Source organism: Trachurus japonicus, chromosome 11 (assembly GCF_045865225.1).
Source record: "Trachurus japonicus isolate A0001 chromosome 11, Traja_1.0".
Classification (NCBI taxonomy): Eukaryota; Metazoa; Chordata; class Actinopteri; order Carangiformes; family Carangidae; genus Trachurus; species Trachurus japonicus.
In genome coordinates this window covers 23,348,443-23,420,531 of record NC_140917.1, presented here as the reverse complement: position 1 = coordinate 23,420,531, position 72,089 = coordinate 23,348,443, and positions in this window count along the sequence as shown.

Genomic DNA, 72,089 nt, shown 5'->3' with positions numbered 1-72,089 from the left:
AGTGGTGCATTGTGGGTCACAGCTGACTTATCATTTTGTCTACATGTAGCACACACCTTGATGAGAGCTTCCACCTGACTGTCCATTCCTGGCCACCAGTACAGTTCTCTCAGACGTTGTTTGGTGCGAGCAATTCCCTGATGGGTCTCATGAGCAATGTCAATCAGGTGTCTCTGGAGGGACTCTGGTACCACAAGGCGGTAAGTGCCTCTGACAACACATTCATCCACAATAGACAGTTCATCACGTATCATGTAATAAGGTTGTAAGTCAGGATCAACAGCAGTCTTTTTCCCTGGCCATGTGTTTGGAATTTGTGCACGGAGCTTTGTAAGAACGGGGCAGGAGTGGCATTCAGCTTTAAAGTGTTCCATAGAAATTGCATTGGTGTCTGTCATTATTGCTGCAACTGACTCCACAGTCTCTGTGTAATCCATGACAGTTCCAGGGAGTGGTAGTCTGGACAAGCAGTCTGCAACATTATTTTGTGATCCAGACCTGTATTGGACATCATAATTGAACTCCATGAGACGGGCAGACCACCTGGCAATGCGAAGACCAGCCCGGTTATTCCCTTTTGTGGTCAAGAGCGTGGTCAGTGCTTGATGATCCGTGCGTAGAAGGAATTTTCTTCCCCAGAGCCACACACGCCACTTTTCAGCAGCCCATACACATGCCAGGGCCTCCTTTTCTACAATGGAGTATTTTCTTTCAGCATCCGATAGGCTATGAGAGGCAAAAGCAACTGTTTCTTCTTCTCCAGCATCATTAACTTGTGTTAAAACGGCTCCAAGCCCATAATCAGAAGCGTCGGTGGAGACCACTGTAAGCTTATGGGGGTCAAACAGTTTCAGTGCTGGTCCATTGGCAATCATGCCCTTAACTCGTTCAAAGCTCGCTTGTGCTCCATCATCCCAGGTGAATGCACTGTTCTTTCGCAGCAGAGCTCTCATAGGTTCCACAATGCTGGCATAGTTAGGCATAAACTTGCTATACCATGCACTTAGACCTAGGAACGAACGCAGGGAAGCTGCATCGACAGGTGCAGGGGCATCCAGGATTGCTTTGACATGAGAATCATTAGGCTCCAAGCCATCAGGTGAGAGTCTATATCCAAGGAAGTCCAGTGTAGTCTGGCGGAAGAGGCATTTTTCTTTATTTAATTTCAGACCAGCGTCCTGAATGCGGCGTAGGACAGCTTCCAGATTGACGTCATGATCTGCTTGTGAGGAGCCATAGACGATGACGTCGTCCAAGTAGCACTGTACGCCCTGCAACCCCTTGAGAATGTTTGTCATCATCTTTTGGAATGCAGCAGGGGCGGAGCTTAGTCCATAAGGCACTCTGCAGTACTGATATAGACCTTCATGCGTAATAAAAGCTGTAAGCCTTCTGCTCTCCTTGTGCAATTCCAGTTGATGGTAGGCACTCTTCAGGTCCAAAGTGGAGTACATTCCAGATCCACGCAGCTCTGACAGCAAGTCCTCAATCAGTGGCAGGGGGTGGCTGTCAGGCACCACTGCTTTGTTAGGTTCCCTCATGTCCACGCACATGCGGATCTTTCCATTTCTCCTACTGGTGACAACAATGGGGGACACCCATTCAGAAGAGTCAATTTTCTCAATGATTCCTTGCTCTTCCAGTTCATTCAGTTCTTTGGTTACAGCCTCCCTCACTGACAGTGGCAAGCGGCGGAGCTTTTGCTGTACAGGTTTCACCTCTTGCCGGATTTGTACTTTATGCACAAAGTTCTTGGCGTGTCCAATTTCCTTCTCCACTCTGTGAGCTGTGGATGAGAGCAGTGGTTCTGGTGGGGAAATCATTGCACAGTCCATTATGGGGTCAGGTGGAGGTCCCACCAAACGTCCTCCTTTTATCTCAATGTCAAGGGCTTCACACAAATCCAGCCCAATCAGTGGTATGCCGGACTTGACAACATTGAAAAATCCAGTGACACTCTTATTGTGGTAAGTGACTGTAGCTTCAAGGCGTCCAAGTACTCGCAGTCTGTGTTTTGAGTATGTCTGCAGTTGTACTGTGGGTGGGCTGAGTTTGCTTTTCTTGAAGTGCGCCATGTATATGTGTTTGGGAATTATTGAAGCACCAGATCCAGTGTCAACTAGCATATTACAGGTATAGCTTTGAGACTGTGATGTGGCTACAGTGAAATTTCCGAACAGTTTCCCTTTAACTGCCTTCCTGTTGACACATAGTACCGTCACCTCAGGTAAATCCACTTCATTTACTGATGTAGTAGATGATTTGCAAACCCGAGCAAAATGGCCTGTTTTCCCACACTTTTTGCATTTGGCATTCCTTGCAGGGCAAGACTGGTCATTAGCAAGGTGACTCGGTGAGCCACATCTGTAACACTGGCTGTTCTCCCTTCGTTTGTCCTCCTGTTTCACAGGCATCTTATTTCCTTGTCTGTACACTGCATTAACATGCTTCGTTTCAGCATCCCTGAACGTTTTAGCATCAATCAGGGCAGTTTCCATCATTCTGGCCAAGGTAAGTGTTTTGTCAAGTGTTAATTCAGGTTCTATTAACAGTCTTTCACGTATCCGAGGCGTGCATGTCTTCTCAACTATTTGATCACGCAGCATTTCACCTTCCATAGCGCCCAAATTGCATGTTTTGGCGAGCTCACGCAGCGCTGCCAAATAGTGATCAATTGACTCACCCACAGCTTGAGCACGCTGTCTAAAACGGTACCTCTCAGCAACGACGTTAACTTTTGGAGTGAAAAACGTCTGTAGAGCCAGCACGGATCCATCGTACGTATCAGCAGGAAGGGGTAACGTATTATAAAGTCTCTGTCCCTCTGTTCCCAGACAGTGAATTAGAAGCGCTCTTTTCCTCTCTGCAGAAAAGGCAGATCCACCGATTGCGAGCAGGTAGTTATCAAACAACTTTTTCCAAGCGTCAAACGCTACTTTCGGTTCTCCCGGGCACTCCAGGAACGCAGAAGGGGGTTGTAGTGCGAGCAGAGCCATCTTCGTTTGCTTTTTCTTTTATCCTCGTCGCCACTTGTTATGCTGGTGAACTACCGAACACAGTAAACACAGACACGTACGGGATCGCCATCTTTACTTCTCATTCACACCATCTGTACACTTCTTCTTTTCCTCTCCTTTCCTTTTCTCCCTTCACAGTCCCTCTAGCGCCTCTAGCGGCCGGATGTTATAACTAGTGATCACATTCTATTTGTTATGAACACAACAGGCGTTAACGTGCTGCGTTAACCTGAGACTCTTATCGCGCGATAAGAAAATTATAGCCGTTAATCTATTCTCAAAGTTGTCTGGGGGCTGGGTCAACATGCACCTTGTACAAAGCAGGTCGTGGAGCTGTGCACCGTGGACGTGCACGAAAAAAACAGTCACACCGAATTTCCCTCTGCTGTATTTTTTATTTCAATTAAATGACAGGTAGACCGCTCGGTTCATTGTAAAACAATAATTTATTGACGTAACGTGGTGATTTCTGTAGCCTACAGAGCCCAGAGGCTGCGCTGCTCTTCTGTCCAGTAAGTTTCACCTTTCATTCAAACTGCGGCTTCCACAGTTGTTAGGTTTCATCAATGAGACCAACATTTATATATTTAAAAAGAATTAAACCACCGGCGGAAAACCTCTAAAAACCTGCGGGTAAGTTACTCTGCTCGTTTTCTCCCCGCAGGATGCCGACGGCGACGCAGGCTGACCGCCACGTCAGCTGACCGCCACGTCAGCTGACCGGTGTCACCGGTGTCTGTGACGAGCTGCTGCTGCTGCTGCTCCCGGTCGGCTGCTACGTCGGAGCAAACAGGCGTTATTTGGATAAACTAACCACAAAGTGGGGATCTACACGGTTAGATTCCATCTGAAAAAATATTAAAACGTAATAAAGTGACATATTAACAGCTCCACAGCGGGAATTAAAACAGCTGCTTTACCACTGTCGCTTGGAGCGAATCACACATGTACAGTAGCCTAGTACAGTCGTTACATCTGCGCATGTTGGAAAAAGAAGAGCGTCAGGTGCTGCACAGCGTCAGGTAGCCTATAACTTCATATGAACGCAGCTCAAAGCGACCCGGTGCCTCTCGCGGTGACCAAGCTCAGATAAATACATTGGATCAGCTGTAGCACTGCGTGTCCTCCCGCATAAAGCCGCAATATACCGCTCCTATAAAAAAAATTAAAAAAAGATGCACGTCGCGGCGGAGCTGACCAGATGAACAGCTGACATGTGGTCAAGACGTACAGAGACCTGTCACAGTGTCACCTGTGCATTGATATAAACTTCAACCTCAGACTGTCTGCTTCCCAGATGATCAAAGCTGCTTGTGTGATGAGTGTGCAGGGCCGGCCCTAGGATTTTGGTGGCCCTAAACAAGATTTTTGTTTGTGGCCCACTCTAAGCGCAAACACCAAATCACTGGTTAAAACTGAATACAGACGTGTTTATGCCGTCTGAGGTGTGAGGCCATTTTCTCGACTTTTACATATTTTCTTAAATTTATCTTTTTAAGACACTTGCAGACGTAACAAGTGTTTTATGTCTAAATATTAGAACCTCCGCTGTAAGCACACTGAGGCCAGTTTGTCCTAGAACACTGTATAAAGAAATAATTTAGGCCAAATGCTGGAAATTTGAGGTCTGCTTTTTGAAAAATTTCAAATCCCTTGTGAAAACACACCTTCAGTCATGAGAATGAACTGTTTTTGGTGCTTGAAATAGGATGTGAATACAGTAATAGGTAAGTGTAGAAAGTCTAAAATGAAATTTTGTAAGATTGCTTTTTGAGCACAAATGTTGTCATTCTGCCATTCTATTTTCACCAAATGTCTCAAATGTGAGATAAAAGAAGCTGAATATTGACTTCAAATTACATTTAAAGCTCATAGCGTGCACATGCAGACCTCAGGATGTTTAAATGACTTGATGAACCCCGGTACCTTTCTGATCATGTGGCCCCCCACCTAACGGCTGTGGCCCTAAACAACCGCATAGAGTGTTTATGCCAGGGGCCGGCCCTGTGAGTGTGTGACAGAGTTCTGTAGCCTATCAATGTTTAGGTTTATTCATCAGTGCTATGTTGTCATGATAATTAATATATGCTGAGAAACAAGCTTGTAAATCAAACAAATCCTACAGGAAAGACCAATTTATGTTTAATGAATCAAATATTGTTTTGGTCATAGTAATTGATAATAAATAGGCTATGTTTAATTCTCTTCTCTTTTTTTTCTTTTTTTTTGGAGGGGGGGGGGGGGGGGGGGCGCACAGCTGTTTATTTTTTCAATAAGGGGGGCTCACTCTCTCACACTTTGAAAACCCCTGGGTTAGAGCCTATTATGTTATATATACAAATATGAATTTATCGGTATCGGCAATGAGAACCAGGAAATTATGGGTTATCGGTAGAATTTTTTCATATCGTGCATCACTTGAATGCCTTCATCAGAACTCAAATGAGCCATTTTAATCTAGATTAATCTAGATTAACTCCAAGATTGCAGTGAGATTAATCTAGATTAAAAAAATTAATCTATGCCCAGCACTATTATTTTCACAATAAAAACATTTACTTTATTTATTTACTTGTCTCTGCCTCCTCAGTCTTTTCGAACCTGTGTCCTTATAATTTTTGTAATAGTTTATGTTCTGTTTCTTTATTTCCTGGGGTGCAATTCCCCAGGTGGCGTTGTTGGTCCCTCTTTAGTTACTCCCCCTTCCCCTTTAAAGTTTGAGTTACAGTAAGCCCTCGTCACAAATTGGCGTTGTTGGCAGGATGACTAGAGGCAGAGACTTGTAGTTGTTTTTTTTTGTGCTTTGTTTCCACAACCCAATTGATTTGCACATACTGTTAGGTTTGGCTTTTGTTTTGGTTTTGTTTTACAGAACAGCAGCAGGTGCCAGGCAGTTCCTGACAGACAGTTTTCTCTCACCTCTCCTATTCTCTTCCCTCATGGAGGAAGAGATCGCCCAATTAAGAGACATGATCACTCAGCTGCGAGCTGAGAACCAACAGATGCGTCAAGAGCGGGAGGCTAACCTGCCTGGACCCAGCACCTCAGCAACAAGTTCATCAGCTCCTGGACTTTCTTCCGCTCCTGTCACAGTAACAGAGAGACTGATTCATTTCCCCAGAGACAGAAAATGCCCACTGTTTCGGGGTAGGACAGGACTAAGCATTGGGGAATGGATTGAGGAGGTCAACGCCTGCATACGAGCTCGTCACCTGTCTCCAGCGGACCAAGCGCTCTTCATCTATGATCACCTGGAAGGAGAAGCAAGAGAAGAAATTAAATATCGGTCCCCTGAGGAGAAGGCAGATCCAAATAAGGTTCTGCTGATATTAAAAGAACTCTATGGGTGTACAAAATCATATGTGTCTCTGCAGGAAGACTTCTTCTCCAGGAAGCAACAAGATGGTGAAACGTTACAAGAGTTTTCTCATGCTTTAATGTGTTTAATGGAGAAGGTGGTACAAAAATCCCCTCATGGCTCACTTAATAGAGAGGTGTTGTTGAGAGATCAATTTGTTGAACATGTGTCTGATTGTTCCCTTCGCAGAGAACTCAAGTAGTTTGTCCGGGGCCACCCTACTGCCACCCTGATAGATGTCCGTACTGAGGCCATTAGATGGGAACAAGAAGGGATGCCTGGGGGTACAAGGGGCCGAAGCAATTCTGTTCCCAGTGCATTTGGTTATCAGCACATTGTACAAGGTAATCAGTCCAACCACCAGGGGGCAGGTAACTCATCCTTCAGTTCAGAGTTGAAGGAACTGAAGGAAATCCTCCGCAACCAGCAAGAGCAGCTAATTCACCTCACTAAGAGCCTTACAGCCCTCAAAGAAGGCCCTAGAACTCAGTCAGGTAATAGTAAGAGAACAGTGATCTGTATGAGATGTCAAAAGCCAGGTCACTTTGCAAGGGAGTGTAGAGAGGATTATGCAGCTATACAACCACAACTAGCTCCTGCTGCCACACGACCCAACTCCCGCCCCCAAAACCAGGGAAACTGGCACCCCCTGAACCATTGAGCCAAAGTTCAGGTGGGGGCTCATCTGGCTCCAATTTGGCTGCTAGTCACGAAAGATTGGTTTCTGCATGTCCAAATATTTCGGTCCTTATGGGTGGGGTGCAGGTTCCCTGCCTAGTGGACACTGGATCAATGGTGTCAACAATAACCGAGAGTTTCTTTTTGCGGCATTTTGAGCCTTGGGGCCCAGAAAAACTCCAGTCTTGTAATTGGCTCCGATTAAGTGCTGCAAATGGGTTAGCAATCCCATATGTAGGTTATCTGGAATTGGACGTGCAGCTTTGTGGGAAAACTGTTACAAAGCGGGGTGTGTTGGTCGTCAGAGATGCTCCTCATGGTGTATCCTTAGTTCCTGGTGTACTAGGAATGAACATCATCAAGGAATGTTATGGGGAATTGTTTGTGCAACATGGGCCTGCTCTTTTTGACTTACCTTCTGTGTTACAGGCCCCCACACCCATTCAGCAGGCGCTTCAGCAGTGTCACCGGGTCCAAACTAAATCCCCCCCTGAACGTTTGGGTTGTGTAAAGGTAAAAGGAGGGAGGGTTTGCAGAGTCCCAGGGGGTACTATGAAAATGGTGGCAGCCACAGGTCCCCAACATTTGGCTAATCAGATTTTGTTTGAGCCTCGCAGCAGTGGCTTGCCTGCAGGGCTATTAGCCTCTCCAGCCCTGGTTCACATTGTTAAAGGTACTGTCTATGTTCCTATTGTTAATGTGGGGACCCAGTCTGTTGTATTGTACCCCAACACCATTCTTGGTACTGTTTGTGAAGCTTACCTTGCCAACTCACCTGATGACCTTGTGGAGGAGGGAGTAGAGGTTACAGTCTCTTCACAGACTACCAGTTCAGTGCAGGATAAGATCGCTGCAGTTGATTTAACAGCACTCACTCAGGAAGAGCAGTGTCAAGTCAGGTTACTACTGCAGAAATACAGTGGTATTTTTTCAGCCCACGAGGGAGATTTAGGTTGTACTAACATCATTTCTCATGATATCCCACTACTAGATGACGTGCCAGTGCGCCAGCGATATCGGCGTATCCCACCATCCGAGTATGAGGCAGCAAAAGCCCATATTCGCCAACTCTTAGATGCACAGGTCATCAGAGAACGTAGTAGCCCCTTTGCCTCTCCCATCGTGCTGGTGAAAAAGAAAGACGGAAGCCTCCGGTTGTGTGTGGACTACCGCCTTTTGAACAGTAAGACTCGCAAGGATGCGTACCCCTTGCCCCGGATTGAAGAATCCCTGGATGCATTGTCAGGGGCCCACTGGTTCTCCATGTTGGACCTGGCTGCTGGGTACAACCAAGTACCTGTCACCGAGAGGGACAGAGCAAAGACGGCATTCTGCACCCCTTTTGGGTTGTTCGAGTGGAACCGAATGCCTTTCGGTTTGTGCAACGCCCCCAGCACGTTCCAAAGATTGATGGAGAGGATCTTTGGGGACCAGCATGGTCAATCATTGTTGTTGTATTTGGATGATGTTGTTGTGTTTTCTGCCACTGTGACAGAGCATGTTCAACGCCTGGACGCCGTGTTGGGTCGCCTGCAGCAAGAAGGACTGAAAGCCAAGCTGGAGAAGTGCTCGTTCTTCAGACCAGAGGTGAGCTACCTGGGTCACATCATTTCCAGAGAAGGTGTAGCCACTGATCCTAGCAAGATTGCAGCTGTTGCAGAGTGGCCAAGACCTAACCACGTGTCAGAGCTGCGCTCTTTTCTAGGATTTGCCAGCTACTACAGGCGTTTTGTAGAGGGATTTGCCAAGTTAGCAGCCCCTCTGTATCGCCTGGTTGCTCAGCTCACTGGTACCAAAGCCCGGAAACCATCAGGTGGAAGCCTACAGGCTGTATGGACAGATGAGTGTGAGCAGAGCTTTGAGGGCCTGAAGAAAAGGTTGGTGTCAACTCCAGTCTTGGCCTATGCTAACTTTACCTCACCTTTCATCTTAGAGGTTGATGCCAGCTACAACGGACTGGGTGCTGTACTCTCCCAAGAACAGCAGGGTAAGGTCAGACCCATTGCATATGCCAGCCGTGGCCTTAAGCCAACAGAACGCAACATGAAAAACTACAGCTCCATGAAATTGGAATTTCTCGCCCTTAAATGGGCGATGACAGAAAAATTCCGGGACTATCTATTGGGACAGAAGTGTGTGGTGTATACAGACAATAACCCTCTTAGCCACCTGTCCACAGCCAAGCTGGGTGCTACAGAGCAACGTTGGGCTGCAGAGTTGGCTTCATTTGATTTTTCCATCAAATACAGGTCGGGGCGAAACAACAAGAATGCAGATGCACTTTCCAGGCAGCATCCTTCAAGCATCCACACATCAGAGCATGTAGCTCCAGGCACAGCAGTCCCAGAATTGCTACAACATGTGGTTGTGGAGAATCAAGTGACCCAGGCCACTGTTTCAGCTTTCCCTTGCTACTCTCCCCCTGATTTGCATGCTTTACAGGAGGCTGATCCAGTAATCCAAGAGTTCCTGGCGTTTTGGGCCAGGAGGAGGGCCCCGGATGCAGCCGAGCGACGGCAGGCTTCCAAAGAAGTCCTGGTGCTCACCAAACAGTGGGACCGGCTGGTGGAGCAAGAGGGAGTGCTCTATCGCCGTGTCACCATACCTAGAGGAGAGGAAGTACTACAAGTGGTGCTCCCTGCATCACTCAAGACACAGGTACTTCAGCAGTTGCACAATGAACATGGACACCAAGGGGCCGAGCGAACAACAGAGCTGGTCCGCTATTGGCCAGGGATGCACCATGACATCAAGCAGTGGTGTCAGGAATGTGAACACTGCCAGGTATCTAAACACACTCAACCTACTGCCTGTGCATATATGGGTCATTTGCTTGCTTCTCGTCCAAACCAGATCCTGGCCATTGACTTCACCATCCTGGAGCCTTCAAAGAATGGAGTAGAGAACATCCTGGTCATGACTGACGTCTTTTCAAAATACACACAAGCCATCCCAACCCTTGACCAGCGGGCATCCACAGTGGCCAGAGTATTGGTTAATGAGTGGTTTTGCAGATTTGGTGTGCCCGGCCGTCTCCACTCTGAACAGGGCAGAAATTTTGAAAGCAACCTCATTCAGCAGCTCTGCCAGATGTACGGCATTGAGAAAAGCCACACTACCCCTTACCATCCAGCTGGAAACGGCCAATGTGAGAGATTCAACCGTACACTACACAACCTTCTCCGCACCCTGCCCATCACCAAGAAGAGAGACTGGTCCAGCTACCTGCCCCAAGTGACTTTTGCATACAATACCGCAGCACATCAGTCAACGGGTGAGTCTCCGTTCTTCTTGATGTTTGGTCAAGATCCACAATTACCTGTTGACTTTCTGTTGGGCCGAGTACAGGAACCTGTGGCTGGCCACCCACATGATTGGATCATGGAACACCAGACACGGCTACGTCACGCTTTTGAGAATACCACCAGGCATCTGGAGGCTGCAGCGGCCCGGCGGAAGGAACACTATGACAAGCGGGTTTGTGATGTACCACTACAAGAGGGCCAGCTGGTCCTCTTCAAAGACACCAGTGTAAGGGGCCGTCACAAAATTCACGACATCTGGAGCTCAACAGTGTACAAAGTATTGAGGGCCCCTGGAATGGGAGGATCTGTGTACACTGTGGCTCCGGTGCATGACCCCCAGCAGGTAAAGCATGTTCATCGTTCTCTCATAAAAGCCCGTCATCACCACTCTCCCACCAAGCCGAAATGATACCGTGGTCAGAGCCCAGCCAACCAACAGCACAGAAACGTCAACATCAGGTGCTGAAACAATTGGCCTAACTCACGACCCCCCAAGAAGAACTACCCGCCCAAACGCTGGTAGACACACAAACCTACACCACCTTCCTCAAGTGGCTGGGAGTAGTGCTATTGGGGCTGCTACTTCTCTGAGACCTGTGCTTAGTGACACTGCTGTGTTTAGGCCGTGGCAGTAATTGTGCATCGTCAGGCCGACGATTAAAAAAAACCCGGGGATAGATTGTAGTGGGTCCCATAAGGACCTTGAACGCACCCTATGAAGTCTCCTCCCTCCTCCAATCAGGGGTGGTATATAAGGCTCAAGATGGCTGAACTCAGTCTCAGCTGGTTGGCCTTCAAGGGTGGTGAGTGGGTCCCCCAGATTTTAACTTATTTGGATTTCAGTTGGTTTTCCTTTATTAATTTTTGTTTTCTGTTTTATAGGATCCCCTGCTGCTGTTCTGTTTTCATTTGTTTTGCTTAGGTTTGCTTTTGGTTTATTTCCTCTTTTACTTTTGGACCAGTGGTTTTGTTAGGCCTTTAACCTTTCTGTTTATTTGGTCATTTTTGCTCTTTGTAATCTTGATTTGTGTTTATGGTCCAGTTTGTTTCATTTACATTGTCAATTGGGTTGTTGGTTTGTTTAACTTTTTGCTTTATGTTCCAGGGCGATCCTTTTTCCTTTGTTCTTTGGTTTGCAGTGTGGCCTGGGTGCCATCAGCTGGGAGGCTAGGCACCGTGGTGAATACCTCACTTCCGTTGCATGCAAGTAGACACTGGGGCACCTTAGTGCATGATTTTGTTGTGTTTGGTTTTATTTCTTTTGTGTTAACACCCCAGGCTAGTGGGAAGCATCACCTAGATAGTAGTCTGCCTCCCTCTGAGGCCCCAGCCCACTGATTTTAGTTTTCTGTTATAATTATTTTGAGTGATTGTTTAGCTGACTTTTTAGACTTATTTTCACCGTTAAAATTACTTTTAGATTTTTGTTAATAAAATTATTCTTCTACTTAACCTGTGTTCTCCCTCTTTTTACAGCCTCAGTTCCCTTAAGTTTATCATTAATTATTTTCACAATAAAAACATTTACTTTATTTATTTACTTGTCTCTGCCTCCTCAGTCTTTTCGAACCTGTGTCCTTATAATTTTTGTAATAGTTTATGTTCTGTTTCTTTATTTCCTGGGGTGCAATTCCCCAGGTGGCGTTGTTGGTCCCTCTTTAGTTACTCCCCCTTCCCCTTTAAAGTTTGAGTTACAGTAAGCCCTCGTCACACCAGCAAAACAAAACTTGAAGAGACATTTGAATTCTGACGAGACTCAAGCAAATACGCCAAGAACAACAAAATATAGAAGACTTCAAAGGAGCCAGGTAAAATGCTGTGGGCTACAACATAAAAATAAGTAACAGTGCACAATGCACACACTGTAGCTTACTGTAGGAGCCAACTCGCAACAATGTATTCTGGTTCCAATTCTTTCTTTCATCTCCGCACGGTGGGGGGAGGGGGGGCGGTTGCACAAATGCATGGTCACAGACATGTATACACACGCACATACTGTCCATGCTCCAACTCGATTAACTGTGTTATATTTAAGTTAAAAATTATGAAAAAATCTATTTCAAAAATACTGTTATGTGGTATGTTTTAATGAATGCATTGTAGGCCTATGTCCTTATGCTTGTATGTTTTTCACCATAAATAATTTCTATGACTAAAAGCCCTAAGGAAATATGCTTACTGTATAAAGTCTATGGTGCAGATAAGCCCTGACAACAATACACCCCAATGGGGCTTTTTTTTTTCCTTTACTCCTATCACAATGAAAGTATCCATGAAATGTAACATTTTTTGTATTACAAGTTTCTTTGAAAATGAATCTGAATATGCAAATGAGCCTTCAATGCCCAAAATACACCCGAATAGGCTTTTTTCCCCCTTTACTCCTATCACAATGAAATTATACATGAAAATTAACATTTTTTTGTATTTCAGGTTTATTTGAAAATGAATTTGAATATGCAAATGAGCAAAACACTAATGGTATACTCCCAAAATACATGCAAATAGGCTTTTTTTTTTGCTGTTTGCTGCTTCTTGGCCATAAGTCAATTAGTGTTGAGCTCAACACTAATTGACATTAACATTCATTTTCCAATAAACTTTAAAGAAAGAAATGTTACTTTTCATGTATACCTTTATTGTGTGAAGTGTGATTGTGGTAGGAGTAAAGGAAGAATAGTGAAAATATACGCACATCCCTTGCTTGGGGTGCTGGGCCAAATGGACAGTAGAAAATAGAAAAAACAGCCCGCACAACCTCGTTTTTGCTCCAGAATATTTTACTGACACAACGTTTCGGGCTCTCAGCCCTTCATCAGGTCATCATCATAATGTGTTTCACCCGTGTAACATCTATATGTGGACGCCCCCTGGTGACGTCATCGTGACGTGGCGTCATTCACAAAAAAATAATCACACACAACATGGCAACATAGTAGCCTGTGTGAGGACAACTTACCAATGGGGAAACATTTAACATTCATACATCATACAATATATCTCAAACGTCCAAGAGTGACATCAGGTTAAAAAAATATACATCTACATATCTTGTCCCTCACATGCATCACAAAAAATGACTGATAGGGAACTCTTCATTCATGCCTCTAGGAGACATCGTGCCCAAAGTGAATATCCAAAAGGATTCTCGTTGCAACAACAGTCTATTCGTATCACCTCCTCGTCGTGGTCGTTTAACATGTTCGATTCCCTGATACGTGAGGGATGCCACGTTGTGTTTTGCCTGCAGGAAGTGCATCGCTACTGGACTCTTTGGGTCCTGATTTCTTATGCTGCATCTATGCTCTGCAATGCGTGTCTTTAGTGCTCGATTCGTTTTCCCCACGTATCCTAAACCACACGGACATTTAAGTAAATATATAACATTGGTGGTGGTGCACGTAATAATGCTTTTGATATCAAAACGCTTCCCTGTAAGGGGATGCGTGAACGTGTGGCTCTTACTGGTGAAATTACATTGCGCACAATTGGCACATCTGTAATTGCCACCTGGGACCTGTGTGAACAAAGTGTCCGGTCTCTGAGGGAGGAGGTCTGATTTTACTACAATTTGCCTGATGTTGGGGGGACGTTTGTATACAATTCTAGGTGTGTCCTTAAATGTTATGGACAGCTTAGGATCACCGCTCAGGATATGCCAGTGTTTTTTTACAACTTGTTCGAATTCCCTTCCCAAATTAGAATATTGTAGAATGCATAACGGGCTGTTGTTGGAAGACTTATTCCCTGTGGCCTGTAGACACTGGTCCTGTGTTACATCAGTGAATTTGTCCCGTGCTTGTCTTAACCAGTCTTGTGGGTAGCGTCTTTCCTTGAAACGCATATCCAAAAGATCTGCTTGATGTACATAGTCAACATCTTCACTACATAATCTACGGATGCGGTTATACTGGCTGATGGGGAGGCTTCGTTTTAAAGAAAGTGGATGAAAACTGTCCGCTCTTAAGAGAGCATTTCTATCAGTGGGTTTTTTATATACCGTTGTTTTGAAACCTTTTTCTTCTCTTATAATCAGGATGTCGAGATAATTGATTTCATTCATATTAAACGACATCGTAAATTTTAAAGATTGATTACAGGTATTAATCCATTGAAAGAAATCATGAAGTTTTTGTTCACTTCCAGTCCACAACAGAAAAATATCATCCACATAACGTTTCCATATTTTAATGTGGGACAAATAAGGATTTGTGGGACCAAAAACCATGTCTTGTTCAAATAGACCCATAAATAGACCAGCGTAATTCGGAGCCATCCGGCTACCCATCGCTGTGCCACGCACTTGGAGAAAAAAATCACTTTCAAACATGAAAAAATTCCTCGTGAGAACCAGTTCAGCCAACTCTCTAACACAAAGTGTGGAAGGTAAAGACTGTGGGGCACGTTTGTTTAAAAAATAAGTCAATGCTCGTAGTCCATCTTCATGGGGAATACAGGTATATAGACTCTCAAGCAAGGACTACAAGGATGCCCAGGTGTACAGATGGAGAGGGTTTCCCCGGGACACACCCCCAGATACGTCACAGAGGATTCCCCGTGCCGGCGAAAGACGCACCTGGAGACGCAGAGTTCCTGATTTTTCGGACACATCTTCCTTCGAGTCTGAGTTCAGCGATGGAGTTTATTCCCAACGGGGAAGTTTTTTAGAGAGAGGGAATCGGGGCCGTGGAGGACAACGAGGGCGAGGAGAACGAGGAGGGAGAAGACCTGGAGGAAATGCCGGAGGAGCAAGAGAAAGGCATCGCTCCCCCTACCCCACACGGAGCAGGATGAAACATTGAATGTGATCAACCTGTCCAGTAAGACCATAAGCACATCTTGCAAATCAGCCCTCAGCAAAGGTTTGTCATTCGTTCCCACTACACAATGTAATGACTTTAATACCATCATTGACTTTCAAAAATTTTTCCGCTCCCTGAGGTTGAGGGAATTTTATAGCCCCCTCAGTGGTCCGAATGATTTGGCGATGAGACATGTGATTGCGGATGGGCCTATTCACTCATCCTCCGCCAATGTGAATGAGACTAACACAACATTATTGTTTCGGCCAAAATCTACGTTTTGCCCCCCTAGAAATAGAAACCCCTCCTTAGAAACTTATTGTCGTCTCGTGGAAAAAGATGTGATCCAAATCATGAATAAAAAACGAGAATATAGAACCATGAATAACCTCCCGAAAGAACAAAGAGATGCTTTAATTGAACTAAAAAATGATTATACAGTGGTCGTCAAGCCCGCAGATAAGGGCGGGGCCATAGTATTGCAAAATCGTGTGGATTATGAAAATGAGATTCTCAGACAACTTGAAGATGTCACATTCTACAGAAAGTTGTCGTCAAATCCCACCCCTCTCTTTAAAACAGAGATTCACAATAAATTACAGCATTTTTTTGATAATGGAGATTTTGATAAAAAGACTTTGGATTTTATGAAAATTGAGAACCCGGTCACTCCGGTGATATATACTTTACCAAAGATACACAAATCTCTGGAGTCCCCCCCAGGTAGACCTATAGTGGCCTCAATAGGGTCACTGACAGAAAAAAAATTTCTACCTATGTGGACTCTCATTTAAAACCCCATGTTTTTTCGCTGTCTTCGTATGTAAGAGACTCTATGGACATGATAAATACTCTTAAGAACATAGACAATATTGAAGGTGAGGTCATCATGGTCACTCTGGATGTTGAGAGTCTATATACCTGTATTCCCCATGAAGATGGACTACGAGCATTGACTTATTTTTTAAACAAACGTGCCCCACAGTCTTTACCTTCCACACTTTGTGTTAGAGAGTTGGCTGAACTGGTTCTCACGAGGAATTTTTTCATGTTTGAAAGTGATTTTTTTCTCCAAGTGCGTGGCACAGCGATGGGTAGCCGGATGGCTCCGAATTACGCTGGTCTATTTATGGGTCTATTTGAACAAGACATGGTTTTTGGTCCCACAAATCCTTATTTGTCCCACATTAAAATATGGAAACGTTATGTGGATGATATTTTTCTGTTGTGGACTGGAAGTGAACAAAAACTTCATGATTTCTTTCAATGGATTAATACCTGTAATCAATCTTTAAAATTTACGATGTCGTTTAATATGAATGAAATCAATTATCTCGACATCCTGATTATAAGAGAAGAAAAAGGTTTCAAAACAACGGTATATAAAAAACCCACTGATAGAAATGCTCTCTTAAGAGCGGACAGTTTTCATCCACTTTCTTTAAAACGAAGCCTCCCCATCAGCCAGTATAACCGCATCCGTAGATTATGTAGTGAAGATGTTGACTATGTACATCAAGCAGATCTTTTGGATATGCGTTTCAAGGAAAGACGCTACCCACAAGACTGGTTAAGACAAGCACGGGACAAATTCACTGATGTAACACAGGACCAGTGTCTACAGGCCACAGGGAATAAGTCTTCCAACAACAGCCCGTTATGCATTCTACAATATTCTAATTTGGGAAGGGAATTCGAACAAGTTGTAAAAAAACACTGGCATATCCTGAGCGGTGATCCTAAGCTGTCCATAACATTTAAGGACACACCTAGAATTGTATACAAACGTCCCCCCAACATCAGGCAAATTGTAGTAAAATCAGACCTCCTCCCTCAGAGACCGGACACTTTGTTCACACAGGTCCCAGGTGGCAATTACAGATGTGCCAATTGTGCGCAATGTAATTTCACCAGTAAGAGCCACACGTTCACGCATCCCCTTACAGGGAAGCGTTTTGATATCAAAAGCATTATTACGTGCACCACCACCAATGTTATATATTTACTTAAATGTCCGTGTGGTTTAGGATACGTGGGGAAAACGAATCGAGCACTAAAGACACGCATTGCAGAGCATAGATGCAGCATAAGAAATCAGGACCCAAAGAGTCCAGTAGCGATGCACTTCCTGCAGGCAAAACACAACGTGGCATCCCTCACGTATCAGGGAATCGAACATGTTAAACGACCAAGACGAGGAGGTGATACGAATAGACTGTTGTTGCAACGAGAATCCTTTTGGATATTCACTTTGGGCACGATGTCTCCTAGAGGCATGAATGAAGAGTTCCCTATCAGTCATTTTTTGTGATGCATGTGAGGGACAAGATATGTAGATGTATATTTTTTTAACCTGATGTCACTCTTGGACGTTTGAGATATATTGTATGATGTATGAATGTTAAATGTTTCCCCATTGGTAAGTTGTCCTCACACAGGCTACTATGTTGCCATGTTGTGTGTGATTATTTTTTTGTGAATGACGCCACGTCACGATGACGTCACCAGGGGGCGTCCACATATAGATGTTACACGGGTGAAACACATTATGATGATGACCTGATGAAGGGCTGAGAGCCCGAAACGTTGTGTCAGTAAAATATTCTGGAGCAAAAACGAGGTTGTGCAGGAGTAAAGGAAGAAAATAAGCATGGGTATATTTTGGGCGTATTACATTAGTGTTTTGCTCATTTGCATATTAAAATTCATTTTCTAAGAAACTTGTAATACAAAAAATGTTGCTTTTCATGTCTACTTTCATTGTGTAAAGTTTCATTGTGATAGGAGTAAAGCCCCATCGGAGTGTATTGTTGTCTGGGCTTATTGGCACCACAGACTTATACAGTATACAGTATATATATATATATATACTATATCTTCGGATCTTCTGACTTTTACTGTGACTTTCTGTGGGGAAATGGGATATTAACTGCTTGCTACAAAGCCACAATATATTGGTATTCTATATTATAATATCCCAGGTATAAGATCAGCCTATCTGATGGTTAACACATTTCTAAAAGACAATATTAATTCCAGTGTTATATCTTCATCCTAAAATGTTTGCCCAAGTCCTCAAGGGTAATCATACATCAACATTAGTAATAGCTAGTGCATAAAGCGGCTGTGTTCTGTTTTCTTATTATCTTGTTTTTACTGTATCAACAGAAACAGAGAAAATTAGTCTACAAGAAATTTCTCGGAACACCTTCAGTTCCAAGAACATCAATTTACAGAAGAAAAGTAACTAAAAAGGTAAGTTCTGGAGAAAGAAATCTATAATAATAAATGTATCCCATTTTTTTGTCCCAATGTTCAACCATTAGTTTAAGATCACTGCAACTGCATATAATTGCTCTACATTTGTCTCGGATTTGTCTTACAGATCATAGTAATGCAGATACTTACCAAGAAGTGGAAGAGGAAGATGATGTGAGTGGACAGGAGGACAGAGAGGAAGATGATGGGAGTGGACATGACGACAGAGAGAAAGATGATGGGAGTGGACAGGAGGACAGAGAGGAGGATGATGGGAGTGGACAGGAGGACAGAGAGGAAGATGATGGGAGTGGACAGGAGGACAGAGAGGAGGATGATGGGAGTGGACAGGAGGACAGAGAGGAGGATGATGGGAGTGGACAGGAGGACAGAGAGGAAGATGATGGGAGTGCACAGGAGGACAGAGAGGAAGATGATGGGAGTGGACATGACGACAGAGAGGAAGATGATGGGAGTGGACATGACGACAGAGAGGAAGATGATGGGAGTGGACATGACGACAGAGAGGAAGATGATGGCAGTGGACATGACGACAGAGAGGAAGATGGCGGAAGTGGACATGATGACAGAGAGCAAAATGATGGGAGTGGACAAGAACACAGAGCAGATGAGAGGAGCCAAGCCGGAAATCAAGAATCAAACCAATTCAAGGTGGTACCATTTAATTACATAATCTGTAGCCTATATTGTTATTTTATATTACATGATGAGACGTCTCTCTTATTAGGTCAACACTGTTATTATAATTTTGGCTTATGTTTCCTGATATGTTTAAGATATGAATGTAAGCAATCTTCTCTTGTATTACAGAAACATCAGGATGATGATCCTGTATACCCTGGTGCTCCTCTCACAAAAGGACAGAGCCTGCTCTTACTCATGTCATATGCACTGAGACACAATTTGACAGGAGTAGCTCTTCAGGATCTTCTTACACTGTTTAACGAACATTTCCCTGGCTTGGTGCCAGCAAACTCATATCTTTTTCACAAAGCGTATGGACAGTTTGGCCAGTATGTGCCCCATTTTTATTGTATGAACTGTGAAACATATATGGGACCCAGTGAGACAGCTACAAAAAATTGTTCTTCTTGTAATAGTGAGTTTGATATTGAGAGAAACTTAAAGGCTGGGTCTTACTTTCTTGTCCACAGTCTATCAAGACAAATAGTGGACGTCTTGGAAAAACCGGGGATACATTTAAATAAAAGAGCATCAATTCCAGGCAGTGTTTCAGACATCCAGTGTGGGGCTGGATATGAAGAGCTCAAGCAGAGTGGAAAAATGGGGGCTGATGATATATCTGTTATTTGGAATTGTGGTAACACTTTATTTTAAGGGGTCCTTGTTCCTGTGTATCTACCTAATTAATTACAGTGTAATTACCTATGTAACTGCATGTAATGGCATGTACTTACATTGTAATTACATGGTGTATTTTGGTGTACTTACAGGTCCTTGTTACACTTGTAATAAGAAATGCTTTTTACAATACTTTGTCAAAGTGGCCTCTCTCTTTGGGGAAGGGGTACATCTGCAAGAAAAATGGGTGAAACCACAACCCATGTTGCCTGGTCAAACTTTTCCATCAATCTTCCTCCTGCCTCTTGAGTCTTGGAACATGTATGCTGTTACACAACTTAGTATATGTAACAGTTGTGTTAATACACCGTTCTTACTCTTTGATTCAGTGGAATGAGCACATTAAAATAAAGTGTACCTGCTGGGGTACCTCAGCTCTTACACATTAACTGCAATAACCAGTGTCTTCGATAGTGTACCACATGTGCTGTTACACAACTTGTAACAGTTGTGTTAGTACACACTTGTTACTCTTTGATACAGTGAAATAAGCACATTAAAATAAAGTGTACCTGGGTCGGGATACCTCAACTCTTATAAATTAACTGCGATAACCAGTGTCTTTGTACTACTGTCTTTGAGGGTTAAAAAAGTTAAAATGTTAAGTTAAAGTTCATGAGTTGATAATTAAGCAGGTTTAAAAAGTATAGGGCTTTGGTTCAAAGAAACCACGTCCGAGTGAGCGCTCGGCTCGTCAAGTCCACCTATGTTGTGTTTTTTCTGTTGCATGCTCAATTCTCATGCTCGGGTGTAAAAGTGAGCACAGACGGCTAAACAGACTGCTAAATAATATTGTTGGACGCTTTTGCCTTGGGGAATGTCTATCTGTGAGTAGAATATGTCAATAGTGTTACATGATTGTGTATTTTTGTAATTAAGACATGATTAGTTATGTTTTCGGTAAATATACCTTGCTAGCTTTCAGTCTATGCCAACTCTTTTCATTTTGTTAATCTGGATGCTAATTGAAGTGTATTCATGCAATGCTACTGTAAGTACTGTAAGTAAATTGTGTTTCTGTGATCATTTCAGTTTTACGGAGGAGAAATAGAGGACTCCATTAAAGGACAGGAAAAGATCAAGCCTTGTGGTTTTTTGGGGAGTTTCAATACGTTTCGTTGACTGACTGTCTAGCTTTGCATCGGCCCACGCACTGCGAGGGCAGTACAGTCTTCTTTTTCCTATGGGCTACATGTGGTGAGCTTGAACAACAGGGCTATGTGTCAATTTACAGTAAAATTACTCTTTAAGTTACTTGCCTGTTTTTCAATTTATGTTCGATGCAGTTCCATGCAGACAAATTGCTGCACAGCATAACACAAGTTCGGCAGATGTGGTACTGACAATATTGTTCAAAATGCACAATAAAGGAACACTGAAATGCATTTTTTTTGAGTGTGTGTTTTATGCATACAGATTGCTGATGATGTTTTCAGTTCCATATGAACTGAGTTATCCAGCATTGTCTAATTTTCTGAAAAAATGCTATTCTAGTTATTGGTTTATATGTAAAAAATACTTGAGTACCAAGGTCAACACCAGTTTAGAGTTTCTGCATGATGTAACATGTAAGTATGTAGCAGGTACACTTTATTTTAATGTGCTTATTCCACTGTATCAAAGAGTAACAAGTGTGTACTAACACAATCGTTACATAGACTATGTTGTGTAACAGCACACGTGGTACACTATTCAAGACACTGAGTATTGCAGTTAATGTGTAAGAACTGAGGTATCCTAGCAGGTACACTTTATTTTAATGTGCTCATTCCACTGTATCAAAGAGTAACAAAGGTGTACTAACACAACTGTTACATAGACTAAGTTGTGAAACAGCATAAGTGGTACAAGACCGAAGACACTGGTTATCGCAGTTAATTTATAAGAGTTGAGGTATCCCGACCCAGGTACACTTTATTTTAATGTGCTTATTTCACTGTATCAAAGAGTAACAAGTGTGTACTAACACAACTGTTATATATACTAAGTTGTGTAACAGCACACGTGGTACACTATCTAAGACACTGGTTATTGCAGTTAATGTGTAAGAACTGAGGTATCCCAGCAGGTACACTTTATTTTAATGTGCTCATTCCACTGAATCAAAGAGTAACAACGGTGTATTAACACAACTGTTACATATACTAAGTTGTGTAACAACATACATGTTCCAAGACTCAAGAGACAGGAGGAAGATTGATGGAAAAGTTTGACCAGGCAACATGGGTTGTGGTTTCACCCATTTTTCTTGCAGATGTACCCCTTCCCCAAAGAGAGAGGCCACTTTGACAAACATATTGTAACAAGCATTTCTTATTACAAGTGTAACAAGGACCTGTAAGTACACCAAAATACACCATGTAATTACAATGTAAGTACATGTTATTACATACGGTTACATAGGTAATTACACTGTAATTAATTAGGTAGATACACAGGAACAAGGACCCCTTAAAATAAAGTGTTACCTAACATATATAGACAAACATACAATATCCCTAATGTCACCATAACACAAGTTTGAGACCAGACTGACTTGAGAAAATTGGAAAGAAGTCACCATTTGCAGGACATGGCTGCTTCAGTCAAGTTCTCACACACATGAAAATCCAGAAAGAAGTGCCAGAAAATCTATGCCTCTGGGGCGATTCCTGGCCTTCTGTGAGAACTAGTCATGCAGTCTTAAATAGTCTCACTCACCAAACAAGTAAAACCCGCCACACTAGCAAGGAATTTTGTGAATTCTTGCTCATCATTACAGGCTTAAGAAGCTGAATGCTGATGTTAAGCTGCACTTTCTGTGAAGTTTGTCCTCTGACTTAAGAATGCACCATCTGTCATTTGTCACAAAAAACTAAACCCAAACCCCTAGCCTTAAATTTTTACAATCCTTCATAGTCTCAAAAATGCAATTCAATGTCATCATAAATATCTGTATTCTGCAAGGTCCTTGTTGGTTTTCGTTTGTATTTTTTGGGGGCATGTTTGTGTGTGTAGCCTATGTATGTGTGTATGTGTGTGTCTATTTTTCAAGCTTGTTTTTAAGAACATGCTCCTCTTCCCAGTTCGTCAAATTTGGACGAACCAGGGGCTGTCCTCTTCCCAGTTTGTCCAAATTTGACGAACCAGGAAGAGGAGCTTCGAGAAGCTTCTGCTACAAAACAAGCTTGAAATATAGACTTATTTAATTGGCTGTTTCCCCTTTTAGCTAGACTCAAAAGCAAGTGGGACTGAAGACCACAGATGCCAGTTCGCTGAATGTATTTGAAGAGCTCTTTTCCAAAACGCGATAAACGCCAAATTTTAAAAAAATGAGTTTGTCACGCCATTTTGCTGTGTACTGAGCCTGTTCACTGCTCCATCAACGTATCACGTCAAATCGCTACATTTCCCTGTTTAAAAGGCACCGCAAGATGCAGTTCTCCTCCAAACCGCGATAAGCGCCAAATCTATTTTTAGCCAAAACGCGACCTCTCCTCAGAATTCTATGAGCAGCGCTCCATGCAGTCCAACATGGCGGTGCTCTGAACCCAGGTTTGTTTTCAGTCATTCATTCAGTAGTTTCTGGGTTCTGTGTTAATTATCTGTTAATGTGGTGGACACTGTGCCGTTAAGTATACCCCCACAGCCCCCGCATACCGTAGCCCCCACCCCGTTAACGCCGCGTGTCCTCCGAATCAACTATCGATTTTTTTTTTTTTTTTTTTTTACAGCAAAGACGTAGTTTTGTTTACAGCAACATGTGCTCACGTCATGATAGCGTCTGTATTTTGACTATTAAAACTTTCATAGTCCATAGTTCTCTTCGTTTAACATGTCAAGAGACTTATGGACAGACTACATTACTGTCGCGCGCCCCCCGCACCCCCGACACACACACACACACACACACACACACACGCACACACACACACACACACACACACACACACACACACACACACACACACACACACACAGAGTCACACACACAGAGACACAGACACACACACACGCAACTCAGTGATGTTCTCTTTTTTTGTTGGTTGGTTTTTCAAGACAGAAACCATCAGTTTTTTTTTTTTTAAATGAGGATTTATAGCGTTTTGAAGAAAAAAAATAAACTTTTAGTTTTTAATCAACAATATTGTTGTTTGATTTAATAATCATTGTTCAACATGTTCAGACTGAGCCAACAATCATTTTTAACAGGATAACTTGAATATTAACAAAATGGGTGGGTCGAGGTAAAAAATGTCATTTTCTGGAAAACTAGTAAAATGGATTGATAGCGTTTTGGAAAAGAGCTCTTCATTTATACCTTGAGCGGAGCAGGGGGCGGGGTTATGATAGCTTTAAATCCTGAACACAGAGATGGTGAAACACAGTCTCTGAGGCCTAGCTCCAGAAGGAAATTATGAATGGCAAAAATACTTTTTACATGTTTTGAGGGACACATTTCAGGCCTGATTAATATGTTAAGAAGAAATCACTGAATTTGGTTTACACGGCCTTAAAAATAAATAAATGAAATAATGTTAATTAAGCAAGAGAAAATATGTTCTACTGACCGGCGGATTAGCGTTAGCAATTGCTAAGGATTACAGTACATGACCATATAAACAAGAAAATGACAACGCAGATTTATTCTTGTTTATGTAGGGTAGTTGCCTTTTTGCGACCATAGATGGCGCTATTATGTTGTTTTTGGCCCTCAGCGGTTTAGCAATTATGGCCTTTTGGCCTTACATGCCACCGTTTTTTGTAGGGATTCGCCCGCACGAGCGCCATTTTGGTCAAATGTTTGTTTCTCTACCGTAAGGTAAGCCACATAAACGGTGCTCTGTGTAAATGTGAATTATCCTAAATTATTAGCGGTTGCTTGTGTACTCTGTTGGACTGCTATGTTTAAATACCTTATGCAGAAGTTGCTGCAGCTGGTGTTTGATCGGCTCCAGGAGCATGGCTTGAAGTTGAAACCCTCCAAATGCCGGCTGATGAGGCAGGAAGTGCAGTATCTGGGTCACTTGGTGTCTGCTGAGGGAGTCCGGACAGACCCAGAGAAGATCAACAGGGTTAAGGACTGGGTGAGACCCACAAACCGGAAGGAAGTGCTGCAATTCCTGGGGTTCGCTGGTTATTACCGGCGGTATGTGAGTGGATACTCCGCCCTAGCTGCTCCCTTGTACCGCCTCACTGCTGGTGACCCCAGAAAGAAAAAGAGGGGCATGAAGAAAAGCCTGGCGCCTGACCCGCCCTTCTTGTGGACTTGTGATTGTGAAGAGGCTTTCCAGACCCTGAAAAACAGGCTGACCACCGCTCCAGTCCTGGGCTATCCTGATTACAGCCTGCCGTTTGTCCTCCAGACTGACGCCTCAGGGGAGGGGCTCGGCGCCGTCTTGGTGCAGGTTCAGGGTGGAGCAGAGAGGGTCATAGCCTTCGCCAGCAGGGGTTTGAGTCCAGCTGAGACGAGGTATCCTGCACACAAACTCGAGTTCCTCGCTTTAAAATGGGCGGTGACAGACAAATTCTATGACCACCTCTATGGGCGTAGATTCTCAGTCCTGACAGACAATAACCCTCTTAAATATGTCATGTCCTCTGCAAAGCTAGATGCTACGGGCCAGCGGTGGGTGTCTCGGCTGGCTGCCTTTGACTTCGATGTCCAGTATAGGAGGGGCCAGAGCAACGCTAACGCGGATGCCCTCTCCCGTGTGTCCAACCAGGAGGTCACCGAGGTCCTGCTAACGTGCCCCCAGCAGGTGAGGTCCAGTGAGCCCAGGCATGGTGTGGGACAGCCCACACAGGACCCAGTAAACCCCACAGCCCAGAGCACGTCTGCCTCAGAGAAACCCCAGTCTGAACCCCCCACACTTAATGAGCCCTACAGAGACGTAGGAGTGGAGTCACTGCCTGCCATGACAAAACAGGAGATCCGTGCGGGGCAGAAGGAAGATCCTGTCATCGGCCCTGTCTTGCACTACAGGAGTCTGAACCAGAAACCAAGCCGCAGCGAGAGGATCAGTGGTGGTGGGCAGGTGTGCCTTCTCTTAAAGGAGTGGAGGAGGTTAGTGATCAGAGATGGTATCATGTACCGCTGCATCCGAGACAGCCAAAGGGGAGCGGTGGAGCAGCTAGTACTGCCAGAGAAGCTGCGTGAATCAGTCAAGACGGCTCTTCACAATGACTCAGGGCACTTAGGTTTAAGAGGACTGTGCAGATGATAAGAGAGAGATTTCATTGGCCACGGATGTTCCAGGAGATAAAGGCTTGGTGTGAGCAGTGTGAGAGGTGCTGCCTGAGAAAGACCCCAACTGCAGGAGTAAAGGCTCCCTTGGTCAGCATTCACAGCAGTGCCCCCATGGAGCTCATATGTGTGGACTTTCTGACTCTGGAGAGGTCAAAGGGCGGCATAGAAAATGTTCTCATCGTCACTGACCACTTCTCACGCTACGCACAGGCGTACCCCACTAAAGACCAGAAGGCCAACACTGTTGCCAGAGTGCTATGGAAAAACTTCGGTAACACTTTACTTGAAGGTACCGTCATAAGAGTGACATGACAATGTCATAACAGTGTCATGTCACAGTCATAAACATGTCATAAACATTAAGTCGATGTCATTAAACATTTATGACTGTTGTCATTAAGTGTCATTCGTTTTTGTAATGACAAGTTGACATTATTTTGGTTGTCTTGATTATGACACCTTGACATTAATCAAGGTGACATAACCAGAAGTCGTCTTTGTCATGACAACTTGACATTAAATTTGTTTGGGATGTCCTTATTATGACAACTTGACATTACTTAAAGTGACATTACCAGAAAAGGGCCTTGTCATGACAACTTGACATTACTCAAAGTGACATTACCAGAAAAGGGCCTTGTCATGACAACTTGACATTAATGAAATATTTTCTGTTTAGTTGACATGATTATTGATTAGATGTGCAAGGTTACAGAACAAATCTAGCACTTGGTCATTGTTGTTTGACAGGATGTGGACAGGATACCCAAAACTGACTGTCATGACACCATTATGACAGTGTAATGAAGAAATTCTCTGACCTCAAGTAAAGTGGTAGCATTTTTATTTGTCATTAACATATCATGAAGGATAAACTGACTGTCATGACAGAATTATGACAATGTAATGAAGATATTCTGTGACCTCAAGTAAAGTGGTAGCATTTTTATTTGTTGTCAACATATCATGAAGGATAAACTGACTGTCATGACACAATTATGACAATGTAATAATTTTTTCACATCACGTAAAACAGAAATCAAACATTTTTGAAAGCTTGAAATTATAAACACAATTATACTGACAATAAATTAAAAAATATATATAATAACAGTGTCTAAAAACCATTTAAATAAAAAACATAAATAAATCATTCAATTTCCAGGTGGAATTTTATGTCAAGGCATGCCTTGACTTCAGCTGCAGTGCTGCAGTTGTGTTCTGACCCAGGGGTGGGTTCACACTCAGGTGTATTCCTGTATGATGGCGACATAAAACAAAATGGATGTGAGTGAATCTTCTCCTACCACAAAATAAATAAAATACATTTAGCAAGTAGACTAGTACATGGAGGACGCACTACCACATGCACACTCACGCACGCACACACGCACACACACACACACACACGTACAGGGAGAAATCGCGGCAAAATAACTTTCTCTCTCCTGCTCAAAACGGTTCTTAAAACATGCTACTCGACAGAAAACACCACAAACACATCTCCAAACTGTTTTACATTAACATTCTTTCGATAAATTAGCATTATAACTCATCAAATATAACTTTTTGGTCCCGGAGCCTACTACATTACCTCAATCAGTCAGGAACAGTGCAGACTGACGAGAGAAGGGAGCTACATGCGTCATATCCGCGAACTTTCAAAATAAAAGCTTGGACTAGTAAAAATGAAAGAAATACAAAAATGAATCCATGAAAGTTTGAATTATACTGCTTTACGTAGGGATTTTTGTTACTATAATTCAATAATTCAATTTTTGTGGATTTATTTTTGTATTTCTTTCATTTTTACAAGTCCAAGCTTTTATTTTGAAAGTTCATGGATATGACGCATGTAGCTCCCTTTCCTCCCTTCTCTCGTCAGTCTGCACTGTTCCTGACTGATTGAGGTAATGTAGTCTAGGCTCCAGGACGAAAAAGTTACATTTGATGAGTTTTAATACTAATTTATCGAAAGAATGTTAATGTAAAACAGTTTGGAGACGTGTTTGTGGTGTTTTCTGTCGAGTAGCATGTTTGAAGAACCGTTTTGAGCAGGAGAGAGAAAGTTATTTTGCCGCGATTTCTCCCTGTACGTGTCTGTGTGTGTGTCTGTGTGTGTGTGTGTGTGTGTGTGTGTGTGTGTGTGTGTGTGTGTGTGTGTGCGCGTGTGTGCGCGTGTGAGTGAGTGTGTGTGGTGTGCATGTGGTAGTACGTCCTCCATGTACTAGTGTACTTGCTAAATGTATTTTATTTATTTTGTGGTAGGAGAAGATTCACTCACATCCATTTTGTTTTATGTCGCTGTCATACAGGAATAAACCTGAGTGTGAACCCACCCCTGGGTCAGAACACAGAACACCTGCAGACCGTCCCGGCTACAACTGCAGCGCTGCAGCTGAGGTCAAGGCATGCCTTGACATAAAATTCCACCTGGAAATTGAATGATTTATGGTTTTATTTTATGTTTTTTAGACACTGTTAATATATATTTGTTCTTTATCTATTGTCAGTATAATTGTTTTTATAATTTCAAGCTTTCAAAAATGTTTGATCTCTGTTTTACGTGATGTGAAAAAATTATTACATTGTCATAATTGTGTCATGACAGTCAGTTTATCCTTCATGATATGTTAATGACAAATAAAAATGCTACCACTTTACTTGAGGTCACAGAATATCTTCATTACATTGTCATGATTGTGTCATGACAGTCAGTTTATCCTTCATGATATGTTAATGACAAATAAAAATGCTACCACTTTACTTGAGGTCAGAGAATTTCTTCATTACACTGTCATAATGGTGTCATGACAGTCAGTTTTGGGTATCCTGTCCACATCCTGTCAAACAACAATGACCAAGTGCTAGATTTGTTCTGTAACCTTGCACATCTAATTAATAATCATTATGTCAACTAAACAGAAAATATTTCATTAATGTCAAGTTGTCATGACAAGGCCCTTTTCTGGTAATGTCACTTTGAGTAATGTCAAGTTGTCATAATAAGGACATCCCAAACAAATTTAATGTCAAGTTGTCATGACAAAGACGACTTCTGGTTATGTCACCTTGATTAATGTCAAGGTGTCATAATCAAGACAACCAAAATAATGTCAACTTGTCATTACAAAAACGAATAACACTTAATGACAACAGTCATAAATGTTTAATGACATTGACTTAATGTTTATGACTGTGACATGACACTGTTATGACATTGTCATGTCACTCTTATGACGGTACCTTCAAGTAAAGTGTTACCAAAACTTCTTCTGTCGGTTTGGTTTCCCTGCAAAATTGCATGCAGACCAAGGGCGCAATTTTGAAAGTGCTGTTGTAAAAGAGCTGTGTAAGTGTACTGGCATCACCAAGACCCACACAACCCCCTATCACCCCCAGGGCAACGGAACCACTGAAAGGTTTAACCGCACCCTCATGAACATGCTTGGGACACTGGAGCCTCACCTAAAGCCGCGGTGACATGAATATGTGGATGCAATGACACACGCCTACAACTGCACACGCCACGACTCTACTGGTTACACGCCGTATTACCTGATGTTTGGCAGGCATCCCCGGCTCCCTGTCGACCTGATCTTCCGGCTGCAGACCACTAATGAGCCATGTGAATATAGTGAGTATGTCCAGACTCTGCATGACTGTCTGTCACAAGCCTATGCCCAGGCCAATCAGACCTCTCACCAAGCCAAGGGACAACAGAAAAAATACTACGATCAGAGAGCAAAGAGTCAAGTCTTCAACCCAGGTGACAGAGTTCTGGTTAAAGTGTGTCATGTGGAGGGGCGGCAGAAACTGGGAGACAAGTGGGAGCCCCGGCCATACATTGTGGTGAAGAAGCAGCCCAGCATTCCTGTGTATGTGGTGCGCTCAGAAAATGGCAACACAGAGAGAGTGGTCCACCGCAATCTCCTCACACAGTGTATGTTTCTTCCAGTAGATCGGGCTGGTGGGATGACAAGAGGAGAGGTAGAACCGGACACAGAGGAGAACATGGAGGATACAGAGAACATGGAGATGGAGAATACAGAGGACATGGGAGAGCAAGCCAGCGAGGTGACAGCACAGGGAGAGGAGTCAGACAGAGTGGAGGACTTGGAAGTGGATAACACGGAGGAAAATGTGGAGAAGTGTGTACCTGGGACAATAAATGGACAGTGTGAACACACAGAACTGGAGGAAGTGGATACAGAGACGGGACGAGTGAGTGAAGGAGAGGAGGGACATGTAACAGCCAGGGGCACCAGCCTGCCTCCCAGGCCCAGTGTTCCAAGGAGGAATGCGCCGAGAAATCGACGTCCTCCCAAAAAGCTGTCCTGTGAGCTACGAGCCGTGGAGTCAGAGGAGGATCGGCAGAAGATAGAGAGAGGATGGAAGTTGTGGCAGAGAGCTAAAGCAAGAAGAGCAGCAGGACACATGTAGCTTAACACAGCAAAAGCACCCACCTTAATGGGGGGTACATGCACACATTTTCATCATAAATCACTGCACACCACACTTATTCATTCTTCACATGTTTATTTTGGCAGTTATCTTTGTTTATGTTTAGTAGGTGGTCCTTGTTTAATATTAATTTGTTATGATGACTGAGACGCCATCAATTAAAGAAGGGGTGGATGTAGGGTAGTTGCCTTTTTGCGACCATAGATGGCGCTATTATGTTGTTTTTGGCCCTCAGCGGTTTAGCAATTATGGCCTTTTGGCCTTACAGGCCACCGTTTTTTGTAGGGATTCGCCCGCACGAGCGCCATTTTGGTCAAATGTTTGTTTCTCTACTGTAAGGTAAGCCACATAAACGGTGCTCTGTGTAAATGTGAATTATCCTAAATTATTAGTGGTTGCTTGTGTACTCTGTTGGACTGCTATGTTTAAATACCTTATGCAGAAGTATGTGTGCTGTCCGGCAAGACATTTAGAGTCAAATACTTACCTTTATCCGTGTGTTTTGTGTTAGAATGCCGGCCGTAGTTTCACGTGTAGCAGTGTAGCATTAGCGTCCAGGTATTTCAGAGACTGTAGTGTTACTGTGAACCTTTCTTTTCTTTCTTTTTTACTTATAAAAAATGTTTGTTTCTCTACCGTAAGGGTTGGACCGACAACAACTTGAGTTGATGAATGAGAGAAATAAACGGCGGCGTGGTCCGAGCCATAAATCCAGCAACCATCCGTGTGTCCGACTCGTCCCTCCTTCCACACCCCCAACACCTACACAAACACAACGCAGAGTCCGGTGTTGAGTGGCGTGAGCTCGCACGGCCTGGGTTACATTTACATCACACGTTATGGCCAGGGGGGGGGTGGAAGTTCCTGCAGCAGGAACCAGGTAAAAGAAGACTACGTTTAGGTAAGAAACAGAAAGTGATAAAAACAAGTCTTATTTAACAACTCATATTAAATCATAAAGCAACTCCGGCATTTTGGGCAAAGTTTTGGACTGTGATGTCAGTGCATGTGTGATGGCTTATGGGAAGTGTTACAACACAGTGATGGTGTTTTTGTTTTGTCTTGTGACTTCCTGTTTTATTTTGAAATCTAACTGCCCTCTCGTTTCAGGTCACTTGCCCTTCCCTTGTGTGTCACCAGTCTGCCTGCCTTGATTTCTAATTGTCTCCACCTGTTCCCCATTACCTGTGTGTCTATATAGGTTCTGTGTCTCCCTTTGTCTTGTGCCAGAGTGTTTCGTCCTTCGTTCACCCCAGCCCATAGTCCATAGTTTATTGAGCTTCCTTGTCCAATTGCCTGTTTGCCTTTTTTGCCTCATCGTGAGTGTTTTTTGTTTCCCTCCTTTGGAGTGGTTTTTTGTTGTTAAAATAAAACTGGCTTCTGCCTTTTGCAACTCTGCACCTGAGTCCTCCTTCCAGTCCAGACCTGACAGTACACTCTGGCCAGTATGGACAATCAGGTGGTGGCAGCTATTCGCGCTCAGGAAGCCCGTATCTCTCGTCAGGAGGAGTTTCAGACAGCCATGGCTTCTCACCTAGGGCAACTCTCGGCTCACTTCCAGAACCTGCTGGACAACTTCGCCCAGGTACCAGCTAACCCCACAGCCCTTGCCCCTATGACTGCAGCCATGGCGGAGCCTACCACAGCTGTGCCCGCAGTAGGGTCAGGCATAAAGTTGGCTGCTCCAGAACGTTTCTCTGGAGAGATTGGACAATGCAAACCATTCATTGTAGATTGCTCTATGCATTTTGAACACTCGCCCCATGCATTCCCTACCGACAGGTCAAAGATAGCTTTTATGATATCCCACTTGTCAGGCAGAGCCCGGGCCTGGGCCACAGAAGAGTGGTCCCGAGGTTCATCAGTGTGCAGCTCCCTCACAGAATTTCAAGAGTCCCTACGGATGATTTTTGACCCGGTGTCTAAAGACCGGGAAAAGGCACGAGAGCTGAGTTGCCTGAAGCAGGGCAACCAATCCGTCTGTGACTACGCAACCCACTTCTGCACCTTAGCAGCGGAGAGTGGGTGGAACTCCACATCCCTGTACGATGTGTTCCTCAAGGGCCTGTCGTTCCCCATTCAAGAACTCCTGGTGCCACTGGATCTGCCCCAGGACCTGGATTCTCTCATTGCTCTCGCTATCCGGACAGATAACCGGGTTCGAGAGCTCAAGTCGGTAAGCAGCAGGGTGGCGACTCCAGAGAGACCCCCACGTTCCCAAGCACCTGACCGGCCGGATCGCCGCCGTTCACCGCCGGGGGAAGGTCCTTATTCTGCCCTTGTTGTTGCTGTTGTTAACTTGGCAGATAGCTAACAGGGATCTTCAATAAACACCGAGTCAGCAGGTAGGTTTTGGGATGTTTACTGTCGATACACTGTGAAACTGCAATACAAAGATAAGAAATAAAATGTTACATGTTGTTTGGCTTTGTTCTTTAACACAAGCAATTATCATACATGACACAAATACTCATAAACAAGTTAAATTCTTAATTAACTGACCACAAAGAATAATTAGCGATTAGCTTAATGCTAACGTTACATTGAAAACGCCATTGACAAGCTAGCGCATTAGCATCGCTCCGTTTTTAAAGTTTTCCCACACAAATATGAACTGTTTCTAAATCTTCAACAGGTAAGTTCCACACAAGAACAACCAATACTCACAGACATATATGCCTTCCAGGGTACAGCTGAGAAAAAATGAATGAGTAAAAAATGACAACAACAGCTTCACTCAAAGCCCCCTGTCTGTGGAGAAGAACTACGGTAAGTCTAAAGAGACACACAGCACACCAGAGTCCACAATGCCCCTGTCTCTTAAAGGGGCGGCACACTCCCCGTCTGGTATGCTATGCTATACCACTATGACCCTTTAACACTAGAACCGCCAAGACGGTCTCACAGACCGTTTGTGTTTTTCTTATATAAATTACTTTGTTTACATTAAACCTACAGGTCTCTCAGTCCGTGACTTTTCCTAAATATATGTGTTTGATGGTTTCTGAAGCTTACAACTTATTAAAATGAAACACACTCGATTTCTGAGCAATTATACCTCGGACCGCCAACAGCGGTCCCACAGACCGCTGCATATAAACGGCAGTTATTAGGCCGCTGTGTCCAGCTTTGATCACACAGCAATTATTACAATGTTTCCATTTTGCCGTTGTCGCGCTTCTTTTTTTCACTTATTGTTTTCCTATGTGGCTATATTTATTTTTATATGGAGAGAGAGAGAGAGAGAGAGAGAGAGAGAGAGAGAGAGAGAGAACACGAACGAGACACCGGGTGTATACGGGCAACTGAAACGGGCCGGTTAGAAAAGAAAAAGGAAAATCAGAGAATGCAGGATATGTCCAGGAGACTCCCCGGGACATGAGGGAGGGGGGATCGGTTGGTGGCTCAGGTAGTGATGAGGAAATTGTAAGCTGTATCTGTCAGATATACGCATCTGTCAGCTGTCAGCTGACGTGTGCTCCATGCAGATGTAACGGAGGTGCGCAGACTGTCTAACGGAGGTGCGCGGAGCTCCGTTACACAGACTGACAGACACTTCACAAACTTTATTTTATGGGCTCAGGACAGACTAGATCATGATTAGTCTGTGTTAGATATAAAGCGCCATATATATAGCCTACTCACTCTCGTTTATAATGATTATTGAATTATAACGTAATAATAGCCTGATTATCTCGGCTGCTGTCCGGTCCGGTAATAACGGGTTTCTGTGGGCGTGGAGCCTAAACTACGTAATATCCAGGTAGAACAACTGTAAAACACTGGAGTTGATAACAAACAGGCCTAGAAAAAATAAAAATCCAGTGAACAGCGACATCAACTCTTGACATGAGAGCAGCACACGTGTCCAGATGCGTCACTTTCAGCTGTAGGCAGAAGTGTGTGCTGTAGGTGCAACAAGCGGTGCTGTAACATCACTCAGTCTACCCCCCCAACCACATCCAATCAAGACCCCAACACAACATAATATGAAGAAGGACTAACACTACTAAAAATTAAATCTTATTTTTTCCACTTACAGAACTGTTTGCGACGTGACGGTCTGGGAGACCGCTGTGGCGTTTTAAGGGGGATTAGAATGTTGGCGGTTCTAGTGTTAAGTAACAACACTACTTCAGAGGTGGGTCTTGAATACACCCTAGGGGAGCCACCTTTAACGACTCTCACTTCCACCTTACGGACCCTGTCGTCTTGACCAGGAAAGGTGTTTACTACAAGTCCTGTAGGCCATTCATTACGTTTGGCCTGGCTATCCTTTAGGAGCACAATATCTCCAACTTGCAAGTTGGGTTGGTCTGCTTGCCATTTCCTCCTTGGCTGGAGTGTTGCCAGGTACTCTTGGCGGCATCGTTTCCAGAACGAATCAGCGAGTCCCTGGACTTGTTTCCACTGACTCCGGTAGAGATCCTTAAGGTCGAGGTCTCCTGAAGGAGCTGACACAGAATCGACCTTTTGCGTTAAAAGCATCGCAGGAGTGAGTACAGTTGGCATGTCGGGATCTGATGACACAGGAACTATCGGCCGTGCATTCATTATGGTGACGACCTCCGCCATCAGCGTAACAAGAACTTCGTGTGTCAGACTGGGGGAATGCACTTTGAGCAACATGCCATCTAAAATGCGCCGAGCAACCCCAATCATTCTTTCCCACACTCCCCCCATGTGAGAAGAGTGTGGAAGATTAAAGTCCCAAGTACAGCCTTGGTCTTTGAGGTAAGACTGAAGCTCAGCATTTTCTGATGTTTTGCCCAGTTCCTTGCATGCGCCAACAAAGTTCGTCCCTCGAACGAAAGAGCTTTGCTGGACCTCTGATAGCGATGAATCTTCTGAGCGCATTTATGAAGCTTGATGTAGATAGAGACTCTACCAACTCCACATGAACCGCTCTGGTAACCAAACAGGTGAACATTACGGCCCAGCGCTTGCTTTCTGAGAGACCTCCCCTGGTGCGACGAGCACAGACAGACCATGGTCCAAACACGTCTAATCCAACCTGTGTGAATGGAGGTGCTTGGGTGAGCCGATCGGCAGGTAAGTTGGACATTTTTTGTTTTTCCATACTTCCTCTTAACCTCCTGCAGGTGACACACTTGTGTATGATGCTTGATACCAGTCTCTTCCCTCCTAGAATCCACAGCCCGGCGGACCTGACGGCCCCTTCAGTGATGTGCCTTCCCTGGTGTACGACTCTTTCATGGTAATACTGCACCAACAACGTAGCAATGTGGCTGTTTTTAGGGATGATGATAGGATGTTTTTCCTCCCATGAGATTGTAGCTGATGACATCCGGCCACCAATCCTCAACACACCATCTGAATCTAGGATGGGATCGAGCTTCCTGAGAGGACTGTGTTTTGAGACAATTTCTCCTTTGGACAGGCTCTTGATCTCCTCTTTAAAGGTCTCTTGCTGTACCGTCTGGACAATTACTGTTCTTGCCTGCACAAGCTAATCTGCCTTTGGCGTATCTCCCTCGGGAGCTCTAGCACAGGATCTGACTTTCTGAATGAGTTTGGCTATTCCACGTGTCAGCATCTTCCAGCTGGAAAAGCGTCTGAATCTATGTGAACCAAGCAGTGCTCCAGCGGCTTTGGTAGCAAACGTGGCAATCACTGGTCGCACATCTGCATCCCCGTCTGGCTCAATCAGCTCAAAGGACTCAGGCTGGGTAGGTGTTGCTCCATCATCCTTTCTGAGAAAGGAAGGTCCTGAAAAGTAATTTGTCTCTCCAAGAAGTGCTGCTGGTACTGGTCGTGTTCCATGGTCTGCAGGATTGTGTTCCGTGCTGACAAAGTGCCACTGTTCTGGCTGTGATGACTTCCTTATGCGCGTGACTCTGTTAGCGACGTACACATAGAATCTCCGGTTGGCGTTGTAGATATACCCTAGCACAACTCTAGGGTCAGTGTAAAACTTCACTGTGTGGATGTTGACGTCTAGCTCGTCCACTAACATGTCGGCTAGCTCGATTGCGAGCACGGCTGCACAAAGCTCCAGACGAGGCACAGTATGGGAGTGACGTGGTGCTAATTTGGATTTCCCCATACAGAATCCTACATGACTGTGTCCTTGATCCTCGACGGCTCTGAGGTAGGCCACTGCCGAGATGGCCGTAGTGGAGGCGTGGAGAGTAAGGAAACAGGTAGGTATGGTCTTGGTATGTGCAGTTGCTCAAGTGCCTTGAGTGATTCTTTCCAGGACTTCCACTGTGTCTCCTTTTCTGCAGGTATTGGGTCGTCCCATCCATATTGCTCAGTGCACAGTTCTCTGACGATAGTCTTGCCTTGCACTGTTATTGGAGCCACAAACCCCAGCGGATCGAATATGCTGTTGACTGTAGAGAGAATTCCCCTACGGGTGAATGGCTTCTCCTCTGTAGAGACAAGGAAGGTAAAGCTGTCAGTTTGAAGTTGCCAATTAAGACCTAAACTTCTCTGCAGGGGTAAAGGATCCACACCCAGCTCCAGGTCTTTCAGCTCCTTAGCACGTTCTTCCGGTGGAAACGCTTCCATCACTGCATTATGATTAGAGGCTATCTTATGCAGTCGTATGTTTGAGTCGGCTAACATTTCCTTTGTCTTTTTCAGGACTCGGATGGCGTCGGAGGAGGAGGAGAATGAGGTAAGTCCATCGTCAACATAGAAGTTCCTTAGAACGAACTGTTTTGCCTCAGTGCCGTGTTCTTCCTGACTTTGCAGGGCAGCTCTTCTCAACCCATATATGGCAACAGCGGGAGAAGGGCTGTTGCCAAATACGTGTATAGTCATGCGGTACTCCGTGACCTCTCGGGTCATTGTTCTCGAACCAGAGGAAATGTAAGAAGTCGCGATGGTCTGGGCAAACCTTGAAACAGTAGAACATTTGTTCTATATCTGCTGCCACCGCCACGGGTTCCTTACGGAAGCGAGTGAGGACTCCCAAAAGTGTGTTATTTAGGTCAGGGCCGCTCAACAGGACGTCGTTCAGGGAGACGCCCTCATGCTTGGCGCTGGAGTCAAACACTGCTCGCACCTGACCCGGCTTGCGCGGATGATAGACTCCAAAAATTGGTAAGTACCAACACTCCTGCTCTCCATTGAGTGGTGGGGCTGGTTCAGCATGACCTGCCTCGAAGATTTTCTGCATGAATGCAACCATATGTTCTTTCATGTCTGGCTTTTTAGCAAGCATGTGGCGTAACGTCGAAAGGCGCTTGACTGCTTGCACTCGATTGTTGGGGAGTTTCTGCCTCCATTATGTCCAGAAAAGCTTTGTCTTCCACAGACATGGCAGGCCTGTCGTCATGTGGTGTTTGCTGGAAGACTCCTTCACCAAGGCTATCTTTTTCATCAAACAGGTCTTTCGGTGTGTTAGCCTTTAGAAAGTGAAAGTGATGTACTGGAACTTCAAGCTTCTCTTTGATGTGGAGACTGTTAGTGCAGGGGTCAAACAGAGATGTACGTCCGTTGCTCAGCACGTTAGTTCGATAGACATTGACACGATCCGATTTATGGGCTCTTCCAAGGCAAACCTCTCCTACGCTCACCCAGCCAAAGTCGAGACACTGGGCGTAAGGAGCACTGTGGGGGCCATTGCATTGTTCCCGAATCTTGTGTGCCCTTGGGATGTCTCGGCCGAGCAGGATGAGGATGGCTGCTGAGGGATCTAGAGCTGGGATCCTGTCCACAACCCACTTGAGGTGTGTATAGTGTCTGGCGATCTCCGGCGTGGGGATTTCGGACTTGTCATCTGGGAGCATATCACAGTCTATTAGTGTGGGGAGTGGGATGTGAGTTTTACCATCTAATGACTCCATGATGAAATTGTTGGCTCTCCGGCCCATGGTTTCAATGACTCCCGAGCAAGTCTTCAGGGTGTATGCGGCTGTGCCCTCTGTAATCCCAAAGAGCTCGAAAAACTCTGTTCTTGCTAGGGACTTGTTGCTCTGCTCATCGAGGACAGCGTAAGCCTTGACCGCTCTCTCTCGTTGGCCTGCTGGATACACTCTGACGAGACAGATTTTGGAGCATGATCTTCCTCTGACAGTTGTCCCACAGATGTCGGTGCATTTCGATGTGACAGTTTGAGCGGCTTCTTCCTCTTGCTCCCCGCCTTGATCTCTCGTGGTTACAGAGATCTCAGTCATCCATGGAGCCGGCCCTGGATGTAGTGCAGTGGGGTGTCTATCGCTCCGGCATTCTCTGCACTGAACATTTTTACCACAGTCTTTGGCTAGGTGACTGGTTGATGCACAGCACCTGTAGCAAATGTTTTGCTCTTTAAGGTAGGCTTTCCTCTCATCCAATGATTTGCTCCTAAACCCACGACACTTCCGAAGGGGGTGTGACTTGTTGTGGAGTGGACATTGCTTGTCTGGGTCAGCCATATTTTTCTCTGAGTGGTTGTTATAGCTACTGTCTGAGTTCACTGAGACCTCTGTCTTTTTGACAGAAATGGGTGTTCTCACATTTGGTCGAAAAGGATGCTCCGACTTCCCCATGCTCCCACCACTTGTGAGTGCTGCAAAGCTTGGGTCGTTGAGTGTTTTGGCTTGATCACAAACAAACTTTGCAAAGAAGGCGAAAGGTTACCCACCTTTCGCCTTCTTTGCAAAGTTTGTTTGTGATGTGTGATATTTTTCCTTGTAATGTGATGCGAGAGAGACCCACTTGTCGTGCAGGGAGTATGGCAGCTTTTGGACAATAGGTGTGATTCCACGAGACGTGTCCAGGTAATTTAGACCAGGTAGGAATCCATCTGACCTGGCCGCTTCGAGCTCCAAAAGAATGTCTCCCAGCTCTCTCAACCTTTGATTATCTCGGTTTGCGATTTTTGGAAAATCCTCCACCTTCTTAAGGAGTGCGTTTTCGATAGCCTCCGGGGATCCATAACAATCTTCTAACCTTTGCCATACCATGCTCACACCTGCTGCTCATGGATGTGGACTGCTCGTATCCTCTTTGCATGTTCGGATGATTTTGGCCCAAGCCATTTACACAGCAGATCGAGCTCCTCTCTAAATGTCAAATTTAGGTCAGCCGTAGAACTGTGGAAAGATTCCTTCCAGGCCCAATAATTTTCAGCGCGGTCATCAAACCTTAATAGCCCGGAGCTTATCATCTCCCGACGTATTAAGTACTTGGCCAGATCTGTTGTGGATGAAGAACTGGGCTCATTGGCTCTGGGAGAAGCATACATCTGTGGCTGAGGAGGTTGGTTGCTACGTCCGATTCGTCTTGTATTGTGTGACTGTGATTGATGGCTGGACTTGCTTTTGGATGGATTTGAATCATACAGACGTTCTTGTTTCAGGAGGCCAGTTCTGGTTGAGGTTTGCAGATGAGGATAATATGGAGTGGCATCATCCTCCCGTTTGAATGTTTGCTGAACAGGTAAGTCATAATCACAGAGTTCATAGTGGCTGATCTCGCTTGACTCGTCTATACCTTTCCCCATGCTGTTTTCAGCTGCCTCACCGCTGTCCATTGTTAGCTGGCGCGTTGGTGCTGGCGTGGGTTTGAGTAGCTTTGAGTCCTGGTGAGGCTCAGGTCTTGGATCCTGCATGTACTTATGTTCAGTATATTCATGTTTTAGGCTAGCACGATCTAGCTCGCCTTGTTCATTCTCGGCAGCTGCTTCCAGAACGTTAGCTTCCGCAGCCGCTGCGCTCTCTAGCCTCAGTGTGTGCAGACTGGCTTCTAGCTCTGCTTTCTTTCTAGTAGCCTCGGCTGCAGCCTTTTGTTGCTGCTCTTCAATGTATGCTTGAGCTTTAATCACGTCTGCTTCTCTTTTTGCAAACGATGCATGTGCACGTGCAGCCTCAGCTTTTGCACGCGCCCTGGCTGCAATGGCATGGCTGATGAACGCTGACTGGCACGTGAGGTGTTGGAACATACTGACCTCGTGTCCAGTGTATCTTCAATATTGTCCATTGTGAAGCTTTGTTGACAGAAGAAATCTTTGTGCTTTTACGAAGATCCACTTTTCTGTAGGAACCCCATTCAGCGTATGTCTTTTCACTATTCTGCCCTTGTTGTTGCTGTTGTTAACTTGGCAGATAGCTAACAGGGATCTTCAATAAACACCGAGTCAGCAGGTAAGTTTTGGGATGTTTACTGTCGATACACTGTGAAACTTTCGCTCAAAATGTCTTGTCTGTTAAAGGTTGTGCGATATGGAATAGTATCCCACCTTCCATGAGGGAATGCCCAAGCCTGGTAACCTTTAAATCCTCGTTGAAATCATGGTTAAGGGAAAACCAGACTTGTGACCATCAGTAATGTGTGCTACATATTTGTCTATTTGTTGCTGGTACCTCATCATATTACATAGCACTAGTTGCAGTTGTAATAAGTATTGCAGCACTCTACCCCATCTTGCTTATACATATCCTCACTCTCTTATATACCCCAACAAGAGTTATGACCTGGTTTTTGCATTGCTGCATCCCTCTAGTCCACCTTCACATCACCCACCGTCCCACATCTTGTACTGAGCCGTCCAGCTGTAGTATACTGGTACTGGCGATGTTGGTTCTTTGCCCAATTGTTGTCCACTTTTTTGCTGTTGTTGTTTGTTTGTTTGTTTGTTTATCTGTTTTTTATTGTATTTATTGTTGTTTGTATGTCTCTGGTGTGGCGATGCTGTTTTTTTTTTTGTTTGTTTGTTGTTGTTATTTGTTTTTTTTTGTCTGCTGTTATTGTTTTTTGTTTGCTTCTCAATGTTCTTGGGGACAACGGATGGAAATTAGCCTTTGGCTACACTCCGGCTTGCTTACATTTTATTCCTAGTGAAGAAATGTTCATTAGCATGCACTGTCCCTCCCAAATAAACTAATAATAATAAAAAAAAAAAAAAAAAACTGCAATACAAAGATAACAAATAAAATGTTACATGTTGTTTGGCTTTGTTCTTTAACACAAACAATTATCATACATGACACAAATACTCATAAACAAGTTAAATTCTTAATTAACTGACCACAAAGAATAATGAGCGATTAGCTTAATGCTATTGTTACATTGAAAACGCCATTGACAAGCTAGCGCATTAGCATCGCTCCGTTTTTAAAGTTTTCCCACACAAATATGAACTGTTTCTAAATCTTCAACAGGTAAGTTCCACACAAGAACAAACAATACTCACAGACATATATGCCTTCCAGGGTACAGCTGAGAAAAAAATGAATGAGTAAAAAATGACAACAACAGCTTCACTCAAAGCCCCCTGTCTGTGGAGAAGAACTACGGTAAGTCTAAAGAGACACACAGCACACCAGAGTCCCCAATGCCCCTGTCTCTTAAGCCAGGGACACACCGAGCCGACCGTCAGGCGTCTGGCCTCGTCGGACGGCGTCGGGAGCTCGTCTGTTTGGTGTGTTCCTCTCCGTCGGGGAGCCTCGGCTCTTGTCGGATCTCGTCGGGGCCGATTGAACATGCTCAGTTGGGACTCGTTGGCCGTCGGGAGAGTAGACTCGTCGGGTACTCTGATTGGCTGTGTGCTAGCTATGGCGATTCTGATTGGCGGTGCCCTAAGCGAATCAGCGCGGTGTGTGGGAGGGACGGAAGTGACCACAGTAAACAAGCGGTGTCCTAGCCTGTCCTACAGTAAAAATGGTATACAAAATAAAAAGAGGAGTAAAGCAATATATTAAGCGGCAATATAAATATATATTTAAACATCAAAGATGTTCAATCAAACCCACATAGTTTGAAACAACGTTCAAAACACACACAGCTCACAACTAAGCATATAAAGCCCGCTAGCTTAATGCTAACGTGTAATGTAAAACACCATAGACGGGCTAACAGAAATTAGCATCGGCTATCGCCAATTCGCGGCAACCGAGCCACAGCAGTAAGCTGCTAAAAACTGTTTTAATTTCGGCTTTAGCGCTGTTAAAACGTGGCTGGTTAAAACGTGGCTGGTTAAATTGTTTTGGGGAGATTAATGTTGTCTCATTGATGAAATTAACTGTGGCAGTGGCATTAGTTTGTTTGAATGAACAGTGAGCAGAGCTGCCCCTGGTCTGTATTGGTCTGTATTTCTATGGGGGAGTCCTCGCCACTCAGTCGCTCTGGTTGGCAGTTGGGGCAGTGTGTTTCACTTTTTCCTTTCTCCCGACGAGAGGCGACAGACTCGTCGGCCAAAGCCATCGGCGTCGGGACGTGGGAAGCGTCGTGGCGGTGTGTCAGGGGCTTTAAAGGGGCGGCACAGTCCTTTCCCCCCAACAGAAGAGGAACCCATGCAGCTGGGAAGGGCTCGGCTGACACAGGAGGAGCGACGGCGCCGACTACAGGAGGGCAGCTGCTTTTACTGCGGGGAGGCAGGTCACCTCATCGCTACGTGCCCCGCCAGGAGACCGTCTATGGTGAGCCAATTCCCGTCCTTGGGCTCCAAGGTAATGCACCACGCCACCACCACACGCCTGGAAGCACTCATAGACTCGGGGGCAGACAAGAGCATGATGGACTGGGGATTAGCTAAGAAACTGGGTCTGAAAACTGAACGTTTGGTCAAGCCCATCAAAGCTTGCGCGCTTAATGTAAGCGCGTTATTTGCTATTACACACGCCACAGAGCCTCTCGAACTATATGTTGATGGACATTGTGAACAGATGAACTTCTATCTATTCCAGTCACCCTCACTCTCTCTAGTGTTGGGTTAGGGTTACTCCGCCACAACCCTCACATCAACTGGGAAACTGGTGTAGTCATGGGGTGGGGGGAGGGTTGTAAGAACAGTTGTCTTAAAGCCTCGACATGGGGCAAAAGTCTGGCTGAATTTGTCTCTGTTAACTCTGCCACAGACTCCGAATACCCCGAATTGAGTTCAGTTCCCTCCTGTTACCTCCGGGACGTTTTTAACAAGACCAAAGCCATGTCGCTCCCTTCACACCAACCCCACAATTGCGCCATCGACCTGGTTCCACCATTCCCAAGGGACCTCTGTACTCAGTCTCAGGGCCAGAGAGGGAGGCCATGAGGGAGTACATTGAGACTTCTCTGAAAGCAGGACTCATCCGCCCGTCTTCATCCCCAGCGGGGGCAGGTTTCTTTTTTGTTGGTAAAAAATATGGTTCTCTAAGACCTTGCATTGATTACAGTCCCCTCAATGACATAACTATTAAAAATCGTTATCCTCTTCCTCCGATGAGTTCTGTTTTTGACCAACTCCAGCAGGCCAAGGTTTTCACCAAGCTAGATCTACGAAATGCTTTATTTAGTCAGAATAAGAGAGGGTGACGAATGGAAGACAGGGTTTAATACACCAAGTGGACATTACGAGTATTTGGTCATGCCTTTTGGACTGACGAATGCACCAGCTGTGTTTCAGGCCATGATTAATGATGTGCTAAGGGACTTCCTAGACCATTTTGTTATGTTTACATTGACGACATCCTCATCTACTCCCCCGACCTAGACACACATATGGAACATGTGACCAAAGTATTGACCAGACTCCTAGAGAACCAATTCTATGTGAAAGCAGAAAAGAGGGTATTTCATGCTGACACTGTCTCTTTCCTGGGCTTCATCGTAGCCCCTGGAAGAGTACAGATGGATCCAGCTAAAGTGAGCGCTGTAGCTGAGTGGCCAACACCAAGTAGCCGCAAGAAGGTTCAACAGTTCCTCGGGTTCGCCAACTTTTACAGGCGATTTATCAGAGGCTTCAGCGCTATAGCTGCCCCGCTCCATGCTCTTACCTCTCCTCAGGTGCAGTTTCACTGGTCACCGGAGGCGGAGGTGGCCTTCCAGGTCCTCAAACGTTGCTTCACCTCTGCCCCCATCCTTACCCTACCGGACCCTCGGCGGCAGTTTGTTTTCGAGGTGGATGCCTCCAGCGAGGGGATTGGGGCCGTCCTATCCCAACGATTGGAGGAGGATGGTAAGATGCACCCCTGCGCCTTCCTGTCACGGCGGTTGTCCAAGGCTGAACAAAATTATGATGTCAGCAACCGGGAACTGTTGCCGGTAAAGGTGGCCTTGGAGGAGTGGCGGCACTGGCTGGAGGGCGCTGAACATCCCTTCATTGTCTGGACTGATCACAAGAACTTAGAATACATCAGAAAAGCTAAGAGACTGAACTCTCGACAGGCAAGATGGGCACTGTTTTTTAACAGATTTTCTTTCATGCTGTCTTACAGGCCGGGGTCCCGTAATGTCAAGCCTGACGCCCTGTCTCGACTATACGACCCCGAACCTGTTGCCAAGGAACCTGAACCCATCCTGCCACTGACCTGTGTGGTTGGAGTGGTATCCTGGCAAATGGAAAATGAGGTAAAGCAAGCTAATGGTGAGGCTCTAGTGGGTGCCCAGAGAATCGATTGTTTGTCCCTGTAAAGTTGCGCCGACAGGTGATTCATTGGGCCCACACCTCGCTGCTTTCCTGCCATCCTGGAGTTCGGAGGACGGTGTTTGTCATCTCCCAGAGGTTCTGGTGGCCCTCTATGGAACCGGAGGTCCGGGAGTACATCGAGGCTTGTTCAGTCTGCGCCAGGAACAAGACGTCCTCTGGGTCACGTATGGGACTGCTCCAACCGCTCCCCATTCCTTCCAGGCCGTGGGCTGAAATCTCCATGGACTTCGTCACGGGTCTCCCGGTCTCCCAAGGTAATACCGCTGTTCTCACAGTGGTGGACAGATTCTCCAAGATGGTTAGATTCATTGCTCTAACTAAATTACCTTCAGAGGCCAACGGCCAGACCGAACGCCTCAACCAGCAACTGGAAACCGGCCTCCGGTGTTTGGTGTCCCAGAATCCCTCTGCTTGGAGCAAGCACTTGGTCTGGGTTGAATACGCCCACAACTCACTGCCCACCTCTGCCACAGGATTCTCTCCTTTTAAATGTGTTTTTGGTTATCAACCACCTGTTTTTAGAGACAATGAGCACAAAGTGTCCGTGCCATCTGCCTATGCCATGATTCACCGCTGTCGCCGCATCTGGGCAGCCGCTCGGCAGGTGCTGATTCGCCAAGGGGATCGGGTCAAGAAAGCAGCGGATCGCAAGAGACGGCCAGCCCCCGCCTACCAGCCAGGTCAGAGGGTGTGGCTCTCAGCTAAGGACCTCAATCTTAAGGTTCCCTCCAGGAAGCTGGCACCACGGTTCGTGGGTCGGTTTCCTATCACCAAGGTCATAGGTCCAGCTGCTGTGCGTCTTCGCCTGCCCCGGTCTCTTCGTGTTCACCCGACCTTCCATGTTAGCTGGGTCAAGCCGGCCAAAGAGAGTCCGTTGGTCCCACCTGTCCCGCCCCCGCCCCCGCCCGAACTGGTGGATGGTGGCCCCGTCTACAAGGTTAAGCGGCTGCTGGCTGTGCGCGCCAGGGGCCGGGGTAGGCAATATTTAGTGGACTCGGTGGGCTATGGTCCTGAAGGGAGACAATGGATCCCAAATCATAAAGCAACTCCGGCATTTTGGGCAAAGTTTTGGACTGTGATGTCAGTGCATGTGTGATGGCTTATGGGAAGTGTCACAACACAGTGATGGTGTTTTTGTTTTGTCTTGTGACTTCCTGTTTTATTTTGAAATCTAACTGTCCTCTCGTTTCTTGCCCTTCCCTTGTGTCAACAGTCTGCCTGCCTTGATTTCTAATTGTCTCCACCTGTTCCCCATTACCTGTGTGTCTATATTGGTTCTGTGTCTCCCTTTGTCTTGTCCCAGAGTGTTTCGTCCTTCGTTCACCCCAGCCCATAGTCCATAGTTTATTGAGCTGCCTTGTCCAATTGCCTGTTTGCCTTTTTTGCCTCATCGTGAGTGTTTTTTGTTTCCCTCCTTTGGAGTGGTTTTTTGTTGTTAAAATAAAACTGGCTTCTGCCTTTTGCAACTCTGCACCTGAGTCCTCCTTCCACTCCAGACCTGACAGGAAGAAACTGTTTTTGAGTCTGTTTGCTGATGCACCTGTAGTGCCTCCATGAGGGAAGCAGGTCAAACCGGACGGAACCAGGGTGGCTAGGTCGGTGCTGAGCCTCCTGAAGTTGACAACAATTTCATTGGTTTTCTGGTGTTTGGTGTTCAGAGCGAACTTGACGATGAGGTTGTTGTTGTAAGCTGGAGGGTAGTCATGGGTGTAGAGACAGTACAGGAGGGGGCTCAGCTCGCAGCCCTGTGGGGAGCCGGTGCTCAGCGTCCGTGTGGGCAGAGTCTCACAGTCTGGGGCCGGTTGGTAAGAAAGTCCTTTATCCAGGCACATGTGAGGAGGGGGAGGCCGAGAGTGTCTGGTGATGAGAATGTCTGGAATAATTGTATTGAAGGCTGAGCTGTAATCTACAATGAGTAAATGTAAATGTAATTTATTTATACAGCCCTTTACAACAATCCTTTCGGTGTACCAAAGTGCTTTACATAGTGTAATAATAAAAAGAAAGAAGCAGAAATAAAAACAATTTAAAAACAATAAAAACAGTGAAAGCAATAAAATACGGCAAAGTCAAATAAGTTAAAATAAAATAAAATAAGATAAAAGTGCCATTGTGCTACTGGGTATTAAAAGCCATCCTAAATAAATAGGTTTTTAGCCTGGATTTAAAAAGGGGGGGGCTCGGGGCTGTATTTTCCTATCATTTTAGGTCTAAAAGAAGGAATCTGAAGATTTTCAGTTTAATTGCTCCTGTTTTGCGGTAGTTGCGTCTGTCCCCGCATCGCCACGGCAGCAATGAATGGGAGTGGATGTAAGTTCCGCTGTTTAGGCTGTTTACATCCCTCAAAGCCACATTTTTTTTCCACAGACAGCGTCAGATGGATACTCAAACATGCACCGAGAAGTTTATTTACTTCAAGCAAGCCGACATGTTTGTAAAACTAGATCTAATTCAAAGTCTCCCGGAGTCTTGCGCGAGACCTAGTTGCCGTGCGCGGTGTGTTCAGGTGCAGTGTGAAAGCTACCGTTTGTGTCATAAACACAGGAATATCAACTCTTTACGTGCTTCAAGTAAAAAAAACTTCTCTGCACATGTTTGAGTAGCCACCTGACGCTGTATGTGGAAAAAAAAATGTACACTTGAAGCAAGTCAAGAGTTGATATTCCTGTGTTTATGACATAAATGGTAGCTCCCATTACACCTGAATACACCAGCACTGCAACTTAGGGCTCGCGCGAGACTCCGGAAGACTTTGAATTAGATCTAGTTTTACAAACATGTCTGCTTGCTTGAAGTAAATAAACTTCTCGTGCATGTTTGAGTAGCCATCTGACGCTGTCTGTGGCTTTGAGGGCTGTAAACAGCCTAAACAGCGGAACTTACATCCACTCCCATTCATTGCTGCCGTGGCGATGCGGGGACAGACGCAACCACTGCAAAACACGAGCAATTAAACTGAAAATCTTCAGATTTCTTCTTATAGACCTAAAATGATAGGAAAATACACCCCCAAGTTGAATTCTCCTGGAACTGTCCTTTAACTACAGTCAAGCATCATCACATCAGAAACAACCACAACCAGAGTGGGATGCAAAATTATTCAGATCATAGTAAGTTAACAGTTCACAATAATTCACGGCAAAATAATTCACAGTTTATTCTGCAGTTGTGCATAGCAGCCTTATGGCAAACAGGATAAAATAATTATGTAGCGGTTTGTTTTCTGCACTGCATTCAGGTTAGCAGGCATGATTACAAATTAACTGTCACATTATCAGGGTAGGATAATATTCTGTCTGCTTTCTGGACCACCCGTGTTTTCCAAAGAGAGCAGAGATCATTAAGCTGGACTCCAGTAATTTTAGAGCACACTCTGTTGATGTCATTTTAAGAAAACATGTTATGCAATGGTTAGGTTTGACAATGGCCTTCAGATGAGGTTATTGTATCATTAAAACATAATTATTTCATTGGGGATTATTGATGTAATGGTTTTGCAAAGACATGCTCATTTTACTATTCTTGCATTTCTTTGGGCTTTTTTTAATCCATATGAGAACTCTGTATTTAACTCTATTTCATAACATTAATTAAATGCTTTTAACATTCTTAATAGAGGAAAGCATGGGCATATTTACTAAGCTAGAGTAAAGAAAGAGAATATCACAATTTTTTATTACAAGAATGTGACAGGAGGACTGTGGGTTGAGAAAACGCTGTGATTTAGTATTCTTGATCCCTAAGGGGTAAATACATTTCTGAAAACTGGACTGGTCACATTATTGGTTTGTCTTCCTTTCCAGTATATAAAGGCTTTGACAGGTGGTGACTGTCGACCATAGAGAAGTTTGCAGTGTTACAAATGTGGAAACAAATTCTGTCACACATCTAGACACTGAAAACACTGAAAATTTCTGGACTAAAAGAAATAAAGGGACTCAAAACTTAATTTCAAGTAAGTACACTTTAAAATATATACACAGGAATGCAATGTAGGTGTGACTGCTGCTATTGCTGTGATTAATCATTTAATTAAAAAAAACCAAAAAAAATATTTAAAACATCATTTTCAAAATGCAATTCCATTGTATACAGTTGTGTCATGATTACATACTGTTTATAATGATGTTCATTATTTGAATTATCAACGTTTGTTGTAATTTCTTTGTGGAATAGGATTATATTTTTTATGTTTGATGTCTGTTGTGTTTTGTGGAGTTGTATTAGAATTGTGTTGTGACCAACTTATTTAATGCCAATACACAATAACAACAGATTTATACTTGGCACAGGTCACCAAGTAATCAACCTCAACCTCACACAATCACATTCAAACTTAGAGACAATTTAGACCTGCCAATCAACCTAATGTGCTAATCTTTGGACTGTGGGAAGAAGCCAGACTACCCAGAGAAAAGATTTTGTAGCATCTGTGTTAAAGACAGCCTGTTTTTTTGTGCATTCTTCTAATTAAACCTGGAAAAGCTATTATTTAGAAATGACTGATGTGATACAAGAAACAGAACATACAATATTGGATGTCTTAGTTATTTGTCTCAACTCAACTCTCAACTCAACTTTATTTATATAGCACTTTAAAGCAACCGTAGTTGAAAACAAAGTGCTGTACATAGAGACATAAAACAATTAAGCAATAACATAATAAAACAGACAGTAGAACAGTTGTTACATTGTTTTTTTTAAAAGCAATTAGAAACAATAAAACAATAAATAAAAGCAAACCATAAAACACTAAAACAAGAGTAAAGTCTCATGCGGAGTTGAAAGCCAGGGAGTAAAAATGGGTTTTAAGACTGGTTTTAAAAATGGACAGTGAGGAGGCTTGTCTAATGTGCAATGGTAGCTCATTCCATAATTTTGGAGCAGCAGTGGAGAGAAGGCTCTGTCCCCTCTGAGCTTCCGTTTGGACCTCGGTACCTCCAGGAGCAGCAGGTCAGCTGACCTGAGGCACCGAGCAGGAGCGTAGGGTTGAAGGAGAGGTAAGGGGGGGCGAGAACATTTAAAGACTTAAAAACAAATAAAAGAATCTTAACTCATTGAGTGCCAACCACGTAATTTCTCGTTTTTTAAATTATGAAACTAGACACTTTAACACACCTTTATGTGTCAATTTGGGGAAAAGCAGAACTGAAATAGATGACGATCAAAAACTCATGACAGCTCATGATCTGGAACTTTTTATCATAACTCGGCTTTTGCAAACCGAGTTCTGCATGTGGATGCAGTGCAGCTGCTCCGCTCTCACCCGTGAAGCTCCAGCAGCTCGGAGCCGAACAGGAAGCTCTCAGCCGACAGTCCCGCCCGGTCTTCATCTGGAGCAACACCGTGTCCTCCCCAAGGTCCTCCCGCGCAGGGCCGGCCCTGTACATCTGGGGGCCCTAAGCAGGATAAAATTGGGGGCCCTGCCTCACAGTGTATCATCACATATTCATAAAACCAGCTACCGTATGCAACCCTTGCATATTTTATTGTACCTCTATCAACATGATGGCGAGCAGATATTTCATTACTAATTAGAGTCTAAACACTTAAAGCTGTCTAATTGCACTTGTCATTTTTTCTTCTACTTTGTTTTTGTCTGAATGTTAATGTTAATATTGTGAATGGCAATAGGTGGCTCCAAACCGGCAGTACTTTTGATGTAGCAGAAAGATAAAAGATTCTACAAAAGATTACAGTTTGAACAGATTTATTTTCTTTAAATTATCTGTACAGCTAAATTCTAGAACCCTTAAAACAAAACTTCAGTTGAGAAGAAGATAGAGGATGTTGGTTGGTCAGCAGCATCATCAGCAGTAACCATTGGAGCTGTGGAGAAGATTAGTAGAATTTTTTAGCCACTTTACACACAATTTAATTTTCCAACAGAGATAAACATATTGTGGCAACAAACAAGAAACTTACCAACTGTATGACTGGAACCAGCCACAGGGGATGAGGATGTGGCAACATGACAGCCATTAATAAATGGGTGATTGATCCTTTATCCCCTCACAGGAAAACAGCTGTTATCTTTTCACTGTAAACAGACCTTAAAATCAGCCAGGACATGTTAACTGCAGCAGGCTGGTATGTAGCAGCTAGCCAGCTAAGTGAGCTAACACAAGCACCGACATGTTTTTCGGCTAAACGTACATCTAGTAAACATAACATTAATTAGCCTTACCTTGTCCTTGTTTTTTTTTTCATCCTTGACCTTCTTTTTCCTATTTTCCGCACCTGACGGATATATCCTTTTGGACATCGTCGCTGTCCAAAAGCTAATCACCTCCTCGCAAATCGCGATCTCAGTGAGTGAGGGAGGGAGGGGGCCAGGGGGGAGAGAAGGGGAAGGGGTGGTGCGCGCTCGTTACCGGACAACGGCCACAGTCTGCGTTACGTTTACGTATGCGTGTCACGGTCATTGTTGCCAGTTGGGTCAAGGGTTACACTTTGTCAGAGACGGTTAGACAAATGATTGAGCAAAGTTTGGGGGCCCCCTAGTGGCTGCGGGGCCCTAAGCAGCTGCTTAGTTCGCTTATAGGGAGGGCCGGCTCTGCTCCCGCGGTAAAATGTGATGATCTCTGGGCCAAAGCAGGCCGCCGGCACCGACCCGTACCACAGAAGGACCGCGACCACCGGTGGGATCGGTGTTCCCGACCTGCTTTTGGCCGAGAGACCATCACATTCGGTGCGTCTGTGTTATTGTTGTTTAGTGGCGCCCCCCCCACCCCCGATGGTGGTTTTTTGAATAGAACAACATTTGTTGTATATATTTATCTTACACGAGCCCTTTGATCCAGAAATGTGAGTGTCAGAAGAGAAACAGGCACAAACAGAGCACCTTTCATAAAAGACGCTCTATCTCATTTTCTAGAAAAAAAAACAGTTGGTGAAAGTCAGTTTTGGTGAAACCCAGCCATGTTTAGCTTGACTTTTCTCAGGAACGGAGGCACGTAGAAACAAACGGTTTATGGCCATTTGAAGCATAAAGTTTCACCTTTCAAATGAGCGATGATGTGGCCATAATATAGAATACACTGTGGCTCAACAAAAATCGTCAAAAATTGTCTAAATTGCCGGTACACATGACTAAAACTTTGGAAAGGAGCGCGGCACTCAATGAGTTAAAATGGATTCTAAAGTGCACAGGCAGCCAGTGGAGGGAGGCCAGGATGGGAGTTATGTGCTCCCTCTTACGTGCTCCACTTAGGAGGCGAGCGGCTGCGTTTTGCACCAGCTGGAGTTGTGCGAGGGAGGACTCCAAAATAAAGTGCATTACAGTGATCCAGCCGAGATGTTATGAAGGCGTGGATCACTGTCTCAAAGTGCTTGTGCAAGGTAAGGCTTCACTTTTGCCAGCTGCCTAATCTGAAAGAAGCTGGACTTCACTACAGAACTAATTTGCCCATCCCATTTACGTAAAATCACTGTCCATCTCAAAACCCAAGTTTGTGACTGTTTTGCTTTACATAATCTGCCAAAGGGCCCAAGTCAACCGGCGAGGGTTCACGAAAACCTCTGGGGCCAAACACCATCACTTCTGTTTCTTCTGTTCGGCCATTTTCTTCCGCCTTTTTACGGTCTTCTTCTAGTCCTTCATACTTTGTGCTATTTCAACAATTCATACATCAAATTGTGCATCTTTTTCTGGACATTATCGGAATTACTTTTCTCTTTTCAAATATTCATACTTTTTGCAATATTCAGCTATTTTTGATTTTTTTTCCCCCATAGAGAATGCATTGGAACAGTCTTCAAACTCTTCAAATCTTCTTACTTCTTTCAGCCACTAAAGCTTCACCATACTTTCTGCTAGAGACTTCATTCAAATTCTAAGCTGTAGACAAACTTTGGTAACACTTTCTATGAGGACCCTCCTTATAACGCATTATGATGCGATCATAATGCAGTTATAATGAGGTTTTAATGATTTATAACTAGTGTTATAATGACTTATACATGTTCATGATGTGTTATAATAACAATTATAAGCAGATTATAATGTTTTTTTATAATGTTTTATAAGGGCTTAAGCATCATAATGTATCATAAAGTATTATAACTATTCTCTCATGAACGCATTATAATCACAGTTATTATACATTATAACATTATAATAATTTATTATAAGTGTTATGTCAAATAATGGCTGTATGAAATGGTATAATGCTTAAACAGTGATTATAAACCATTATAAGCGGTCAGTGGATGCGTTAAGTAAAGTGAGGACACTCTGGTGGGTTATAGAAAGTCATTATACATTATAAGTTGTTTATAAGCTGTCATTGGATGCTTTAAGTAAAGTGAGGACACTCTGGTGGGTTATAGAAAGTCATGATACATTATTAGCTAGTTAAAAAATCAATACAAGTGGTCATACTTTGCCTAAGGTCCATGTTCCTCTGGCACCCTCTAGAGGGCACTTCTATAGCCACTGTGCAGAAAAACAGACAACCCATTGTTTAAAATTAAATATTTTTATTTTTCACAACTGTTAACTTGGTCAAAAACAGACCAAATTTTGTATGTAACAAAATATTGTCAGCCACATGTTTAAGTGGTGAGATGTTTAAAGAAAACCATAGACCCCGCCCCGCCCTTAAACCAGAGCACTTCAAGATTCCTTATAGGGTCAACAAGAAAACAGAATTATTAAGTGCCTGGTCAAAAACAGAAAGTGGGGATATAACATCTGTTAAATTTTAACTACAGACGACTTTTAATCTTAAAAAAAAAAAAAGAGAACCACAGCCCCCACCACCAACACGCTCTTAAAACAGAGAGCTTCAAGATTCAGAAATGACACTCATGCTTGTACTTTCTGATGTCATGAATCAAGCGGCCAAGAATTCCATGTCTATGTTTTCTCCCCAACCAATACTCCCACTCAATGACCCTAAGGTGTTCTTTTAAAAGCTTGGTCGTGCGATTCCCTCTGTGACGCCAGATATCAACTTTGAAGGTCTGCCATGCCCTCTCAAGGTTCTGGGTATGTGCCCCAGTGGCAGGATCAACAAAATGCCTTCTATGACAAACGGAGTGGTGAACATAACCAGCCTCTGTCAGAGCCCCCCGATATGCCCGCCATTCATCCGATATCATGTTTGTACGCCTTCGTACATGGCGCTGTATGATTGGCAAAAGGACATCCCTTGAACGGTTCCTGACGATCTTGAGGACTGGTCTTCTGGTCGTTCCTCCAAGTTCCAACATCCCCAGCACCCACTTTTTGTTTCGCCGCCAGGCCGGCCCAACTCTCCCACGGTTGTACTGCAAATAAAAAAAAAAAAAAAAAAACTAGGATTTTTTTAAATAGACCTTAGGAAGCAAATGAATTTACTTTTTGTTATGAATTTTCTATTGTAATCGCCTTCTCTACAGTTTCTACTTTCTCTTTTAACAGTATCCAAAGGGCTTTAAGATTCTGTCATTCACTCAGAGAAGCTGGTAACAATCAGAGCCAGCATTCTGTCTGCTATCATACACCTGGCTGGTGGACAGCACATTACAGATGGGTTACAGCTACCATCCAGAGGTTTGTCAAGTCAGTCACCGCTACCATTCACAGCTACCATGCACCATTGAAAGCAATTCGGGGTTCAGTATCTTGCCCAAGGACACTTTGACAAGTCAACAGGAGGAGCCATGATTCTAACCGCTAACCCTTTGATCATTGGACAATTTGGTCCACCTCCTTAGAGACAGCTGCCCCTCTGTATCAATATCATTTATATAGATAGGACTTACTTGCTCTCGTCAAGCATTACAAAGTGATGGTGCCCACCGACTTTCATGTTACCCTGACGCCTCACTTTGTAGATAGCGCGGATGCAGACCTTTCAGAGGAAAGGAAAACATATGTAAATTGGTATGGGGCTATTAAAATATAACATTTTGTTACGACCCCAAACGACCACCATGTATATTCACGGGAGGCAACATAAGTGCGGAGACAGGAGTTACAAATGCACGTAAAAAGGTTTATTGTTACAAGCAGGAGGGATAAAACAAGCTGAGCAACGGAGGCGGCTGGACTGGCAGGCAAACTGAAACAAAAGGAAAAAAGGAAAGGACGGCCACCGCAGCCAGCCCACACAGGGCCGTCGGACCGGGCACCGACCTTCTTCCCTAACCCCAACAGAACCAGAACCTAATCCCTGAACAGAAACAAAACCGAATCAAAAGGACTGCCAGCCAGCCGCGAGCACGACGCTCCCGGACCCACGAGAGGAAGCGTGGCCGAGTGGTGGAGCGCAGGACCGGAGAGGGAGGAGAGAGAGGGAGCGCGCAGAACCTCTGCCCTTATATACGCCCCGCAGCAATCACACACCTGGATGGGAAAAGAGAGCACAGGAGAGATTACTGCCAGGCCAGCAGAGGGGGACAATGTAACACCCCCACCATAAGTCACTGAACCATGGGCAAGATAACATTAACAATCATAACTAGAAAATTTCCTCTCGGGAAATTTTGAATGGGCCACGGGGCTACTGCCGGTTGTGCCATCTCTGTCAACATGGGAATCAAACCCACGATCTTAAGGTCAAGACAGAGCTGATCAGACAGACACATGATCATCTTTCTATAAGCACTGATATGGAGGAGCTGTAACCACATTAGGTTACCTGTGTGTGTGTGTGTGTGTGTGTGTGTGTGTGTGTGTGTGTGTGTGTGTGTGTGTGTGTCTTGTGTAATAGGGCCAGGACTCAATTTTGCATTTTATTCGCATATAAATATTTGACCTGAGAACAGTGAGAAGCATTTTTTGCACATGGATTTTAGTATACCATTGAATGACTGAATAGCTTAAGCAACAAAACATAGTTTTTTTTTTCAAGGTGGTACTTAACCAAGACCAACATGCAAATTATCGATTAATTCATTAATCGATATTTGATACAGATTTAAATGGTCTTTCCTGCCAATACACTATGATGATTACTGTAGTATTTAACTAGGCTACATAAATCACAGTAGCATAAACTGATTTGTTGAACGGACCAGGTGATGGGCTGACTGGTCCTGTCTAACTTCTGTGTACTGGGTGCCATGATAAAGAGAATAGAGAATGAATGGAAGAGACAGAGGGGTAGTAAGAAAGAAGGAAAGAAATTGGGGTGGATAAATGAAAGAGATATACGGAGAGCGGTAGAAAGAAAGAACAAAAGAAATGGGGTAGAAACAAAGAAAGAGAAAAGGAGTAGAAAGAAAGACAGAAGGAAACAAAGAAGTAAAAAGAAATGGGGTAGAAGAAAGAAAGAAAGAAAGAAAGAAAGAAAGAAAGAAAGAAAGAAAGAAAGAAAGAAAGAAAGAAAGAAAGAAAAAGAGAGAGGGGGATGATAGATAGAACGAAGTAGATGGATGGATGGATGGATGGATAGATAGAGAGGGAAATATAGAAATAAGTTATGTAAAATACAAATTAAGGAGTAAAAGAAAGAAAGAAAAAGAGAAAAAAGAGACAAAGGGTTTGAAAAAAGATAGATAGATAGATAGATAGATAGATAGATAGATAGATAGATAGATAGATAGATAGATAGATAGATAGATAGATAGATAGATAGATAGATAGATAGATAGATAGATAGATAGATAAATTTGACACATGTTAAAAGCTGCGTCCTATATCCCAGGCTCCACCTGTAATTGTACTACTATTAATAGAGTTGGAAAGACTAAACATCTGAACTGAAATTCATGAGAAAAAAATAAATTGTTGGAGATGTTTACATCAAAAGTATAAAATAATTGAGAGGCTGATGAATGTGAGCTGAAAACCTGGGTGTGTGAGTCTGACGGTCTCTCTGTCTGCGTGTACATTAGGGGTGCAACGGTACAGGTAGCCCACGGTACGATATGTACCTCGGTTTTTGGCCACGGTTCTCGGTACGGTTTCGGTATGTGTTTTGTGCAGAGAACTTTTTTTTTCTCCCAAAATAATGTTTATAATTTTTAATATTTCTAATACAGCTCTCCTCTCTCTCTATCTCTCTCACTCACACACACACACACACACACACACACACACACACACACACACACACACACACCTGAACTGTCTGTGAACAGCCCCTAGCTCCTCCCTCTGCACACTCCTTTAGTCTTTCAGTAGGTGAACACTCTGAAGCCACTTTCAAACAGAGATCGTGCTGTATTGCCGTCATGGAAGACCGTCACTATGCTGGCAGCCACAGTCTGTCACTGGGAAAGAAGGAGTTAGTCTATTGTGTTTTTTTAAACAGCCTTTCACCACCTCTCATCCCTGTCAGTCAACTCCTGCTCGACCTCGGTCTCTCTATCGCGCGCGGACACGCGGGCACGCGGGCACGCGGGCAACTAATTAATTTCCCCCGCGATTGCGATCAGCGACCGCTCATGCCGCCGCCTGTTTGTTTTGTTTTTGTTTTTTTTCCCCTCTTCTGTGTGTGAGCTGCACTTTCTGTTGCAGGGGGGGAGTCACTGTGAGTGTGTGGAGGCTCAACAGTGATTGGACATCGACTCGCGGGGGCGGGCTTTCGCCTTAAACGGCCAGGCACACACATACACGGCACAGCTGCCTGTAAAGCAGTAAGAGCTGATGGATGCTGAATCTGAAATACCGCGGTCCAAGAGCGTATTGCACCGTGCAGGCCGTACCAAACGGTATTTTACCGAGAACCGTTGCATCCCTAGTGTACATGTGCAGAAAGTAAAACTGTTGATAAGCGCCACAGAACTCCTCCCTCCCTAATGATCTGATTGATTACACCTGTGTGGCAGCCTGCCCTCAGAAGTTACCATGGCGACTACCATGCTTACATTTTACTGTGTGGAACAGTGTTGTGTTTGTGTGTTTTTCTGTTTGTGTATGTGTGTATGTGTGCATGTGTGACTGTGTGTGAGTGTCTGTGTGTGTCTGTCTGTGTGAGTGTGATGCCTGTGTTTGTGCGTGGACATCCTCTGTCAGTCTGGTTTATCATGTGTCTGTGTGGGGCTGTGTTTAAAAACATCTTAACGAGCGGCCAGGCTGCACCTGCACTGTTCTATTTATAGACTTTGATAACGAGCTGGCTGCTACAGCTGGACCAACTGCACACAGAGCAGAGCAGAGCAGAGAGATTTGAGCTCGGACCAGCTTCCGAAAACAGCCCAGAAAAAGAGAACCGTACCTCTTATCAGAATGTGGCCATGACTACTGGGGCAAGGAGACCTTCCTGAGCACATTGATGTGCATTAAATGTTTGTAGGGCAAAAACTTTTCTCAGGGTCGCAAGGTAGAAAAGGGGGGCATTTCTGCTTTTCTAAAAAAATCAGCTCCTACTTTTATATTGAAGTGGATGAGCCACTGGAGTGGGTCTAGCTGCACAATTAGGCTCATTGAGACAATTCTGTAAGTCTGTCTGCTGTTTTGAGCACATCAAATGAGACACGACAAGTGTGGCTACAAACCGGTGAGGAAATCATGTGTCTAGAGTTTAATTTGTGGCCGTGCTGGCAATATATCCAGAAAAAATCCTGAATGTTTTTTCGATCCCTCTCACTCTAACGATGATGTCACTCACTCTAAGCCCTGCTCGTTAAACGCAATACACAACCATTATAAAGTTGGATTCTGTCGAAAATTTTAATGATTTTAAAACAGCCAAATACCTAAAAACTGTTGAAGATATCAATAAGCTGAGTAATATGTGAATAGATTAAAAGTTTGTCTACAGTTTAAAAGTGAAATGGAGTCTGTGGGAGAAAGTATGCTGAAGCATCATAAATGAGCCATTAGAAGTTTGTCTACAAATCAGAATTTGAATGAAGTCTCTAGCAGAAAGTACGACATGAATGAGGCAGGAATCGAACCCATGACCTCATGATCAATAAACCTTTACTCTGCCACTTCGCCACAGAGAGCACAGACATAAGCATGTTGCCATTGTAATGTGATGATGTGCTGCAAACGGTGGCACTAGCAATTAATGCGTCTCTTAACGAACACCTGTAACCAATTGAGGGTGGTGGAGGGGAGCAGAATTCAACATCACATAACAAGATTGCTCAGCCTGGATTCGAACTAGTGACCTTGGGGTTGGCAAGCGGCCACCTTACCAACTGGACTACAGACAGAGTTGTGGAGAAGTTACAAAGTTGAGCTCCTTCTCCTGCTGCTGTGAAAAAAATGCATTGGGCTGAATGAGAGCAGAGAGCTCCCTGGCTGCATTTAAAAAATATTTTAAATTATTATCTAAGTCTCTTTGCATTTTTGACCAGAATTTTAGCCAGAAGACAAGTGTGGCTACAAAACTGGAGAAAATAATTTGTCTAGAGTTTAATTTGCAGAAAAAGTTAAATATTTTAAAAAGTATAAATAGTTAAAAAAAGAAAAGTAATGCCGATAAAGTTCAAGAAAAGCTGCACGTTTTGATATATGAATTGTTGAAATAGCACAAAGTATGAAGGACTAGAAGAAGACCGTAAAAAGGCGGAAGAAAATGGCCGAACAGAAGAACAATAGCATTCACACTAACTAGAAAAAGCATTTCCAAGAATGGAAATGGTGTGAATGCTGAAAGCAGCTGAACGCTGTTGCAGAATTAGCAAATAGTGCAAGCAGTGATCACCATACAAATGTCTGACTGAGGTAGGAATCGAACCCACAACCTCATGGTCAGTAGACTTTCACTCTGCCTCTAGCGCAAGTGTACACACAGTTGCAGAGACTGTTGTCTATTGATGAGCTGCACTCTGTCTCACTCTGAAGTTAACGAGCCCAAAGCTGCACCTGTTGGAAACACACTGTGTCAACACCAAGAAAGCTTGAGAGTCAAGCTTGAATGACTTACAATGAAAACTTCTGTGAATTTCAGGCTGAGAGCAAGTTATCAGAAGTCAACAGAGGGCGACTAGGAAAATATTTCACTATAATTGTTGTTGAGGCAAGATTTGAACTAGCAACCTTCAGGTCTTCAGCCCAGCAAGCTAACCACTAGGCTACAGACAGAGACAGTATGTGAGGGGCAAAGAAAACCTTTAATAAGAGGATCACTGGCTTCTGCTTTAAAAAAAAGTAAGGAAAGTTACTAGAGAGCACACACATAAGCATGTTGTCATTGATTGTAATGTGATGATGTGCTGCAAACTGTGGCACTAGCAATTAATGCGTCTCTTAACGACCTCCTGTAACCAATTGAGGGTGATGGAGGGGAGCAGAATTCAACATAACATAACAAGAGTGGTTAACCTGGATTTGAACCTGTGACCTTGGGGTTGTCAAGCGGCCACCTTAACCACTAGACTAGAGTAGAGTTGTGGAGAAGAGAGGTTGAGACTTTGATGAATGTGAGATTTTTCAATGATGCTTAAAATAAAAAGAAATTAGTATAAATTAGCCACACCAAGTAAGAAGAGGACTTTTTTGTGACCTGTGACTATTTTTTGGTGAATTAAAATGAATTAAAAAGCACTTAACAGCAAGTTACAAAGTTGAGCTCCTTCTCCTGCTGCTGTGAAAAAAAATGCATTGGGCTGAATGAGAGCAGAGAGCTCCCTGGCTGCATTTAAAATATATTTTAAATTATTATCTAAGTCTCTTTGCATTTTTGACCAGAATTTTAGCCAGAAGATAAGTGTGGCTACAAAACTGGAGAAAATAATTTGTCTAGAGTTTAATTTGTGGCCGTGCTGACAGTTTAGCCAGAAAAACTCTAGAATGTTGTTTTACCTCTCTCCACTCTGGCACCACTCTAGCTCTGCTCGTTAGACGCAACACACACCCATTATAAAGCTGAAAAAAATCAGAAAAAGTTAAATATTTGAAAAAGTATAAAAAGTATGAAAAATTTGAATACATCCGATAAAGTCCAGAAAAAGCTGCACGTTTTGATATATGAATTGTTGAAATAGCACAAAGTATGAAGGACTAGAAGAAGACCGTAAAAAGGCGGAAGAAAATGGCCGAACAGAAGAACAATAGTAGCTAGAAAAAGCATTTCCAAGAATAGAAATGGTGTGAATGCTGAAAGCAGCTGAACGCTGTTGCAGAATTAGCAAATAGTGCAAGCAGTGATCACCATACAAATGTCTGACTGAGGTAGGAATCGAACCCACAACCTCATGGTCAGTAGACTTTCACTCTGCCTCTAGCGCAAGTGTACACACAGTTGCAGAGACTGTTGTCTATTGATGAGCTGCACTCTGTCTCACTCTGAAGTTAACGAGCCCAAAGCTGCACCTGTTGGAAACACACTGTGTCAACACCAAGAAAGCTTGAGAGTCAAGCTTGAATGACTTGCAATGAAAACTTCTGTGAATTTCAGGCTGAGAGCAAGTTATCAGAAGTCAACAGAGGGCGACTAGGAAAATATTTCACTATAATTGTTGTTGAGGCAAGATTTGAACTAGCAACCTTCAGGTCTTCAGCCCAGCAAGCTAACCACTAGGCTACAGACAGAGACAGTATGTGAGGGGCAAAGAAAACCTTTAATAAGAGGATCACTGGCTTCTGCTTAAAAAAAAAAAGTAAGGAAAGTTACTACAGAGAGCACACACATTAGCATGTTGTCATTGATTGTAATGTGATGATGTGCTGCAAACTGTGGCACTAGCAATTAATGCGTCTCTTAACGACCTCCTGTAACCAATTGAGGGTGATGGAGGGGAGCAGAATTCAACATAACATAACAAGAGTGCTCAACCTGGATTTGAACCTGTGACCTTGGGGTTGGCAAGCGGCCACCTTAACCACTAGACTAGAGTAGAGTTGTGGAGAAGAGAGGTTGAGACTTTGATGAATGTGAGATTTTTCAATGATGCTTAAAATAAAAAGAAATGAGTATAAATTAGCCACACCAAGTAAGAAGAGGACTTTTTTGTGACCTGTGACCAGGCCTGGAATTTCGTCATTTTAGGGGCAGGGCCACTTGGCCTTTCGTGTTGTAAATTTTTTGAGGGCACAAAGGCCAAAAGCCAGGGCAGCAAGGCCATAATATAAAACAATGATTTTAAATCCATGCCTTTAATGAATTTACTAACTACCGGTATCTGTTAAATTAATAAATAAAACGGGCTCAAGCAAACCAGAAATTTTCTACTTTAAATTAATTTCTGCATTTAATTTTTTGCACAAGGGTCCAGTCCTATGCAGCTATGTTTTGAAATTCCTATCTTACTTGTTCACTATTGCACTGGAGCGATATGAGAAAAAATCCTATCACGATAATTTTTTTCATATCAGTAGACATCAATTTATATCACGATATAACTCAAATCACTATTTTGGTCAAGCTTAAATATTCCCTTATTGTCACAAGTGAGATTTTAAGTTATCAGAAGGTTATTTTGTGATTTTTTTTTTCCCTGTCAAAAATTAAACATGACAGATGTAATGATGAACATTATACAACATCATATAAATAAAACAGATGTTGGTATAGTAGCTTGCCTGGGTCTGGGCAGTGTTCAGGTCGGCACAGTTGAACTTTACGCCGGAGTGCGGTGCGTTTGTATCGGTGTGAACACAACAGTCGCCCTGGGCTGAGCAGCAGTAGCAGCAGCAGCAGAGCGGCTGCACCGTGACCGCGTCCGTGTTGTGTGAACGCGGCCGGACGTCGGTCCGCTCCAGCTGTCTGGTGTCTCCATTGTGAAAGTTTAGCGTTACTTCAGAGTTAATGACGCACCACGCATCTTTTCACGGCCATCCCAGTTCTCCTTGACTCCTTCACATTTTCTTCCGAGGCAAAACTATTTTTTTATTTTTTCTATTTTTTACCGGCGGTGTTCCTCTGCTGACGCACACGGCTGTAGCAGCCCAAACACTTAGCACGTGTTGACATGTTTTGGCTTGGCTCTTTTCCAGCCACATGATTGGTTCGGCGAGTGGGGGGTGTTTGATGAAGTCACCTGGTTGGCCGGTGATCGATTGGTCATCAAACTGTTGCTATAGCCGCCCGAGCGGTTTATGCCAGGCTCGAATCAAACCCACCCCTGGTGATGCTGCTGCCAGAATGGCATCAAAATACGCATTGTTTTTTCTTCAAAGACGCAGGTGTCAAAGCCGTGTTGATAGGAAAGAGGCAAAGGAGACAACCGCAAAATCAACCGGGGCAGTGCGGGTGGGGCATCAAGGCCACTGTGGCCTTAGGGCAGATATTTTTTTCAAGGGCACAAGGCCAAATCGGACGGGCACGAGGGCCATGGCCCTCGTGGCCCTCGTGAAATTCCTGCGCTGCCTGTGACTATTTTTTGGTGAATTAAAATGAATTAAAAAGCACTTAACAGCAAGTTACAAAGTTGAGCTCCTTCTCCTGCTGCTGTGAAAAAAAATGCATTGGGCTGAATGAGAGCAGAGAGCTCCCTGGCTGCATTTAAAATATATTTTAAATTATTATCTAAGTCTCTTTGCATTTTTGACCAGAATTTTAGCCAGAAGACAAGTGTGGCTACAAAACTGGAGAAAATAATTTGTCTAGAGTTTAATTTGTGGCCGTGCTGACAGTTTAGCCAGAAAAACTCTAGAATGTTGTTTTGCCTCTCTCCACTCTGGCACCACTCTAGCTCTGCTCGTTAGACTCAACACACACCCATTATAAAGCTGAAAAAAATCAGAAAAAGTTAAATATTTGAAAAGGTATAAAAAGTATGAAAAATTTGAATACATCCAATAAAGTCCAGAAAAAGCTGCACGTTTTGATATATGAATTGTTGAAATAGCACAAAGTATGAAGGACTAGAAGAAGACCGTAAAAAGGCGGAAGAAAATGGCCGAACAGAAGAACAGCATTCACACTAATAATAAAAAAAGAGAATAAAAATTGAGTGAATAACAATAGTGTGAATGCCTTCAGCATGACACCACCCCGGTGTCACTGGCATCCACAGCCAGTTTGAAAGGACAGTCAAAGCGCGGTGCTGAAAGGACAGGAGCATTGGAAAGCAAACTTTTAGTCTGTTGAAACGCCGTCTGGCAGGCCTCGGTCCACGTAAAGCTGACCTTGGGACTCAACAAATCAGTTATGGGAGAGGCAACAGATGAAAAATTCTTACAGAACCCCCGGTAATAACCCACCATCGCCAGGTAACGGCGCAGCTCAGTGCGGTTAGTTGGAGCCGGAAAGTTCAAAATACTCTCCACCTTAGCATGGACAGGACGGACCTGTCCTCCCCCCACCACTTTTCCCAAGTATGTGACCTTCGCCTGCGCGAACTCACATTTCGTCAGGTTGACGGTCAACCCAGCCCCCTTCAGACGAGAAAACACACTCTCCAAATGTTCCACATGTTCAGCCCACGACTCCGAGCACACAACCAGATCATCAAGATACGCTTCACAACACGACAGACCAGACAAAGTGACGTTCATCAAGCGCTGGAACGTGGAGGGCGCGTTCCGCATCCCAAACGCCATGACCCTGTATTGGAGAAAGTCATCAGGGGTCACAAAGGCAGAGATCTCTTTAGCACGCTCAGTTAGCAGCACCTGCCAATACCCCTTCAGCAGGTCCAGCTTGGTCACGAACCGGGCCCCCCCCACACGATCAACGCAATCCTCCATGCGTGGAAGCGGGTAACAGTCAGGCTTTGTCACACTGTTTACTTTCCTGAAATCTGTGCAGAAACGATCATCACCATTTGCCTTAACAACAAGCAAACACGGAGAGCTCCACGCACTACAACTAGGCTCAGCACACATCGTTTATAGAGCGACATTAGACTACATTGGGATTAGCATTAAAATAGTCATTTGAAAGACACTTTTATCCAAAGCGACTTTAAAGAGCATTCAACTAGATAGTCATGTTTAGACTCACAGAAAGAGATAGCCTACATTATATTGAATAATGTTGCTTTCCACTATTCTACGTTGTACCTTAAATGTTTAATTTACACAAACAGTTCATACTTTTCTCATGGATGAGGCCATTTTTGTCAGAGTCCTGCTACTTCCTGCAACTCCATCATCCATCAGGTCCAGTTGCCTCAACCGCAGGCCCTGGGAAAATCTAAAAAGAAAGAACATACCCAAAAGGAAATACAATTGGTGAGTAATATCAGGCAAGGTGGCCCATAGACCAGGAGCCTATCTCCATTTTCATTAGCGTGAGGCGACTTGGTGTATGGAAGGACACATCCACCCACCCACCTGTGGGTCCCCAACATGGCAGGTGTAGCACTACATTTGAAACTCATGGATAAAACAAACAAACCTGTACATGAACTCAAGATGGTTCTGCAGACTTCTGCGTGACTTGTAGAACATGGACCCTTTACGCACCGAGAGTGTGGGCTTGGATCGGTGCTTTCTGCATATCCTGCAAAGGAAACAATCAAATTAATCTTAAATCTGTCTCTGATAAATTGCCTACCTACTTACATAGGGGGAGATAATGTATTCATGTTCAAAAATAAATACACACGAAGCTAGACCACAGGGCGCATGCGCAACTTGTAAGTAGGTCAACAAAACTAAGCCTCTGTCTAGCTTTGTGTGTATTTATTTCGGAACGATACATTAACTGCTACGTAACATAACGCGAGTCACAACAAGCACATCAGACCGTTTAGGGTTGCTGAAGAGTGTTTCTGATGGCTTTAGGAGGAGGCAGGCTATCGTTACCCATAGACGTCCATATGGGGAACAGTTTGGCGTGTGGGCCCCTTTCAGGTGTGCGGCACACCCAACGGCCAGCGCACACCTGATTAATCAATCACCCAATCCAATTGTATAAACATGCCTTCAAGAAGTATTGGAGCCATATGAAGCACGACGCAACAAGTCTAGCGTTGAAAGACTATCTGGCCATTATTAGCTATTCACCATAAGGTTAGCCCGCATGAGCGCAGCCATTTTCTCAACAGTTTTTGTAGATAGCATTAAATAGCTAATGTAGGTTAGATTCTTTGCTCACCACTGAAATCCGTCATGGCGAGACGTTTCCACCAGTCTCATAGGGTGATTGCACTTTGTGCAAGTCATCTGACCTGCGAGGAGTCCCATCTTCTGCATCCACAACACAATTTTCCTTTTGTGTTGCAGATTATTAGATGCTCGCAGCAATGCGGTGAGTTCCCGTTTAAAACTATCCATTTTCAGCTTCTTCTTCTTCTTCTTCTTCTTCTTCTTCTTCTTCTTCTTCTTCTTCTTCTTCTTCTTCTTCAAAAAACTTTATTGAAAGAGAACAGTATACAAAAACAGCATACACCACACAATACGTTGCTGGTGTAAACCAGAGACGTTCTAAACTCCAAGACAACAACAACAACAACAACAAAAAAACAGAAAAAATAATAATTAAAAAAAAAGAAAAAATAATCGATCCATTTTCTGTTCTCGTGTGTTCACCATGGATATATTATATTGGTGTTCACGTGAGGTTACGTTGTTCCGTATTGGTGAGACGTTCAAGGACAAGCACGTTATCGTTCTTTCTGCGATATCCCCGAGCAGTGGACACACGAAGACTGTCTTCCTGAAAATGGGTAACGTTATTCAGTTACAGCTATTCGTTTTATTTTTGTGCTAACTGGTTGGTTCTGTTAGGCTTTTGGTTACTTTCTACTAAACTTTTGGAAAGGGCATTACTAAATTATGGTCCGCATCGCACAGACGTGTTTAAAGTTAGCTTGCTAACCGCTAGCTAATTACAACGTGACTTGGCTTGCCAGCTCGGCTACGTCGCATTAGCACCTTCGGGGCTAGCTACCGCTAACGTTACTGTAACGATAGGTAACGCGACGGTTAGCTTGCTAGCTAGGCTACGTTGGGAAGCTTGGGTGGGGTCCAGTGTAGGGCTGCCATGCCCCCCGCTTAGGTGCTAGCTAGCTACCGCCAGTTAACGTTATTCGTTTGCTAGCTAATTTACTGTCTTGTGACTGTAAATGGGACTAGTTGTTATATGATAACTGCTTGAGCTAGCTAGCAAGCTAACGTAATTAGCCAACGCATTAGCTAGCTGGCAAGCACGTGTAAACTTCACCCATGCCATGAATTAGGTAATGTGATTTAAAAATAAATAAATAAATATTTCGCGCTGAAAAACAGATAGTGATATCAATAAAGAAAAGGTGATGTCAAAGGAACAAAAGGGGGTAAAACAGAACAAAGAAAATATGCAAAGCAAAATCCAGAATATTCCTAACAAAACAGCACCAAAGGAGTAGGAAGAAGTTAAAAAAAAAAAGTTAATCCTACCCCCCTCTTTTTTTAATCTAGTTATAATACAGTATCATACCACAGTTACTACATGTCAGATATTATAGGTGCATGCCGACCATACATGCTAAACTCCTTGCTTTAAGTCCCTATTACCTCCATTGTACCGTGCTGCCATATGTGCAATGGGACCACAGTGGAAATGCAATTGGGCAGGCTATACTAAAGTAGAACAATCGTACTCTTTGTCGTTGTTGCTATGCTTGTGTAATTATGACATTACTGTTACGGCTATATCCTACCTTGACTAGATTTTTTTTGTCTCCACAGCGATGAATACTAGAAGAAAGAATGCTACAGCTGATCAATTTCCTGTCACTTCAAACGTCAATGTCGTCAGTACTCGAGGTAACAGTTGTTGGCCTAAAATGAGCTTCAGCAAAAACACATTTTGAAGGGACAAAGTGATTTCAAGTGAAATCTAGTGTTGAAAATGTTTTTTTTTTATTATTATTATGTATTAACGTTACTGTCACCTTTTATGCAAGAGGCTAGCCTTTTTTATTTTATTGCTGCCCTAAGAATATAGTGCTAGTGCTTTTATGAATCTGTAATGTAAATTAATGATTTTTTTAATTTTTTATTTCTGCCTTTCAAATGATTGTGCTGGTGCTGTTGTGAATCTGTTACATAAATAAGTGAATGATTGTTTTTGTACTTCAATGTTTTTACAGTACCTGACCGGGCTGGCTCTGATGCCCCAACTGCTGTCGCAGAAGTGGCCACGCTAAAAAAGCTTCTGGAAGCTGAGAAGGAGAAGAATCTCCTTAAAGATGAAACGATTGCCATTCTTAAAGCTGACAAAGTGTTCCTGCAGGAGCAGCTGGAAAAGAAGGAGACCTCTCTCCATGATCTCCTGACAAAACCCGAGGCATCTAGTTCAGGTTTGTGACTTTTAAAACAAGACCATTAGTCATGTTAGGATAATCCTAATGTACATCAATGTGAGCCCTACCAGGGTTATAATTAATATAATATATAATTGATGGCTATCACACACATTTCCATTCAAATTTATTTATGATCACCAAATGATTCCCGAGTGCGACACCACCGCTGCTCGATATTCCCACGGGGGATGGCTCAAATGCAGCTGAACAATTGACCCTTCGCTAAGCCCTGCCCCCCACGGTTACTGTTGCCGGACAAGCTTTCACTCTGATCCATGCTCCCACCAACCCTGTCTATGTTAAATGTATTGCTTGCTGTGGTGTAATGTTCATGTGAGACATAACTTATGTGCTGCTGTGCCGAAAGCAAATTCTGCCGACATGTTTGTGCAGTCATTAATAAATGGAATGAAATTAAATGAATAAGAAACAATGGTGTTTTCAGCAACATTGGGATCGGATTTACAGGAAATATCAGCTGATTTCTGGGCAAATTGTTTAGAGATATCAGAGAAAGCAGTCAGATCATTCATTGTTTTCAGTTGCTATGCCAGACGTGCTTGTCTGGCATAGCAACAGTAACCATGGGGGACTAACGTAGGATTGGACAGTAGCCGTTTGAGGGAGGGGCTTAGGAAAGGTCCAATTTTCACTGTCTGTGACAGTAAATGGAAATTTTACTATACTTGACAGGTGTGAAGCAGCCCAGAAAGATCCTGAGAGATGAGTCGGATTCACAGAGGGGCACAGAGTCTGATGCTGATTCACCTCTATCAGATTCGTCTGTGGAGGAGGTGTCAGCCAAAAAGAGAAAGGTTCAACGTCCAAAAACCAAGGAGATTGATCACAGCTGTGTTCGAAGTGAGTACATGACACTCGCAACAAGGTGTGTTCTGTACTTTTTATAGTTATTTTCTAGATTTCTGGTAGCCTTGTCGGGTTTGACTTCAATAGGATACGCACACCTGCCATACGATGTAATGTCTGTTGTTCATCAGAACACTTTACTTTTTTCCAATAGCATCATAACTTAAACTCCTTCAGGTGGCAGTTAATGCTTTTACTATATGAGGAGTCATGTCTTGTATATTTTGATTTATGTTTTTTATACTCCCTTCCTTTAGTGAGAGACTCCAAAGGCATTGTTGCAAGATACCGCAGGGCCCTTAAAGCCTTCCAAGAGGGGCACTCAAGGAAATATGCCTTCGACTCCGTGGGAGTCGATCGTTGTACCATCGCACGAACGGCTCCAATTGCTGAGCTAAAAATCGCTGCACCTGATGCCTACAAAGAGGTTCGCCCATGGGACAAGAGGTCGGAAAAACTGTCTGCTTTTGTTGAGAGATGCCGAAACGCGATGACCGAGGAGATAAGAGACCACATCAACAAGCTGAAGGCAGATGACGAGCTCTTACCTTTTGCTTCCAAGTAGAGCAATGCCTTTTGTTTTTGTTTTTTTAAACAGCTTTAAACAGCTAGTTTTCATTTTTGTTTTTTGAAAGATTAAAAGTCGTCTGTAGTTAAAATTTAACAGATGTTATATCCCCACTTTCTGTTTTTGACCAGGCACTTAATAATTCTGTTTTCTTGTTGACCCTATAAGGAATCTTGAAGCGCTCTGGTTTAAGGGCGGGGCGGGGTCTATGGTTTTCTTCTCACAACATCTCACCACTTAAACATGTGGCTGACAATATTTTGTTACATACAAAATTTGGTCTGTTTTTGACCAAGTTTACAGTTGTGAAAAATACAAATATTTAATTTTAAACAATGGGTTGTCTGTTTTTCTGCGCAGTGGCTATAGAAGTGCCCTCTAGAGGGTGCCAGAGGGACATGGACCTTAGGCAAAGTATGACCACTTGTATTGAATTTTTAACTAGCTAATAATGTATCATGACTTTCTATAACCCACCAGAGTGTCCTCACTTTACTTAAAGCATCCAATGACAGCTTATAAACAACTTATAATGTATCATGACTTTCTATAACCCACCAGAGTGTCCTCACTTTACTTAAAGCATCCAATGACAGCTTATAAACAACTTATAATGTATCATGACTTTCTATAACCCACCAGAGTGTCCTCACTTTACATAACGCATCCAGCAAGGGCGTCAGTTTACTTTGAAAAGTGGTGGAGACAATGACCATATGCGCACCGCACCCGCCCCCCCCCGACGCCGCCGCACCGCACCTGGCTGACACCGTTTCCCAGACCGTCATAGACTACCGTTCTCAACCAGACTCTGGTCTCCTATAGGACCGGGTCTGGCTCCAAGTTTGAGCAAATCAATGAGCAAAGACCCGACCAGGTCCGACCAGTGTTTAAGCCTGGACCCTGGACCCGATGCGGCTGGACTCACGAGCATTTTATTTATTTTTTTAATTATCCGCCGGACCGCAGCAAAAAAAAAAGAAAAGAAGCCCAGTTGGGGCATGACAAGCTGGTGATCAGCTGTGGTCATTGAATTGTTAGACTGCACTACAGTAGGTCATTTCAATTTGCTCATCTGTGTTTTTTCCTTTTGAATTTTTTTTATAACATCTATGCGCATCGAGAGTGAGTGAGAAACAGAGAAACAGCGGGTGCACTAGATGATTGCCAACCGGCAAAAACTGAAACGAGACGGTTAAAGAGAGGAAAAACAAATACACAATATGTCCAAAATTGTTCTTGACAAAAAGTGGTGGGGACATGTCCCCAGCGTCCCCAGCGTAAATGACGCCTATGGCATCCAGTGACCGCTTATAATGGTTTATAATCACTGTTTAAGCATTATACCATCTCATACAGCCATTATTTGACATAACACTTATAATAAATTATTATAATATTTAGGGCTGTTTTCGACTAAGGATTTTCATAGTCAAATCTGATTCGTCAGATTTTGCCGTAGTCGACTGATCGTCGAACCTTTTTTTTTTTTTTTTTTTTTAAGATAGTGCAAATTTGCGACTTTTTCCCCGTTTCAAACAAAAGAGCTAACACACCCCAAAAATATGGTCGGTGTAAAACAAATACCTTTATTTATTTCCTGCACTTTGGATGATTTTTAGTAGCCATTATGAGCCAGGGTGCGTTTATGTCACGTTGCCCTGGACAACGCTCCTTTTGCTCGGACTGAGTGGCAAATCAAACATCCCTCAATGTGGTGAAGGATAACGGTGGACACAGAGAAACCGGGTAAAACATGCAGTATCAAAACAAACGGAGGTCAGAAGGACTTGACAATCGGTACATTACGTTGTGTGTTTTAATTAATCCTGTAACATACAGTGTGACAGCGGCACCGGTAGAGTGACAGACAGGCTCAGTGTTAAAGTGCAGAGGGACGTGATCACAGCTGTTACTCGCATCCCGACTCCCGGCACTTATGATGCGTTCATGACAACTCGGAAGTCGGAAAAAACGAGTTCCTCTTCTGAAAAACCCTGACATGTCAAACTTTAGGATGTGTTAGAGGACTAATTTATCTGTCTAACCATCAGAACTATTGACACATGAAACGGTAAACACAGCTGATCGATCGAAAAAAAAATTACAGCTCGAGTTAATTTATTTTCCGTGGTTGAAAGCAGCTTCTCGAATGTAACTCGGTCAAAGTCAGACGTATCCTCACAATGTTTTGCAGTTCTGTTAGGTCATGCATGATGTAGGCTACATGCTGACAAAGTTAGACTGTCAGACTTCCTTGATTTTAAACTTTGGCGGCTCTGCCTGTTCTGCAGTGACTTCTGAGTACTGTGACGTTGACGGTCCTGTTTGCAAACCTCCGCTCATTTGTGCAACTGCAGTGGGTGATTTATTAAGTAAGAAGCTAAGACTACCGTTTAAACACACACATCATTTTGAACTCTTTATTAACAGAAAGTAGCCAGATTTTGTATCAAAATAGGCTTTTTATAACGAAAAAAGACATTCTATGTATGTAACAATTTATGCTCAGCAGCCGTGGGCACCCCCATATAGTCAGAATGGTACGGTCTTGGTTAGATTCGACTACAAGGTTCATAGTCGAATCAGACCCCTCCGAATCGAATCGTCGAATAGTCGACTTTTGGAGGTCAGCCCTAATAATGTTATAATGTATAATAACTGTGATTATAATGCGTTCATGAGAGAATAGTTATAATACTTCATGATACATTATGATGCTTGAGCCCTTATA